This window comes from Vanacampus margaritifer, chromosome 2, assembly GCF_051991255.1.
Source record: "Vanacampus margaritifer isolate UIUO_Vmar chromosome 2, RoL_Vmar_1.0, whole genome shotgun sequence".
In the NCBI taxonomy this organism is placed as follows: Eukaryota; Metazoa; Chordata; class Actinopteri; order Syngnathiformes; family Syngnathidae; genus Vanacampus; species Vanacampus margaritifer.
The window spans coordinates 51,195,643-51,256,590 of record NC_135433.1 but is presented as its reverse complement, the minus strand read 5'-3'; the positions used below and the strand labels follow the sequence as shown (position 1 = coordinate 51,256,590).

The 60,948-nt window shown below is 41.0% G+C and overlaps 1 protein-coding gene across 1 annotated transcript; it reads right to left on the bottom strand.

The window, feature by feature from the left end:
- Positions 1-24,369: 24,369 nt before the first annotated feature.
- Positions 24,370-25,483, bottom strand: foxd7 (forkhead box D7). The gene has a single exon (XM_077558626.1). It carries the CDS (start codon positions 25,320-25,322, stop codon positions 24,387-24,389), a length of 936 nt encoding a protein of 311 aa, XP_077414752.1. The 5' UTR covers positions 25,323-25,483; the 3' UTR covers positions 24,370-24,386.
- Between the last annotated feature and the right edge of the window lie 35,465 nt (positions 25,484-60,948).

Sequence of the window (60,948 nt, the reverse complement as noted above, 5' to 3'; positions counted from 1 at the left end):
TTACAGTATTTAACTGTATACAGTAATGCATTATGTGTAAAACAAAGTGCATTGTGGGTAAAAGCAAAGTATAGTACTTTGCTGTATAATTAGCGGTAAAATACTGTACATTTTACAACAACTATGTTTTGGCACGTATAAATGTGGATTACAGGTAGATGCTGTAATGATTGTTGGATTTTGGCAGGCTTGGGGAGTAACGGAATACAAGCACCGCCGTCACGTAATCAGATTGCAAAAAAACCTGTATTCCATTACAGTTACAGGAAAAAACATGTAATCAGATTCCAGGTACATTTATTAAAAATGGGTATTACTTCAAGGATTCCAATTTCTACGATGAGAGAGAGTGCGAAAGTGGGCAAGAGAGAGAGAGAGAAAGAGAGAGAGAGAGAGAGAGAGAGAGAGAGAGAGAGAGAGAGAGAGCGTGCACGCCCGTGCGAGTGGGACCATTGCTACATGTCGGGGAGGTGGGAACGAACGAACTGACTCGTCGTGTCCTCCACACGCGGGCAGTTCACTGGAACTTACTCGGAGCAAAAGTTTGAGCTGAGAGTCCAGCGACATGCTACGCGCTGTAGCTTCTTGCTAGCTAGCCCGCTAGCTTTCCGTTCCATTCCGTCTTCAAAGCAGCAGCTTTAGCAGGGAAGCCCAGACTTCCCTCACCCCAGCCACTTCACCCAACTCCTCCGACGGGATCCCAAGGCGTTCCCAGGCCAGCCGAGAGACGTAGTCTCTCCAGCGTGTCCTGGGTCGTCCCCGGGGCCTCCCGCCGGTAGGACATGCCCAGAACACCTCCCCAAGGAGGCGTCCAGGAGGTATCAGAACCAGATGCCCGAGCCACCTCAACTGGTTCCTCTCAACGTGGAGGAGTAGCGGCTCGATGCTGAGTCCCTCCCGGATGACCCTATCTCTAAGGGAGAGCCCGGCTACCCTGCGGAGGAAACTCATTTCGGCCGCTTGTATCCGGGATCTTGTTCTTTCGGTCACAACCCACAGCTCGTGACCATAGGTCAGGGTAGGAACGTAGATCGACTGGTAAATCGAGAGCTTTGCCTTTCGGTTCAGCTCCTTCTTCACCACAACGGACCGATACAGCGTCCGCATCACTGCAGACGCTGCACCGATCCGCCTGTCAATCTCCCGCTCTAACCTACCCTCACTCGTGGACAAGACCCCAAGATACTTAAACTCCTCCACTTGGGGCAGGATCTCATCCCCGACCCGGAGAGGGCACTCCACCCTTTTCCGACTGAGGACCATGGTCTCGGATTTGGAGGTCCTCATCCCAACCGCTTCACACTCGGCTGCGCACCGCTCCAGTGAGAGCTGGAGATCACGGCTTGAAGAAGCCAACAGCACCACATCATCTGCAAAAAGCAGAGATGCAATGCTGAGGCCACCAAACCGGACCCCCTCAACGCCTTGGCAACGCCTAGAAATTCTGTCCATAAAAGTTATGAACAGAATCGGTGACAAAGGGCAACCTTGGCGGAGTCCAACCCTCACAGGAAACAAATTCGACTTACTGCCGTCAATGCGGACCAAACTCTGACATCGGTCATACAGGGACCGAATAGCCCGTATCAGGGGGCTCGGTACTCCCGAAGCACCTCCCACAGGACTCCCCGAGGGACACGGTCAAACGCCTTCTCCAAGTCCACAAAGCACATGTGGACTGGTTGGGCGAACTCCCACGAACCCTCGAGGACCCTGCTGAGGGTGTAGAGCTCATCCACTGTTCCACGGCCGGGACGAAAACCACACTGCTCCTCCTGAATCCGAGATTGGACTTCCCGACGGACCCTCCTCTCCAGCACCCCTGAATAGACCATACCTGGGAGGCTGAGGAGTGTGATCCCTCTAAAGTTGGAACACACCCTCCGGTCCCCCTTGACCACCACCCCGGTCTGCCAATCCAGAGGCACTGTCCCCGATGTCCACGCGATGCTGCAGAGACGTGTCAACCACGACAGCCCCACAACATCCAGAGCCTTTAGGAACTCCAGGCGGATCTCATCCACCACCGAGGCCCTGCCACCGAGAAACTTTCCAACTACTTCAGTGACTTCGACCCCAGAGATAGGGAAGCCCACCTCAGAGTCCCCAGACCCTGCTTCCTCAAAGGAAGGCGTGTCGGTGGAATTGAGGAGGTCTTCGAAGTACTCTCCCCACCGATTCACGGCGTCCCGAGTCGAGGTCAACAGCACCCCATCTCCACTATATACAGTTTTAATGGCTCACTGCTTTCCTCTCCTGAGACGGCGGATGGTGGACCAGAATTTCCTCGAAGGCGTCCGGAAGTCGTTTTCCATGGCCTCACCAAACTCCTCCCATGTCCGAGTTTTTTTCTCAGCGACCGCCGAAGCCGCATTCCGCTTGGCCAGCCGGTACCTGTCAGCATCCTCCGGAGTCCCACAGGCCAAAAAGGCCCAATAGGACTCCTTCTTCAGCTTGGCGGCATCCCTTACCGCTGGTGTCCACCAGCGGGTTCGAGGATTGCCGCCACGACAGGCACCAACCACCTTACGGCCACAGCTCCGATCGGCCGCCTCAACAATGTAAGCGCGGAACATGGTCCACTCGGACTCAATGTCCCCCGCTTCCCCTGGGACAATGGAGAAGCTCTGCCGGAGATGGCCGTTGAAACTCTTTCTGACAGGGGATTCTGCCAGACGTTTCCAGCAGACCCTCACAATACGTTTGGGCCTGCCTGGTCGGACCGGCATCTTACCCCGCCAACACGGAGCCAACACACCACCAGGTGGTGATCAGTTGACAGCTCCGCCCCTCTCTTTACCCGAGTGTCCAACACATACGGCCGCAAATCCGATGACACGACTACAAAGTCGATCATCGAACTGCGGCCTAGGGTGTCCTGGTGCCAAGTGCACATATGGACACCCTTGTGCTTGAACATGGTGTTCGTTATGGTCAGTCCGTGGCGAGCACAGAAGTCCAATAACAAAACACCGCTCGGGTTTCAATCGGGGGGGCCATTCCTCCCAATCACCACCCTCCAGGTCTCACTGTTATTACCCACGTGAGCGTTGAAGTCTCCCAGCAGAACGAGGGAGTCCCTAGGGGGAGTGCTCTCCAGCACACCCTGCAAGGACTCCAGAAAGGGTGGGTACTCTGAGCTGCTGTTCGGTGCATAAGCACAAACAACAGTCAGGACCCGTCCCCCACCCGAAGGCGGAGGGAGGCTACCCTCTCATTCACATGGGTGGCCCTACCAGGGGTATGAAGCCCCGGACAACATAGCTCCCAGGCTCATTGGGACACGCAAACCCGTCCACCACGATAAGGTGATGAATCACGGAGGGGCCCGCTAGGCTACAACCATAATGTGAGTTACACTTTCCAAACAAATCTTTCTCCCACCAATTCTCTATTTAAACATCATGCACAACATATACACGGCTAAACTTGTGACTGGAATGAAAGTTCATGTTGGAGAGAAATAGTTCATTTTGCAGTTGTCACACATCATCATCTTCATTGGATATCTATCTATCTATCTATCTATCTATCTATCTATCTATCTATCTATCTATCTATCTATCTATCTATCTATCTATCTATCTATCCATCTATCTATCTATCTGTCTCTCTGTCTGTCTAACAAACTGTGAGGTGTGGTTGCTTTCAGTGACAGTTCGAAAACAGCATATGGCCGTCAATCAATCAATCAATCAATCAATCAATCAATAGCCTACATGCTTTTTAATTACACAAAGATTTTTGCTATTTGTAGGCTGCCCGGGTCCCTATCACCCGCAAATTACAGGGGCACATTGTAAAGAATATATATTGTGGTGATATTTATTTTTATTTTGTCTTCATGAGCATACTCAATATTGGAGCAATCCAAAAGTAACATTACTTTAATATAATATTAATATGGCACTTGGATTACGTCACTAACTACATTTTTTAGCAGGTAACTTGTAACTGTAATGGATTACATTTTAAAAGTAACCCTCCCAACCCTGTCTCTATAGGAGAAGAAGCAAATAGCCGACCCTGTATTGTCACCGGAGCAAGGACTAGAGTAATATTTTAGTGCGAGGGCAGTCTGCATCGTCTTCACATCGCATTTCTCCATTAAACAGGCAACATTACAGCTAACATTCATTTATGCACTCGGTTGAAGAACGAGGATTGATTGACAATGAGGGTGGCATGGTGGTGACTGGTTAGCACGTCCGCTTCCCAGTACTGAGAGAGAGTCCGGGCTTCGGCCTTCCTGGATGGAGTTTGCATGTTCTCCCTGTGCCTGTGTGGGTTTTCTCCGGGTGCTCCGGTCTCCTCCCACATTCCAAAGACATGCATGGCAGGTTAATTGAGCACTTAAGTTGTCCCTAGGTGTGATTGTGAGTGTGGATAGTTGTTCGTCTTTGTGTGCCCTGCAATTGGCCGGCAGCCTGTTCAGGGTGTACTCCGCCTACTGCCCAAAGCCAGCTGGGATAGGCTCCAACGACCCTTTTGAGGGATAAGCGGTTAAGAAAATGGATGGATGGATTTTACAACGATATACTGTATTATGTATTTATGTAAATTATGTAGAATACAAGAAACGGTTGTAAACTAGATGACAGTAAATTGCTGTAAAAGTAAATACTGTAAGTAACTGTAATTTATATACAGTAAATACTTGTAAAAAAATAAATACAATGATGTACTGAGATTTTACAAGAATTAGCTGGCAACTTTTTTGCCAGTTATTTCTTGTAAATTCTACAGTCAATACGTTACAGTGTAGCATTTCGTAGTTTAAGAGCTAGCTATAGCATTGCTTCAGCTTTTATGCTATCAAAACATGTTTGTTATAAATTGACAAAAAAATGCTAAATTAGCAAATGGCAGCAAATGAAAAAGTACTTGTATGGGTATTTTTTGTTCCTTTACTTTTTATTAAATTTTTTCGGAATAGACCACAAGCTCTTGGTTTTAGGTTAACACAAGACAACACATTCACCACAAATTGTTCTTGTTGTCGTTGCCAACAACATGAAACAATTCTCCTAAATAAGACCATGGATGGGGAATATTTTACTCTGAATTTGTTGCATCATCAATGCCCCCATTGTTCCACCAAGTTACTGTTGTCCCTGTTTTTCTTTTAAAAGTCCCCAAATCTCAGCCAATGAAAATCTCAACCACAGTTGACTTTTTGTCTCTCTATTTATGTATTTGTCCTTATTATGTCATGTTATAGTTTAAAAAGTACAAGTTTAGATATCCGTTTTCAAATGTAGAGGATAACTGAAAAATCTACTTACTGCACTGGATTATTTCCCACCTCTGGCCGAAAGCTTGTCAACTTTAGTCATCTTGCAACAGGCTTCGAGGAATCTGATGTTGTTGTTGTTTGTGTTGGTGGTGTGAGAAGACGACTTGCTTTACTTGCTAGCTGTGGAGTGGGATCAAACCATTGATGAATCATGTGGCCCGCTTAAATTGTCATGCACAGTTGGCTGTAAGTGGGTGCAAGGCTTTGGGTGGGGGGCCTTTTGAAGCTGTGAGAGTCCTCTTCTCTGTAAAGGACACCAGTGTGTGTGGGTTCGGGCGCGGGCTTGTCAGCTCCGCACACGCACACATGCTACCCTTCAGTAGTATTACAGGGCTTTGGAGGGATGTGATTGTATTATTGCTGTTGTAACGCTCGCTTAATTCAAGGCAGATTTGACCCTCGCCTGCGTTCCTCCTCTCCTGCTCTATTGGATCAAGTCGAAAGCCTGCGCTCACCACATGAATGCGGGCGCTGCGTTCATACATACACATCAACTGTCACTCAGCTTCATGCGCTGTCATGTAGCTTATGCCGGGTATCGGCGTGTCATATGAAATCCGAGGGAGCATAATGGAGACCTGGAGACAGACGAGCGGGAAGATTGAAGACAAGTCTGGTGTAGATATGATATAAACCTGGAGTTGTTTTCTTGGAGCCACAATCCCACTTGTCCCATGGCAGCAAAAGCCAGAGATCTGACCCGTGTCACCACACAAGACAATCTTTAAATAGGAGCCTATTTGGAAACACTTAACAGTTCGCTATTACTGCCAAAGTCGAAGCGCCTCAAAACAACACTGGGAAGCTTCCAACCTTCATCACAGCAACACGAGCGCCTGCTCTCCGCCAAACACATAATCACTCCTGGTCAAGGGCCCATTATTGTCATATCTCCTCAAACCCGAAACACGCTCGACCTTGAGCTAACAAGGTTTGCCGGCAAAGCTTTTCCAGTGACCGCATGCAGCAGATGAGCAGATTGCAGGGAAGGGGCGCTTGTGGTGGGCTCGACTTTTGGGTCCAGCTAAGGAAACAGGAGGCCCCGGGGTGCCGCTGAGATACCCCGGGAGGATACAAACCCTTCAGTCTACCATTGAAATGAAAGAATGGGACAGGCCTCTGATTTGTTTTGCGGTCCCTTTGAAAACCTCCATCCTCGCAGTAGGGAGGAAAGGGAAACACCAAGTTAACACGACAGGAGAAATAAGATGAAGATGTGCAGATACACTCAAGGAGGGCCTCGGAGTCAATGTGGGAATGATCAAATGTTTTTTTGTTTTGCTGCTATTGCATCCTTTTTCTGGAAGCTCAAGTTTTCTATCTGTCAAATAAAGTGAATTACCACTGCGCTCAAAGTCGTCAACGTCAAGAAGAAAAATGACAGATGTTTCTGGGCAGTCTTGCGGATGTCACATGAATAGTGATCAAAGCGCGTGTCCAATGCCTCCCGTGACATGTTCGTACACAAATGTGTTTCAGTTTGTGCTGCTTGGTGCCCAGGCGTGAGGACCAAAGGGGGGACCAGTGTGTGACAGACAAATCGTGAGAGGAGCAGTCGCATCGTGGTGGCTTTCATGTGCGCTTGGAGCATGATCCTCTGGAATAGATATGAGGTGGAAAAAGGGGAAGATAATGAGACAAACGGCTCATCCCACCACTACAGTGGAAGAGCGTATATGAGACTTGCGTGTTTGGCTCTCTAATTCGGAAATGGCTTGCACACACACTCCTCCATGGATGCAAGCTATTGAGATGCCAATCACAAAGAGCGATGAAGTGGAAAGAAGTATTCTCGAGCAGCTCATACAACCACCGGGCCATTAAAAGGAAACAAAACAGTTCCCACCACATCTGAATCTTGTCCTACGCGCTTTTCGTAATAAACGGATGTGATCAGATTCAGTCACCAATCTGCTATCCATATGTCTGACTCTACTCTTGGATGGAGAACTAACACGAATGTTAAGCTTTTAAAGTCCGTGAAGTCGTACAATTCGGAATTTTACATTAAATATGAATTTGCACAAAACTTGACAATTAGATTTACTGTTATATACTAAAGGGAGTGTTTTTTTTTTTGGGGGGGTGGGGGGCAGTAGGCTACCTGTGATGGAAACAAGGAAAAGTCTTAAAACTCATTGACTGCCATTGACGGCTATAAACGTCAAAAATTAATTATCTCATTTGTTTATTTTTACTTTCCCTCTCAAAATGATGTATTGTTTCTTTCCGTAGGGTTGTCCAGATTACAGGTCACATTAACTCATTCACTGCCATTGACGGCTACAGACGTCAAAAATTCATTTGAACTATTTCTATTAGTTTAACATTTTTTTCCACTTTTGTTAACAAAAGTATGAAAACCTAGAAAAACATTTATTGTACATTTGGAACAGATATAAAATTTGTGATTAATTGTGAGTTAACTATTGAACTCATGCAATTAACTACAATTTAAAAATATGTTTTTTTTATTTTAAATTTTTATTAAGCGTAATTAATCGCATGACTTCATTAGTTAACGCACGATTAATCACATCTTTTAAACATCTGTTCTAAATGTAAAATAAAAAATCTAGGTTTTCATACTCTATTCATTCTCTGCATTTGACCCATCCCCTGATGGAGCAGTGAGCAGGAACTGGAGCTGCGCTTGGGAATCATTTGGTGATCTAACCCCTCAATTCCAACCCTTAATGTTGAGTGTCAAGCAGGGAGGCAAATGGGTACCATTTTTATAGTCTTTGTACTGACTGCCAGGGATTGAACCCACAACCTCCCAGTTGCAGGGAGGACACTCTACCACTAGGCCACTGATTTGGCCACGCCTAGTGATCTATCTAGACACACATTTCCATTTCTAAACACTATATTGTAATCACTTATAATAATTAATAAATATATATATATAATATAAACTTACTTTCTATTATAACCAATTTCATTGGTTGTTTGGCTAACCAATATAATTGGTATGCCCGTAACCACCTGGAATAGTCAAAGTCTGACCAATCCATTGGTTAATCAAGCCAATATGATCTTAACCTACTAGATTGGTAGATTATTTTAACCAATCCATTTATAGAGTGTAGTATATAAACAAAGTTGAGTTGAGAAAAAAGCGTGCTAGCCGCAAGACTTAAAGGCCATGGGTTGCCAGTCTATCTGGCTGCAGCCAGCGCCCTCATTTAAGAATTCAAAGGAGTGAGGTTTGACTATCAATTTAACGTAGCTGGCATCAATTAGAGATAAATGGGAGAAAATGGAGGAAGTTAAGCTCGTCTTCCCTCATTGTAAGGGTTCAAATCTGAAATTGGGCTTTTTTATGTGGAGTTTGCATGTTTCTCTGTGTTCCTTCCAATCACATTCCCAAAACATGCATGCAAGGTTATTTCAAATCTCAAGATTGTATATAAGTGTACATAAGTGTGTTTGTTTGCATACATTCTGCGACTGGCTGGCGACTTGTCCAGGGTGCCTCACAACCCAAGTCAGCTGGGATAGGATCCAACTCACCTGTGACCCTGGTAAGGAAAAGTACTATACAAAATGGATGGATTGAAAAAAAAAGAAGGTAATTACAGTGGAACCTCGGAGTTTAAACGTCTCTGAACTCGTACAAATCGGACTTCAACCAAAAAAATCTGAGTAAAAAATGCCTCGGAGTTTGGACTCATTTTTGGAGTTTGAACACCCAAGCAAAGCAAGCTAAACCGAACGTACCTTGAAAACGGGTAGCCGAGCAAAGCCGAGCAATGCCAAATGCTCCTGTTGCGGTAGTTGAGACGATGCACTGCTCATTTCCAGTCAGATCGTTAATACTCCCGGAGGTGTTCCATACTCGCGAGTGCATTTTGATTTTTCCACGACAATTTTCTTCGCCGTGGGCCCAAAGAAAGACAACAGTGCCAGTGGCAGCAAAAAAAACCCTAGTTCTACGAACCACAGTGGAATTAGGAAGGAGATTATTGCGCCTTTGTAACTACTGTCCCTACTTCTATAAATACTGGCACGAGGACCCCCTTAGCTGTTCAACAACGTGCCTAACGTTAAGAAACGCACGCAAGGACCGCTTAGTAGTCTAACAATATGCCCAATGTAAAATACACAAACTCAGCACTGAACTAAATCTAGCATTAACATAGAATTTATCATCTACTGATGCCATCACACCACAACAGGTAAGTTAAGGTATTTTTATTGTTTAAATACTGTACTATAATGTAAATGTAAAAAAACATAAATAGAAATTAAAATAGGAATTTTCTGTTTTTGGAGCTTGGGAACGGATTAATGGCATTTACATTATTTCCTATGGGAAATTTTTTTTCGGAGGTTAAACAATTCGGACTTTGAACACTTCTTAGGAACGGATTATGTTCAAACTCCGAGGTATCACTGTACAACAAATTGGAGTCAATCAGCAACATGGAACAGCTTGTGGTCAGCTTTGGAGTTTCCACAGTGTACGGTGGTCCATGTTGTTGTGTGGCAATGCTTTGCTTTGTCTAAAGCATACATAGTTGTGTAATAGAAATCGAGTCCAAATAGGCCCAAGGCAAGTGCAAGCAGATCATGCAGATATGAAACCCATCAAGCAGCGTCACTCATTTTTCTGCTCTTGCTTCCAAGATGAGTTCATTGTGAAGCGTGATGCCAGACCTCGCTTACGGCCAACATGTGAATCCACCATCACTCACTGAAATATCACAGGCTCACAAGCAAGCACCCGGGATTTGAAAAACGATTCCAAATATTCACACAAGTCAACTAATAATTAACGGATGCTGTGACTCAACATGTTATTTTTCTGAGGAGACTGTCATGTTGATTTAACAAGGAAGCTAAGACGGCTGAAGTCAGCCGCTGTATGTTGATCGTGTGACCATGACATATTAAGTATTAAGACCCCCACCCTTCCTTGCTCTCTACTGAGGCAGGGTGGTCCAACTCCAGTTCCAGCTTGATAGTGCGTGCGTACGTGTGGTACGTCACAACACAATATGACCCTTCAAACGTTTCTATATGCTAATTGTACGGAAACAATGCACACAAGTCTATCCCAGCAACCACAGGGCTGCCATTGACACTTACTTCCATCCCTTTCTAACCCCCCTCCCCTCCAGGCCTTCATCACCCTCCCACGTTGTCCGTGTTGCGGCACTGGCCACAGGGGCCGAGAATGCGGTTCAGGTGCAGGACTCTGCTGTTTCCAATTATCAGGGTATAAATTAGTGTAGCTCTCGCCTGTCTTCTCTCCAAACATTGCTGTCTCTTCATCCTTGTCGACCCTCCACGTTTCACTCCAGCTTTGACCTCCCCTTTATATCGTGGTGACACGTACATTTTTGGCTTTATGGCTCTTGCTGGTAACCTCTGCACTCTCCAAAAGCTCCTCTCAGGTCTCTCCATTTGGTATAAAACCACTCCTTTATCAGCTAGCAAGTTTATAAATCTACTGTCATATAACTACTGTATAGCTGAGAGGAGGAACATTACTTCTGGTTTTATGGTAAGTGTGGTTACTGTAAAACAGGAGACCAAAGGCAGCAAGGCGGGCACAGATACGGTTTCACTGAGATTCGGTTGCGAGCGGAGCAGCCGTGTTTTTGCTGTTGTTTGTGAGTGTTTTCTTCCACAGGTCAGTCTGTTAAAGCGTGTGTTATTTTTCCAGGGTGGAGAGATCAGCTGCAATGTAGCCAAGTAGGACCTGAGGTCATCCTGGCACTGAGAGTTCACATCTGTTCAAATAAATCCTCCACTGTGCTATAAGCAGTAAAAACACTCTCGCACAAGCACTGTCAACCCACACAACCACACATGCAAGAAAATGGTGGAATAAAGCGCATTTACTTAATATAAGATCATTAAAATCATTTCAACACCGCTATACTTGTATTCATCCACAAAGGCTTCGATTATTAAAAATTCGCGTGGAATAATGTTAAAACTGAGAAGAATATATTAAGGTGACAAAACCAAGAAACAATTGGGAAACGTGATGGCTAAAAGAATAAAAGCAGAAAAAAAATCCAACAATTCAAAATGAATTGGACCATTGGGAAACAACAGTAAGTTGTTCAAGAAATTTAAACTGCGATAAAAATTAATTTGTTAAATTAAAGGACATATGTTAAAACACAAATTGTAAAGATTTAACAACCCTGAACAGCAGCATTACAAAATAGCACAATGAACATTAGAATTATAAAACAGTGATGTCACCTGGTCAATAACATGACATCATCATTGTGTCATATTTTGTATGTGTGTGTGTGTGTGTGTTTTTTTCCTTCTCCGTGTTATGTCTTGTTTTCTTATGGTTAGTCTCGTTAGGGTTTTGTGTCCACCTGTTCTTGTCAGCCCTTGTGTCTACCAATCAGCTCTCTCAGGCGCTGGTGTCTTGTCCAGGTGTTCCTTGTCTTGTCAATTTGTTTGTATTCATGCTGCATTCAAGGAAGGTGGGAAGTTGGTTTTATCCCACTCAGATTTTGCCGTTGCAACCCCAAAGCGTTCGAGACAGTTTTAAACAACAAAGATAGCTGATTCCAATAGATTGTTTTGCGCTGGTTCACGCAGTCAGTAAAAATCACACTGCGTTACATGAAGCTATTTATTTCAAATGTCTACATTAATATCATAATAAAAAAAGGAACAAATAGGTTTATAATCGTGAAAATTATGTTTTGACATTCACGGCCGGGCTCTCGATGGGGATCACCATTGTTGATTGAAACAGATTTAAGCCGGTTGGGGATGTTGATGCCCTATTGTTACAGAACACTATATAAATAAAAATCTAACTTTATAATTACAGTATACTATCAATATCAATGTTAAGTAGAAGTGGTTTTGCCCAGCTACAATTATTATGTATTGTTTCTTTAAAAACCAGTGTGGGCAGTAGTTTTGATACATACAAAATGAATCTTTTTCATGTTTTTAAAAATAACATGATAAAAACACGAATGGAAACACATACCCTTTACCCTGTAAAATAGTAATAGCAAGGACAAAAATTGATCAAATCGTTCTACGTTCTATTCATTTTGCTGATTAGTCAAAAAGCAATAAAAACATACCCCACCCCACAAAATAAAAACATCTGAGGAAGTGAATAGCACCAAGATAATATTTCACCTTGCACTTTTTTCCTCCCCACATTCCTGACTTTGGCACCTGTCATCCGTGTGTTTTTTATTTCCCCTTTTTACAAGCTCAGGCTGCTGTTGCAGAGGACACGGCACACGGGAGAAGAGAAATTTACAGAGCGTGTCCTCCCCAGGCCGTGCAGTGTTCACAGGGATCAAATACTCCCAAGGTGCAATATGTGTGAATGCGTCTCTATTACTCCAGCTCCTCTGATGGGAGCACCACCAGAGCTGCCGCCGCAGTCTTTTTACGGAGCTCGCCACCTCGGAGTGCCCTCGGAGCAGCACTTTATGGCTCCCTGTTGGAAAACTCAAAGGAGACAAGAGGAAAAATAATAGACATTTCAAGGTTTTTGGTAGGCTTCTGCTCTGTGAACAAGGGCGGCTGATAGAGGAGCTTGAAATGTCGGCTGCAACATTAGACACAATGTTGCACCATTTACTGCAGCCCCTGACCTTCAGCTGGCTGGAACACATTAGTGAAATGCTCAAAAGAGGTGAAACAGATGAAGATGAGAATCGCGGGGGTGAACTTTCCCCCCTTCACACAAGCAAGCCCAGTGATGCGAGCCCCTTTCTCTGCAGGAGTCCTGAAGATAAACACAGCGACTTTCACTTCTTCCCTCGAACCTGAGTTCAGCCCTCCTTTCACCCTCCGCACTCCTCTTCGTGGCTTCCTCTCTCCGTCCAGATGTTTGGCCCGACAGCAGCAGCAGGCGGACGCAGAGGACCTGGGGCCATGCAGTAGGGATCTCCAGCGTGGACTGGAATGCGGACCCTCGATCCATCTCCATCAGCAGAGATGCGTTTGTTTGACTTGTGATGTGATTGTGTTTTTTCTTCCCCACACCTGCAGCTTCCTCTGAACTATGCCCCCCAGCTCTCACCCTTCCACCAGCACAAACCATTTTCTCCTATTTGGACTCTCGCTGATCGATTGATTTAGTTTGGAGTAGTACCAACCCTGCTGCTACTACTCATGTTTTCCATTCTCCTGTTGTGTTGCTTAATGGCCAAAGGGTCGAGGAAGGACTTTTTTCAGCGAGGCATTTTAATCCAGTCAAGTTTTGAAATGAAACAGGCGTGCTACATGCGCTGACAGCTTTGCTCTTTTCCTGCTATTCGCTGTCATTTGCGCTGTGATTGACTGCCGGGCTGCGGCGCAGTCACATGGTTATCGCAGGCCACTCTTGACAAATTTGCATAAAATAATAAACCACCTCAGACTTGTGTTATGATGTCTTGGTCAAAACTTTGCGGTTTCGCTTTTGAATGCATCATACAGTAGAGAAAAGGCGCTCTCATTCGTCAACTTCGGCAACTTGTAAAAGCCGGTTTGCTGTTCATCGCCGGTACGCGCCGTCCTTATCGGCCTTCTTTGCTCACATGGTGGGCTGAAAGTCTCTCAAGCTGTTCCAGAGGTCTGACAACAAGCATGTTTATTTACTGACTTCATTTGGCTTTTACAGCTCCCTCGAGTGATACCAGTTAATGTTGAACTGTTCATTGCTCGTGGCTGTTCTTTCACTTATAAGAGAAAAGAAAATGCTCTTAAATATTTAAACACTCAGGTAATGATGTGCTGTGGTGGAAGTGAAAAAACATGTGGGAGGAAAAAACTTCCCTTTCTACTGATTCCCTTTCTTCTCCCCTGGGTAGAAAGAGAAGCACCGTGGTATGAGTGTGAGTAAAGCTCTGTTAATCAAAATGAATGAGCACCTCTTAAGATTCTCTTGTTGACAGCAATCACTCAACATACAATCTCTCCCTCTCTCCCTAGTAGACAACAAACTTCCAGATGCTCTCCAGCAGATTGTTGATCTAGTTGCATCGAGTCAGCAGAAAATGAAAGGGAGGAAAAAAAAAACTGGCTTCAAGATGACCTTTGTACGACGGCGTAGTAGGGCCACGTATAATTTTTTTCTTTTTTTGAGAAAAAAAAACTCGCAAATTTGCCACTTTATAAAGGGGCAAATTTACAAGTTTTTTCCTCGCAAATTTGCGATTTTATAAAATGGTACATTTGTGAGTTTATAAAGTGGCATATTAGCCATTTTATAAATTCGCACATTTACGCGTTTTTTTTTCTCTCAAATTTGCGACTTTATTAAGTAGCAAATTTGCCACTTTATAAAGTAGCAAATTTGCAACTTTATATAGTGGCAAATTTGCGAGAAAAATACTCAAAAACCTACGAGAAATACACGTAGCGTGCTACTCGACTGTTTGTGCCAATCATTTTTGGCTCTGGCTGCGGTGAATGACGAGTAAAGTTTAAATTTAAGAATGAATCCGTCTCCATCTTGCCTTTTTATTTTATAAACATTGTCCCATTAACCACCAACGAATCCTCACATGATTAGATATAGCTACGCTGCGTGTATTTCTCGTAAGTTTCTGAGTTTTTTACTCGCAAATCTGCAATTATATAAAGTTGCAAATTTGCCACTTTATAAACTCGCAAAATAGCCACTTTATAGAGTTTTTTTCTCTGAATAGTGCCGCCGCCCTCTAAAAAATATATATTGACACGTGGCCCTAATACGCCGCCAACAGAACAACATTTTTTTACTTAAATTTACCTGTAAGATTTTGAAAAATAAGAAAATAATACTAGGCCCATATCAACCACTGCAGTCTTGAAAATAGTATTTTCAGACTAAAAACAAGTAATTTTGACTTTTTTCAAGCTGTAATAAATAGAACTATTTTCTTAAAATATGTGAATACTTTTTTTTTACACTTGGATAGCTTAACAGGTCCCATTTTCTTTGTCATGACCCAGACAGGAATTGAACCCACAACCTTTAAGTCTGGGGGTAGGCACCCTACCACTAGACAACTGCGCTGGTACTGACACAAGGAAAAATGCTTTGTAAATATAAATATAAATATATTGCACTCATCTGATTGTTTTCATACTTTTTTCCATTTATCTTATTACTAGATTATGCAAAATCTTAAAATTAAAAATTAAAAAATGAAACCCCAGTTCAGGGCCTTTGATCTTAGTTAGTTGTCATCTTAAAATGTGTGAAATGCTTGTTTTAATCCTCACAGTACTTAAAACTGGCTGTTAACACTCAATGCCAAAACTGCTTGATCAAATAAGATAATTAAGTAATAAGTATCTTAAAATAAGCACAATGATCTTGCCTGACAATTTAATTTTAAGTAAAAATAACTTGTCAAATCAAAATAAGCAAATTTAGGTTAATTTTAAGAAATTTTATATTACTTACTTACAGTGTAAACTATTCATCTAAACTTTTTCTGTATGTCATCTGCATATATGAAACACTGAGTGAAGTAGGTCAGATACATAATAAGATGCTGAGGTATATGAACTCAGGTCAAAGCTATTTGAAACTCGATGATTATACATTGAATAAACAACCACATTTTCTCAAAACGAGGCCAGAGGTGAGGTAAGGTGCTTATTTAAGTGGGCAACTTGATTTATTTGAGCAGAGGCCTCGACTGAGGAAATGTGGTATCATTGTTGAAAGGGACTTCAAGTGGGCACCTCCAAAAATTATGAAATGCGAAAGATAGAAACAAGAAACAATTATGTCGACAAGTCATGTCTGGACCCGAGTAATGACACTTGCTGGGTGAAGACAGTCCAATCACAGAGTTATTAAATTCATTGTTTACATTTATAAGTGCTGTACTTGCACATTATTCGCTTGTGCTCACGGGCTTTTTCGAATTAACTCACTAACGTAATCTTATGAGGCAATCCAAACACAGATAAACGATGCATTATTTTGGCTAGGATTGTCTGATTAGATCTGATTAGATTAAACCTTACATGTGCTGACATGCAATAGAAAAGCAATGAGAGTTGTAAATCCTTTTCATTCTGAGGCTGGTCAGGTTTTGTGTATTCCTTATAGTGTTTTTCTCTAATTGAATTTGGGCCAACTGTCTCTCTCTCTCTCTCCTCTCCCCACCGGCTGGGTTGCACAGCACGCATTCAACACAGCAGCTTTTTCAAATTTGAGGCTTGCGTCGCTGGGCCAAAAGCCACAAATTACCCCCCTCTAGCAGCAGAGAATTAGGAACAATTTTGTGTTAGCTATAAAAAAAAAAAGGAGTGAGGGAGAGAGAAGTAAGGGGAAAATATAGCTTCCAACAGGGACCACCAACAGAGGCAACATGGGATGAAGAGGCCGACTGTTTGGGTGGCAGGGCGGTGCTAGAAAAGCGCCTTCAATCAATCCTATCATATCACATCTACATAGAACGCCACGGCCATTATCAAACACAAAGGCTTGAATGAGCGGATTTATGTTGCTGTTACAGGATGCTTGCACGCCTGTTAACTTTACACTTGCCTGCCTCCCTGCTAACCCCCGGCAACTGAAAGCATCATATCCACAAGCGACATGAGGTGACAATCTGGAATTTCGTTCTCTCTTTCAAACAGGGCGGCAATTTTGATTGACCTCCATATGCGGTTGGTCCTTAAATCTGAACATCAATGTTAAAAGGCTCTTTTTCTTGTTTCTTACAACGCGTGAGGTTTGGCAAGCCCACCTAATCGACAGTACTTCCATTGAGCCGATCCATGTTTTTCCCATTCTGGCACTCTTTCCGCTACACCACTTTTAAAACTGTACAACCATACGTTATTGAGGGGAGAAAGGCCAAATGTCATAGTAGAGAGATAATTTGCAGACATGAATAGAGAAAGGGGAGGTTGGCCGCTAACTAGGTACTAATGTCCCCACATCGCCATGACCGTGACTAATGCAGCAGGTAGACCACTTTGTCTTCCTTTGAGATCCGTCAGAAGGTGCAAGCTGTAGCTGGTCAGGGTTCGTGACTCCCATTAGGCCGTACACTGTACAAGTGGAACAACAGCCAGTGTCGTTATACTCTGACCTCACTTTGACACATGTTGATTGTGCTTCCTGCTGCACTTTTGATTAAATGACAGAGTTTAACTTTTTGTTTGTGGGGCTAATGGCTGTTTTTTAGTGAAATAAGTGCTTTAGGGGCTGCAGTGTGGGTGACATCACATCACTGCCTTTGATCAGGTGAAGGTCGGGTGGCAAATGTTTCTTGCCGGCTGTTGCCGAGAATGGTGGTTTTCAGAGCGCCACTGCCAGCATGAGGAAGCACTTGTCTCTGTATGAAACTTCCCTCACAATGTTGATTGAATTTTACGACAGAGTTTGAGGATTGGTCCCAAATTGACTTTAGATATACATATGTGTGGTCTAGTCACGTGAGGTTTTGGAATTTGGACCCAACAGCAAGCAGGACACAAAAGAACATTTGAAGAAAAAGAAGAAAGCATGACGGAGAAACCTCGATGTTCTGACAAAAGTGTCACTGAGCAACTCCAGCTAGGACCAAGGGCAATTATATATATGACGGAATTAAGGCATATATGACAAATACAGGACCATAACAACTGATGACATCACAAAGACCAACAAACCAAAACACAACAGGTATATCTATAAATAACTTCACTATTTTCTTCTGACTAAGTTGGCCCATAATACGTTATTATTAATTAGATTGTCTGTAAAATAGCAATACCCCCCCACACACAAAAAGTTGTTATTGAGTCGATATCAAAGTACAATAATTTCGCCGATTTAATTGATTTTCAAACAGACACATCCCCCATTTGGTTTCTGGAAATGCTTTGCTACTTTCTACTTGTTGTTGTTGTTTTTGCACCTTCTTGTTTGTCTTCTGCAAGTGAAACGCAAGCTCTATTTGGTTGAGATCAGGCCCCTGGCTTGACTTTTGAACAATACTTTTTTGCCTGGAGTTGATTTTGCAGTATCTTTATTGTCATTATTCATCTGGACACTCAACACTTGATATCTACTCCAGATTAGTTTCTACTTAATTTGTCTCAAAGTAAGAAAAGAATCTGAGATACTTATTTAAACACTTTTGACCCTGAAGATGGTGGGAGTCAGATTAATAAATTGTAGAGACCATATTTTTGTTAACTGTCTGTATCAAATTTAAATGCTAAACAAGCTTTTGCCATTGTTCAAGTAGGCTAATTCCCAAGTGAACTGTATTCACCAGATAATAATAACAGCTTTTTGTATAGTGAGTTTCAAGAGATCCAAGACATGCCTAAATTTAGTTTTATAATCTAAATCATGGGTGCCCAAATCTGGTCCTTGAAAGACCCTATCCAGCCTGTTTTCCATGTTTCCCTCTTCCGACAGCTCATCAGCAATCTTTGCAGAATCGTGATTTAAAATAAATAAATAAATAATCCTGATTGTTTGATACAGGTTTGTTGGATGATGGAGACATGAAAAACAGGCTGGATAGGGGCTCTTGAGGACTGGATTTGGGCACCCCTGATCTAAAAATAATGAAGCATAGAAATACATTATCAGCACACTTGGTTGAAAATAAGTACACGGTCCATTTGACGTCGCTGGTTGCTACAACAGCAGTCAACAGTCACTGATGAAAACTGATTGAGTTTTCCACAAGAGATTTGAGCGATTTCTAAAGAAGAAGATCTATCCGCAATATAACCTTGAATGCAATTGTGTTTACTGGAGCGCCGCATTTCCTTTGGGGATTGGCTCGCACACACAAACCGCACTTTGAGGGTAGGAATATAATGTCGAAGAGGTTTATTTGGAAATTATTGAATTATACTGCATACCAAGTATTTCAAGATGTCATGGACAAATGATTCTTTTCCAATGAAGTGCGTCTTTTCATTTCAGCAGACCATTTACTTGCTTTTTTCTCGAACTCCTTACATGTCTTTTTTTCCACACTTGCCTCCTTTATTGGCTTTTATTGTCCCCTCTAACCCCGTGCTTCAGATCTCCCCTCTCTCGAGTTGCTCCCACTCCCTCTGCGCGCGTGGCTGAGGTGTGAGATCATTCTCCTTCTGGGTGGCTTTCCTGTTATATGTCACTGTCATGCGTTGGCACTGACACTTGAGGGGGGTCCCCTTTTCCAAATACACGCCACACGCTGCTTCACCACCCCGAGCACAATCAATTCCCGGGCACGAGACTGCAGAGCGGCACACCGGCGGAATGGCGCGTTTTAATGGGCTTGGCAGGTTAACACATAGACTGGTGAAAGAGGGAAAGCAGAGGGGGGCAGTAATGAAAGGGGGTCGGGGAATTATAATTGAATAACTCCTGAGAGAATGGCTCAAGTGATTTTCTATGGCAAGCGTGAGTCTTGTGGCGGTTCAGCTTGCATCTGCCTGAGTGGAAATGTGAGGGATTTATTGACGATAACTGCAAAACCACAACACTTTGGATGCACTAAACTCTGATCCTCCAAATTCACTTCATGAAACCTTAAACCAAATGTAAACGTTTCAGCAGCAGCGGGATCCTCACATGATAAATATTTGAGCATAATTCATTCCAAATTACACAATTCAACCTCTCGGAAACAATACAGACGCAATGTTTTTCTTACATTGACTCGACTTCCATGAGTATCCCACAATGCATCACTCTCCCTTTTGGCTCAAAACTGTGGACGCTCAGAGGAGGGAAGGCGGCGACGGCGGCGGTGGTGAGCGCTCCACCAATGAGTTTATTCTGCCTGTTTGGGTTGGCAGAGGCTGGCAGTCTGGTATGGACGCGCAGCTCACTGTGAATGGGACCGCGTCGACTCACTTTTCCCTCGGGAACCACCTCCACGTCACTGGGAGGATCACACAGAAATCGGCGCGTCCACGTGGAAGTGGGGGAATCACTGAGGAATCATACATAAAACAGTGGCATTCTTCAAAGAAATGTGTCATTAATGTAAAACATCAATGTACGGGTTCAAAACATTCTTCTCTGGGCCTTAAAGAACACAACAAACATTCAATTATAATAACCCAAATATGATATTTTTTAAGCACTGTTGTTTGCCTGCTTGATGATCAATATTTTATCAAAACTTAAAGCAAAAAATAAATAAACATGACATTCTGTTTAACATTGCATTTGTGGAATATGAGTTAAGCAGCAAAATCTACCCGTTTTTATTCATGACAGAGGTCGGCCATTTTGCTACTTGCTGTCAACTGAAAATGACATCACAGTTGCTCAGGGCTCAGATAAACGACCAATCACGGCTCAGCTTCAGAAAACAGGTTCGCCGATATTGGGCGTTAACTGAGCCCTTAGGCACTGTGGTGACATCTTCAGTCGACAGCAAGTGACAAAATGGCTGCTCCTGAGATGGCTAAAAACTGGTGGATTAACCCACAATATTAACTCATTTACTGCCATTGACGGCTATAGATGTCAAAAATTTATTTTAAGTATTTCTATTCATTTAAGATTTTTTTCCCACTTTTGTTAACAATGCTATGAAAATCTATAAAACATTTTATTGTACATTGAAAACAGATATAAAACGTGTGATTAATCGTGAGTTAACTAGTGAAGTCATGTGATTGATTACAATTAAAAATGTTAATCTCCTGTCGCCCTAATTTTTATTTTTTAAAGGAATTTATGGCAGTGAATGAGTTAATCAGAACATCCTGTCTAGACTAGTGGGGGCAAATACAACATTTTTTTTTTTTTAATGTTTGGCTTGACTTTCCCTTTAAAAGGAAACATCAGCAGCTTTGTGAAGTTAACATAATAGTTTGTTTTCTATTCACAAAATTATTATAAAAGGCAAATGAAAAGGGAAACCATTTGAACAGTCTGAAATATTATGTTTAAAAAATATTTCAATTTTTTTGTTATTGCGTAGACACACCATGACCAGCAGAAAATGCTTAAAGTTGTGTTTGTAATTAAGCTGCTGAAACATCACTCACACTTATATTGTTTCTAACCTTTATTACTATTCTTGGTACTAATTATTCTCCACACTTTTTTGATGTGTAACCCCCACCTAAATCAGTATTACACTTGATTATTCAATTCCATACAATGTCACAGATACTTCCATAATCACAATAGTGCGGTGGTTAAAGCACATAATTAGCTTGTGGACCGTCAGGGTTTGATTTTGGAGTGCATTTTCATACAACTTCTATTTTATATGATAATCAATGTCCAATTATTTAAAGCTGCTCAATTTAACAATTTGCATTTCACATGCATTCAAATATTATCATTCAGCATTTGTTAGTATTCACCTTTCAGCATTCATTTATCTCATTTTATTTAATATTCTCAGCCATACCATGACATCAACTAGCCTGAAGCTGAGCTGCAATGTCTTTGTTTACACACTTACCGTGTGGCTAGCGGACGAGGCAGTTGCACTTTTTGTCCCTTCCCAACAATAATAAATCTCCCCATCATATTTCATAGCCTGTACGTATGCATTTGTAATTAACATTTTTTACGGCTGGTTCTTGAAAAATTATAGTAAACTTTAATGGATCACATAAAATGACATATAGGCTCGTGGCCTTTGACTTGATACACAGTTGAGCTTTGAACACAACTGCAAAGCTGTACAAAAGCGTCACTTATTGACACAAAAAATGTTTAGAATCGTCACAAAAATTCACTCATTTTCTACTTCAACCTCTAAAAATATCAAAACAACTGCCACAGTATTTTGGATTTTATGGGCTTTAGGCTTTTGTCTCACCATGCAGTACGCTTATAAGTTTACATAGCGGTGTGTAAACTTATGCAGTAGCAGAACTGTATATTGTTGAAATTCATGACTGCATTGAGCTGGAGAGCCGCCTTTTGACAATAATGTCATTATGTTACATTTAGTAAACTGAATATAAAGAGCTCAGCTCTCAATGCAATCCTTCACCAAATCCACTACAACTTGAAATGCATGGTTATCAACAATGCACAACAGCCTTCTTTAGACAACCACGAAAAAGCTAAATACAGTTTTGAAAATCTGACTCAAACCCACACACGCGCACACGCGCGCGCGCGCGCGCACACACGCACACACACACACACACACACACACAAGCCTTGTGTGCCTCGCTTGCTTATTTTATCAGGTGCACCGGCCTCTCTCCCGCCAAACAACAAGACTCCCATTCCCCTCCCCAGCTGCCAATCAGTCACTGCAACAGTCTTTCGTCTCTTTCCACCACAGCAACCAGCTCATCATCTACGGAAAAAGCCATTCCATGTTTGAGTCATTGATATTAAGATGAGCTGATCACTTGATCTGTCCCAATGCCTGAAAATGATGAGTGACATTTTCTTCCTTTTAGTCACCACGTTTGACATAACATTTGCTTCTGACAAGTTTGATCTATGACTCGAAAGACACACATTCTAATTGAGACATCGAAACAACATTAGGCGGAGAATTTATTAGACCTTAAATTTCCAATCAGCAACATTTTGGTTGCAGAAGTGGTTGATGTTAATCGTATAATGGATACACATAAACCACAGTTCTTCCTTGGATGTTAAGCATTAACACTACATTAGAAGATATTTGGAAATGACACAAAGAAAAAAATCCCACGAGTATTAAAAACAGATTGGATTAACCTCAATTTAAAACGGTGGTGAAAAACAGGAGCACTAACTCAGATATGGAGCCAATGTCCCTTTGGATTATGGGCTCTTTTAATTTTGTATTTTTTTTTTTTTAGATACATTTTCAGTCACAGAGGCCTACGCAAAAAAAATAAAAAATGAGGCATTGAAAAGGAGATGAGGATAAAAGAATGTTCAGTCTTCTTTCAGAGGCGGGTGGGTTCATAACTCTCCATCAGGTAACAATCTGTTTTATTACTTCTTACAGCTCCGCACAGGGTTCTAAATTCTACTCAACGCCTATTATTGGATGTAAAGTGTGAATCATTAGCCCTGTCCAAGAAGTTCAGTGTGGCGATCTGTCTTAACAGACTCAGTCCAGCATTAAATAAATATTCCAGTGCCTCAAAATCGATGTTTATTTATAACTCTGCTCCATGTACGGACCTAAATGAACTAAAAATAATAACTGAGCTAATCATGAATGTATACAGTACCTGTATGTGTATATACACATGAGAGGAAATGCTGCGTTTATTTTTATAGGACATGTTTATTCATTTAAGCATGCATGCATCATTGGTTAAATTGTGCTGAGTCCAACAAATTGATAATATTTGTATTTTATGTGTAATTGCATTGTATATTAAATTATGGCGCAACTACAAAGTTATTGTGATATTGCTAATGATTTGCCCTGGAAAAGTTTGCTTATAAATTACATGGGTCAACACAACAATTATGCATTAAAAATAAAATAAAATACATGAATGAATAACGTTATAATCATTGCATTTTCATAGTTCAAATTTTTGAAGGTACCTTTTCCTTCCCCCTTTCATTTTAGGCCTATCACAAAAGAACACTGTCATATTTTTCTGTGCTGTACCTCTATAATTTCGGTACTATCATAAATATCTGTACTTTGTTCTTTTTCGACTTATCATGTGAGTGTGTTAGACCGACATAAAGTCAAGCAGCTTCATTTTCATTTTAGCAAAAATAAATATCCCTTAATAGTCTAAAGGGGAGCATCAGATCATCCAACGTGCATGCTGCAAAATGTTAACGTCTGTAAAAATAAATAAATCAATCAAATCATTACAACTAATTGGTTAATTTTGCAGACAGTCTAGAACACGTTCAAATCACATTTAAAGGAGATCATTTGCTTACAATCGTTGCTGTCAGCTTGTCATAGTTAGCAATTTTCTGACTGAAAACAATCTATAAATGCATAATTTATTTTAACATTTGTAACAAAAAATACAATGGAATTCAATTTTTTTTTAAATATTCATTTTTATTTATTTCCATGAAAACCTGTCAATTAAACATCCGTCTTATAAAGAAAAGAAGAAGGGGTAGATGCATCATGTAGGCTGTTACAAGTATAAAAAAATAAAACGACATTTTTATGGATTGTCGAAAATGTCTTTGTTACCTGAGAAAATTCAAAGTCCTGCATGCGCACCCAAGAATCTATTCATTGTCACGATCCCCGACGTGTTTAGCTGCCGGCTCAGGAGTTCCACGCTGAGTGTGTAACTTGTGATACTCCTGGTGTAAGGTGACCAGGTGAGGTGAGGACACTGCTGCAGGGTGGAAAAGCGCCGGGGATGTGAAAGCGGTCCCGGGAGTCATCGGGTAGGCGGTGCAGTGAGCCGCCGAGAAGGCTTCCATGGCCGGTTGGGACTGCAGGAAGGCCTTGGCTGTGATGGCACTCCGGGAGAAGAAGCTCGAAAGAGCCGGTAGGATGCTGCTGACAGGTGGGATGGGTGCGTGATGGTGGTGTTGATGCATGTAAGGGTAAATATCCAGAGTGGGAAGCTGGAGGGCGGGTGTCCCCAGCCCGTAGTGTCCATGGGGGAAGGCGTGTAGTGCACCGGGCTCCACGTGATGGTGCTCCTTGTAGCGGAAATGTTGCCGCTTGAAGCGCTTCCTCCTGCGCAAAAAGCTGCCGTTCTCAAACATATCAGAGGAGTTCGGATCGAGGGTCCAATAGTTGCCCTTCCCGGGGTTCCCAGGCTCTCTGGGCATCTTTATAAAGCAGTCGTTGAGCGACAAGTTGTGCCGTATTGAGTTCTGCCAAGCGGGGAACTTCTCGCGGTAATAGACGAAGCGGTGGCTGATGAAGTCGCAGATCTCGCTGAGGGTGAGGCGTTTTTTGGGACTCTGCAGGATGGCCATGGTGATGAGGGCGATGTACGAGTACGGAGGCTTCACCGACGCGGGACCTTTCGTTTTAGCGGGACTCGCTTGCGGAGGGCTGCACGAGCCGGAGTCGCGCTCCTCCCCGTGAGGTGTCACAACATCCGCGGTGCGCTCTGGTTCGAGCGGCTCCCCGGCGTTATCTCGGAGTCCTTCTCCCACCACGTCGATAACAATATCCTCCATGATATCCGAGCCTAATGTCATAGTAGATATCCACCTGCAAACGGATGGTAACAAAGTGACATGCAGCTTTAAACAAAAAAAAAAAACAACAACAACAAAAAACAACCAGAGACGTCCGATTTTTACGCACGACTCATCTCCATTCACAAAAAGGAGAGCGCACCATCTCTGAGATCCTCACATGCTCCACAAACTCCTAAACCCCATTCCAAACGTTCTGCCTGTAAAAAGGGGGGATGCATGTGCGTAAAAGTGCGTGCGCCCTCTGAATGTGTCCGGCAACATCTGTAGTCCGCTGCAGGCTCTCCGTCGCGTCGGGTGCTGGAGATGATGTCACGCTTCAGGCCAAGGAAGATGATTCTGACCAATGAAAAGAACGCAAAGGTATAACAAAGATGCCTGGACCAGTTAGAAAGAAGCACTCGCATCATTTGTCCTTCCTTGCCAAATGGCTGTTTGCGTCATTGGTTCATTCAGAAAAGCAGCCCAAAACAGGGGGGGAAAATGTCTTCTTTTTTTAAAATCCCATATTGGCATCAAAAACAGATTTTGTTTTCTCCAACTTCCTTTCCGACTAAATGAAGTTTGTCATACACCGACTAGGGATAACTTGAGCTACAATTCGTTATGATAGACCTATAGGCCTATACGTAAATATTATGATCTTCAGTACCGTTAACTTAAAAAGAAAGAAAGAAATATAATAATAATAGTAATAATAATAATAACAATAATCCTCATCATCATCATCATCATCGTCATCATCATCACAATAATCATCATAATAATCCTCATCATAATAATAATAAAATACTTAACAGTGTAGCTCTCTCCATCCCTGAGTTTCTTATTTTTTCATAATGCATAGATAGATGATCGATAGATAGATAGAGAGAGAGAGAGAGAGAGAGAGAGAGAGAGAGAGGGAGAGAGAGAGAGAGAGAGAGAGAGAGAGAGAGAGAGAGAGAGAGAGAGAGAGAGAGAGAGAGAAAGACAGACGTTCAGACAGTGGGCCGTGGTTTTAATGAAACAATATGAAAAATGCCTATACGTGGAAATAAAGAGAAATAGGCCTATAAAAAAACAACATATTTTTTTTATATTACAAAAAAAAACCTGCACTGGCTTTGTCTTACTGTAGCCTATTGTGTGAAAAGTTTAACAGCCTGCATCTCCAGCATGTCCATTTCAACGCAAACTTAAGGGTTTGTGTGCTTATCAATTTAGCCACATAAAGTGATTTTTATTTATTTATTAAATATATCATTTAAGAATGAAGCCGTGTTTGGAGTGTTAAAAAAAAGTCTGCAGGTTTTTAATCTTCACTGCAGTGCAAATGGTGAGATTTGAAGGCTTGCGCAATAATTTTTTTTGCGCCAAATTGTGTAAGTAGTCAGTCAATTTATCGGGTTTAATAAAGGGCGACTGAAACAGAGTGCCTGAGTTGAGAGAAAAGTGGTAGATTTGCAACAGCTCCGACATAAAAGTGCACCCGGCAGAGGCGGGTGCTTTTTTTGGTATATTATAGGAGGTTGTTTGGGTTTAATGATGGAAGCCTTTGTTGGGGATTCTCACATTTCCTGCCTCTAATCGTATTGATACCTCAGGGCAGAAAGGGGACCGGGTCCGGGCTGGGTGGGCTATTCAAGACCAGCTAAACTGTAGATGATTTCCAAAATTCATCACGCATGTCTGCAGATTGTAAACAGGTCTTCGGTGCACTGTTGTGCTTTCAATATGAAGCAGCGGCCCCCTAAAAATAAAACAAAAGCTCCTCAATAATGTGACACCTAAATTCCGAAGGCAAATTTACTTCTTCTTTTTTTCCCCTTTTTTTAAAAAAAAATTCTGATAATTTGCAATTAATGTCTGACTGAACTGGCTTTTATTTTTCAAACATGTTTTTCAACTTTAGGATGTGCATGCGCAGTGCCAGAGATGTTTATGAATGTAAGATTATTTAGAGTGCAGGGAGAACGCACTGGATTATAATGAGGCTCTACCGTGGTGAGGTTGAAGCAATTATAATATGGATGGTTATGGGCCACTTCAGTTGAAATGTTTTTTGTTTTGTTTTGTTTTAGTCTTTTTTTTTCTTTTTTCTTTTTTACTTCAAGCTTGAGTCCGTCCGCGAGATTTGGAGAGTCATAAAAAGCGCATTTATCATCATCAGTCGTTGAATTTGCTTGAAAGAGCAACGTGAAGTTATTTCCAGACACAATCAAGCGGATGATTATACAAATGTGAAATTAAATTAAAATATGAAAACGCGTGGGCATATGGAAAACGAAATATATGCTTTGTAATAATGCCTTATATTCTATTTCCAATTATTTCACATTATTATCAGCGATACAAATATAAAAATGATATTTATGCCTACTTAGAATCTAATTCTTCAATAATTACTGACAGATTGTTGGGTAGATGTCACGTTCCGTCAACCTGTTGACGCCAGCGCAGATACTGCCGAGCAAATAACGACACCTTGTGGCGAAAAAGGCACTTGTCTCCTTTGAAGGCGTTCGCTTGAGTTTAAATAAGAAGCCTAACAACGACATATAGTTATTAAAGTATTGCTCTCTAAATGTATGTTTTAGTAGGTTCGGATAATGGATGGATGGAGAACACACTGCATGTTTCACGTCATTGATTTCCAATTCCTGTGATGATGATGATGCTTACTCACTTAATCTGGCACCTTCTCATTTGCTGGAGTGACGTAACAATATTATCTTATTAATAGCCTACTGTGTTATTCTATACCATACAATAGAGCGTTGAAATTTTTGCAATAGTTGTTTTTCATTTCCTTCTATTTTTCTTTTTCTTTTTTGTGGTTGGGGCAAATGTACAACATCACTATAAAGGTATTTGGGTAATCAAATGTTAGCAATAACTCTCAATTTGATGCAATGTATTTCTCCACCACTTCAAACTACAAGTGCAATAATGACATCTGTCAGAATGAGTTATACTGAGCATTGCTACATTTATTAAGAATATTTTTTCCAGTGGAAGCTTCTCTTTTGTTCCCTTGGAGTGGAATGTTTCTCAGGTGGCTGCTGGGTGAATATTTGACTGACAATCCTCTGGATATACACTAGAGGGAGCTTTAGCACCAACAATTGTGTTTTATGTTTTAATTCTGGCGTAGAGACACACGATCATTTGTTTATATCAAGCAATTTCCAAAACCACAATATTGTCTTGTGTATACACTTGAGAGCTTGTAAAACGATGGTCAAATGAACATTTACAGCAAATTGCACCGGTCACACTCAAGGGGTTTAGACTCAAGAATGCTAGCTGGATCATGATTAATGCTGGAAGACCTTTGTTATGTTATTTCCTTGTCATGAACAAGGCCAATGAATAATAACATTTTAGACCACTCAGAGCAATACACTCACGTGTACACTTGAGGTCACTACTAAAACTTTCCACTTACTGTTTTTTTTTGTTTTGTTTTTGCAGCCCCAGATGGTTATTTTTTCCTCCTGGCATCATCGATGACTGTGCTGTGTGATGCATATGTCATACAATCATGAACAAAAGAACAATTCAATAAAACTAATCTCTTGGCAAGAGTTTGTTTATTGATGTATCCCTTGGGAAATTGAATAAGTTGCAAGTTTGTGTGATGTTAGTGAGTGGGTGTATTTGGACAAAGAGGTAGTGAATAAACACACTGCGGCCAAATTCAGCAAGCTTTCCAAAGTTTTTAATGTGAGAAATCTCAGAGGGCAGTGGGAAACAGACCACCTTGGATAGAGGATACCTCTAAAACATACGAAAGCCGAACTTCAATATTTGGATACGATTTTATTGTGCCATTTTGTTGGTACAATAAAAAAGTAACATAGTCACACAAACTATTTTTTTTGTCAAGGTGTAACAACATGAGGGCAAAAACACAATAAATCATTCCCTGACATCTGACACAAGTGTCGTGGCCACATGCTTTGGCCCCCACCCCCTGGATCAACTGGTCCCTGAATACACTGGGGTCATGACCCCTTAGGTCTCTGGTGTGTATTTAGACTTGAGACTGCTACTCTCAACTCCAGGTCTTCTCTCGACACGGGCCCCCTTCATGATCCGTCACAACTCCGTGACAAAAAGAAATCTGTTTATTTTTCTTAAAACCTGGAAACTGTTTTTTACTGTGGGCGCTACTTTGGACTAGTGGATAATTGGCCTTTCAATGACATCATAGAAGACTAATGGAAGCAACTGGACATCCGTTTTGTCACAGAAACCTCTTTCTTGAGCTTCCTTGGGGCTCCCCACGACAACAAATCTCACACACTTGTGACACCGGGCCAACCAAGTGATCCTTGTAACACCTTCAGCTGTGACGTTAAACCCATTCCACGGGTGATTCCCTCTGGACACGGGCAAAAGCTGACAGCTACATTCCTGCACACACAAACATACTGTCACAAATCCACCTGGTCTCTTTTGTTAACATTCTGCCTGTCGGCCCGTTGTCTATGAGGCAGCTGCCATCCGCAGACAATATTCACAGCAATAATTAAAACCTGTATATGGGAACTGGGTAGCTTTAATTAGATTGTGGTAAGAATTGTGTCTAAAAAGCTACCACACTGGTTTTTGTCAGTGATGTCTACTAGACGTCTTTTTTTGTTGGAATGTGACAGTTTGTCCCTGTAGGCACCGCAAGATGACATTTGGGCCCAGTTTTAATTCTACTCTGCGGTGAATTTATGACAAGCCAAATTGCTCCGCCAAAGTCTCGTTCACAGAAGAAGGTGCACATTACATGCATCATGTAAAGTAACTCAAACAGACAGGAGCATACACGTGTCAAGCTTGCTTTCAATGTGGTAAAAAGCTTCAAACCCATAACCACAAATCTGAATTAATATATGCACAAAGCATTTGGGAATTTGCCTGGCCATATTTTCTGCTTGCCATGTGTTCTATCCATATACACATAAACGGGTCCACCATATAAAATGTCTCACGCAAATGCACGTCGGACCCAAATCAAAATGCCTTACTCTTAAATATAGGGTACATGTCAAGCATTACACTGGATTTCCTGCTTTGTTGTGTCATGAACCACAAGCCACATACTGCAGCTTCACTCAAACTAAACATCTTTGTCCAGATGATATTTAACACCTAAAAAAAGCACAAGCACTAGTGTTCATGTGGAACTAAGAGTAGTGGAAGTCAACGCAAAAATTGTATTTACAATAATATATGGTATGCGTAGCCCCACTAGTCTAACTATGGTATTCTGATTAATATTGTGTTTGTGGAATATTAATTGATTTTTTATTTATCTCAGGCGGCGGCCATTTTGCCACTTGCTGTCGACTAAAAGTGACATCACAGTTGCTCATGGCTCAGGTAACGACCAATCACGGCTCTTGGCTTCAGAAAAATAGCTGAGCCGTGATTGGTCGTTACCTATGTAACAAGCAATCACGGTTCAACAACCGTGATGGCATTTTCAGTTGACAGCAAGTGGCAAAATGGCCGACCCCTGAGATGGATGAAAAAAGGTGATTTTTTCTGCTTAACTCATATTCTACAAACGCACTCGTGAGGCTGCATAGAGCATATTATTGTAAAGGCAATTTTTGGGTTGACTTACACTTTATCATAATGTCCTTAAAAAAAAAAAAAATCCTTGTATTAATGTGATCATATAACACCCAACATTAAGTACAAGCCCGTTATAATATGATAATGTCGCATAGTTGCTGAGTTTCAATGATAAGTAACATTTGATAAAATAAAAAAAAGCCTATAGTTAATGTATTATGTAGCATTGATTTCTTTCCTATATTTTAATTTAGCAGGGCATACAAGAAAAATTGAAAATTACCCCCCACCAAGCACCCACCCAAATACCCCCACCCCAAATGAATTTTCTGATGTGCTACATAGAAACCTGCTATTACATCTACAGGACGTCAAAGGGAAAGACTATATGAATTTGTTCTCACACTCTTGTGGGTAGACTTTCGACAAGATTATGAAAGGTGCTGTGGGAATTTAAAAGTGTGTCAAAAGCCTTTGTCATGCAACACATTATGAGTTCACAGCACCCGTTGATTACCTCACTGACTTCTGAAGCACTGAAAAAGCCGCACATCATTTCTCATGAAAACAAAGTCGGAGCAGGTGTGCGTGTTGGGGTGGTTTAAGTTGTCATAAATGAATGTTGCTGACATTCTTTATTACAAACCAGCTGATCTCGGACCTGCTTTAGGACATGCGGTTGTCACCTGCTCACTCAGGACCCCACAAGTGTTCGTCCAGCCCTGGGGGGCACACATTAAAACGTGCATTTGCTCCAACTGTTGACTGCTGTAAATGCTGGAGTCATGCAAATGTTAGGACCTCTAAAACCTGAAGAGGATATTAAAAACTCTTTAGTGACAAGTCTGCCTGAAGCCACAAGTCATTTGCACTCACCGTAATCTCAGTCAGATACTGTAGCAAAAGGAAAACAGGTTTTAACATGTTGGCACCTTGGCTCAGCATTAATACCCCTGGGACATTTTCAACTGTCATTTGCACAATGAACAAAAAAGGCCAGTCGGGGCAGTTTATTGAAAGTAGGCTTTAGCGACATAATGCTTAGCTACCCGCGCGTGTGGGAAAACGACAAACTCCAGCATGAAAATGACCAAAGGCATTCCAGTTATGAGCAGCATGAACACCAGGCCGCAATATCAGTGCTTATTGTTATCTATTTAACTTAGCGAGGAGCCAAGAAAAACATCAATGAAAGGAAAGAACTCTTATCTTTGGTGTCTTTCCCAGCTGTGAAAGCATCTGACGTGCCAACAGTTTCCTATTTTTCTTTTGGATCCGCTCAATTAAAATCAAGTTAACCTCGTTCACACATTGCAAGATATATTACTAGCATATGGACTGAGCGCTTCTGATTTTTGATCATTTATAGAGCACATATCCAAAGTAATAATAAGCAACTATGTGTTGCATCATCGCAAGTGCTACCTCCTGAGTGGCACTTACAAAGTAATTGGAATAACAATCAGACAATCAACCAATAGAAAAATATTTGAAGTCGCATTATACACACCCATCCATTCATTTTATGTAGTGCTTGTCTGCATTAGGCTGAAATAGGACCAGTTCGTTGAAGTGAAACAAGCGCAAGGCTAATAAAACATTGTTTTGCCTTAAATGGGTGTATGATGTGAAAAAAAAAAAGGTTGGGGAATACTAACTGAGTGTATTCAATTGACTAACCTACCCTAGCATTTAATATGTTCCATGCTGCCTGCGCAATAACATAGCGGAAGTCAAACCTGTACATTTACATTGCCATTCTGAAATGAAATTACTATTTGAGATTGTCTTACTGGCTTGCATGAACAGCTCAGTGACTCACCACTTGCCACTGTGAGCATACAGTAGCATGCCACAACTGTGTGTGTGTGTGTGGGGGGTGGGGGGAAACAGGTTAGTGGGGCAAAAATTAAGCATAAGCTGGTCGGCATTGTTTTTAAGTGGAACAGAAATACAATAACATTCCATGCACTAATCAGTGTGTGTTGGCCTACCGATTGCATTCACGCTCACATTGAGGTACACGGTGAAGACAATCATCATCAAGTGGAGGAAATATGGCAGTGACATTACCAAGAAAAAGAAGAAGAAAAATGGTCACAGGGACTGCTAACAGCAAGAATCTGCAGGAATTTCTGGCGAGTACTGGCTTTTTATTACATGTGACAACAATCTCCTGTCTTATTCATAAGCCCGTTACAATGAAATACATCAAAACCAGCAACATTTTTGCAAAAATACACGTGAAATGTCCAAAGTGCAAGTGGGAAAACGTGTTATAGTTCAATGAAATGAAGGTTGAACTTCTCGGCCATAATTTGAAAATGCTACACCACTCATCATAAACAAAATAACACCATACCTAAAGTTTAGCACGGTGATGGCAGCATCATGCTTCGGGGCTGGGGAGGGGATGAGGAACAGTTAGCAGTTCAGTTTTAGCACAAACCCTTCAGGCTTCTGCTCCAAAGCAAAACCAATATCAGGAAAGGCCTATGTGAACATTCCAAACTTTATCTGGTGGGAATCAGAAGCACCTTAAATGGTGGCAGGTGTGTAATAACTCCCATTTAACATGTGTTTGAGCTAGTGCTGTCAAAGTTAAAGCGTTAACTCATTGATTAATCATGAAAAATAATTGCACTAATCATGTATTAATGCAGATTAATCACACCTTTAATTTTGACCGCAGATGGTTACGTTAAAGGTTGCGCATGTTGGGTTTGGGCAATAAACATAACTATCCATCCATCCATCCATTTTCTTGGCCGCTTTTTCCTCACAAGGGTCACGGGGGTGCTGGAGCCTATCCCAGCTGGCTTCTGGCAGTAGGCGGGGTACACCCTGAACTGGTTGCCAGCCAATTGCAGGGCACACAGAGACAAACAACCACACTCACATTCACACCTAGGGACAATTTGGAGTGTTCAATTAACCTGCCATGCATGTTTTTGGAATGTGGGAGGAAACCCACGCAAGCACGGGGAGAACATGCAAACTCCACCCAGGAAGGCCGAAGCCCGGACTCGATCTCACGTCCTCTGTACTGGGAGGCGGACGTGCTAACCAGTCAGCCACCGTGCTGCCTAAACATAACTACATGCATTAAAATAAAGCATTTAAATAAATATTTATGTATGACATTAAGAATATTTGTTCATGTCAAAAATATTGGGCTCAATTAAAATACGCAAGTAATTAAATGACTAGAAAAAGAGGAGGATGAGTGTGTGCAGTGGATCGAAACATGTTGAAGACGTCCTCTTAACATTAAATGTAGAAAGAACACATAACAGGTGCTCTTCAAACTTGGCTTGCAAAAAATGTTGATGAAAAAGCCTTTTTAATAAAAGGTGCATTGTGCCATTTAAAAAGGTAATATTAAAGCTTTTTCTCCATCATGCATGCTCCACCAATGCCCAGATAAGTACGAAGAGACCTGACCGTTTTACTCTGACTGCATCTATCAGCTTTTGACTTCCCTTTATAGTAGTGTACGCACCCGCACACTCCACAGTATCTTTGGGCAGGGGAGGGGCGTAGTTTTTCTGACCGCATTTGAAGTCATGTCTTCGATTTGTCAACTGTGGCTGTCGTTTTAAGATCGTGCACGAACGAGCCTGACACAGATGCTGCAGTTACGCTTTGGGCCAGAGGTGCCAGTCGTGAGTAAAAAAAAAGTGACAAACTGCACAAAGATCCTTTAAATGATTCATCATGATTCAACACAATTTTAAAATGTGATCAATCTGATTTGAAATTAATCGTTTGACAGCTCTACTGTAGTTTGAACAGGATTATGAACATAGTTGCATCCTCAGTTATAAAAGGGTGTGTACACTTGTGCAACCACATTATCTCATTTGTTTATTTTTATTTTCCCTCTCAAAATGATGTATTGCTTCTTTCCGTAGGGTTGTCCAGATTACAGGTCACATTAACTCATTTACTGCCATTGACGGCTATAGACGTCAAAAATTATTTTGAACTATTTCTATTAGTTTAATATTTTTTTCCACTTTTGTTAACAAGAGTATGAAAACCTAGAAAAAAAATATTGTACATTTACAACAGATATACAATTTGTGATTAATCGTGAGTTAACTAATGAAGTCATGCAGTTAATTACCATCAAAAATTAAAATCGCCTGACATGATTTAAAAAATTTAGAAAAAAGAAAAGATTTTTAAAAATTAGGGACGTCAGGCGATTAAATTTTTTAATCGTAATTAAGCGCATGACTTCACTAGTTAACTCACTATTAATCACAAATTTTATATACGTTCTAAATGTACAATACAAAAAAAAGGTTTTCATGCTCTTGTTAACAAAAGTGGAAAAAATGTTAAACTAATAGAAATAGTTCAAATGAATTTTTGACGTCTATAGCCATCAATGGCAGTGAATGAGTTAATGCTGGAAAATATTTTTAAATGCTTTTTTCTGAATCAAAGTTTTTTTTACATCACAAAAACCTGTCCACAGCAGTGTGTATACTTTTTATACCCACTGTACTGTATTGATAATTTGACTCACAATTTTTAACTCACTGGTATGCTGGGCTCATTTAGGCTTCTAAAGCTGCCCATACAGTCCAAGTCTGTTAGCACTGTGTTAATTCAATCACGTCTAATGGGTTTGGATATTTATCACGTCAGCCCATTTTGTGTGCCTGGTGTGACATTTTTAATCCCTTTATGGAAGGGAATTTGCAATGTTATCCCGCACATGTGATTACAGGACAATGAAAACATTGAATGGACTGATGATCCGCTTGCACCCCCAAGTCTGCTGGTACAGAGGGACTTTTTTAAAGGCTTTTTTTCCCCCTTGAAAGGACGTGAGAAAAGAATAAAAACGTCAGAAGAATAAAAGAATAACCATTGGAAATTGCAATGAGGTAAGTGGACAAGGTGGCAAATTTAGCACTTGAAATGTAAAGTGCATTATTAATTCAATGTATTATCATTATTATTATTTTTGTAGACAGTGCATTTGCTCTGGAGGGCATGCCAATGTATCCTGACTTTTGTAGCTGTGCAATGTTTACTAATTCGGGAATTTAGTGCGTGCCACATGAAAGGAACTCTTTTGATTGGCCGTGAATGAAGTCAGCCTTTACAACTCCCACACCGGCGCAGCCCTGCCTTTTGCAATCTTGCTGGCCTGCACCCGTCTGCAAAATTACCAGCATCGAGTCTAACCCGCCTCTGCATAGTTATGCTACACACCACACTGTAAATGAAGTAATTCTCTCCATGTCACAGAGCTTTATTAGTGAAACGAGTCAAGACAAGGTCACGAAGAATTAGGCTCCAGAGGTCTATAGTAGAAACTACTGTAGTTCTGGCAAAGACTTTGGAAGGAGGTGCTTTAGGGAAGCAGAACTCCCGAATCCTAAGATAAGGTCTATGACAGATCAAAGATATCAAGTTCAACAATGTAATTATGGAATTTGATTTGTGTTTGATCTTGAAAGGTTAGCTACATGAAGATGAAAAAGTCTTAAATCTTAGTGGCCTTGAGAAACGAACCAACCCCTTTTTGTGCTTGGCAGCAGTTACAATCACAGGATGCTAAAATCCCTCACACACTGCATCAGCTACACGGGATCGAGCACTTTTCTACAGAATGCTTTCTTTTGTCAAAAGCAAGAGTTTTTAAAAATAAATGACTCGGGCCTGGCTTGAGACTTGAAGGTTTAGACTTGAGACTTACTTGGGAATGACACACGTGTGACCTGATCCCAACTGCGGGTGCAGCTTGTTGACAAATGCCTGGAGATATTGTTAAAACACAAACGAGAAGTGTAACCATGTGCCTGAAAGTCTAGTTATGTAGACCAGTACACTAGTAGTGCCAATTTTTACAATCCAAGTCCACACCAAAATGCTGGTTTCTTTATTTTGACCATCCAGTTTGTGCGTTAAATGAGCTTAACATGAGACAAACCATCCAACAAACTTAAATGAAACCTGCCTTTGTGCTTTGTGTAGGTTGTAAAAGTAGCTCTAAGTAATCAGACAGAAAGACAAAGAGTTAGCAGCACCATAAGTTTTGCCAGGACGTCGCTTTGAGCAAAGACAGACGACCAAATGAGACAGTGGTGATATCAAACAGGCAGGAAATGAAACTGATTGGACTAAAATCCAGACCTGAATGAAAATGAACGAAAACAAAGAAATGGACAAAGTCCTTAAAATACTGTCAATCATGTATAGCTAGAAACATATTTCCTGCGAATAGTGTGTACATTATGTGTTAACTGTCCGGAATGTGTGTTTTATTGTTAGCACATGTACAGTACATGCTTTTTTCGGTCTGTTGGCAAGTGGGGCGTGATTAGAGGGTGGCACCGCAGTGTTCCCCTCAGGCCAACACACCCTGTTATTTTCCCCGCCAGCTCGTGCTCTCAATGGGGAGGGTGGGTCCGCGACCTCCCTCCCACGCACAACCGCGGGAGGGGCGAGAGAGGGAGGCGCCCCCTTTTAAACAAACCCCATAAGTGTCTACATTAAAGATGCTGGATTTGCAGGCCTTTTTCTCATCAAGCCAAATTTGACAAATCTCTCAGGACTCTATGCTGGATCCTCACGTTCTCATTCCTGGGGCATCTAAACTAACTTTGATCGTTTTAAGAGATGTTTGCAGAATGGAGTAGAGAGACAAAATACGATGTCTTAGGACATCAGCTTCCGATCCTGGATGGACGTATGGACATAACATAACATAGTAAACAGTTGAAACAGAAGTTCAGCACATACGCAAGTGTCATACTGGGTTTCTAATTTTTCCTGTTAATACAGTACCCAGACCACAGTCTTCCGAAAACACAATATGAAACTAAGCTAACTACGCATGTCACACTCTAAGAAAAGCACCGAGCCAGGTGGCCTGCTGTCTGTATTATGACTGAGGATTGCGGGTGTGTGTACATGCATGGAAATGATGACAACAGAAATATTGGTGCGCTCACATCAGTTGTGTGAACACAAGAGAGCTTTGAGTAGTGCCATGGCGGCTCGCTGTCATTTCAGCTTCGATGATGTACAGCATTCTCAGAATGGATGGTGACTTCATTGCACGCATAGCAATCATATACTTTCAAGGTTGAAGAAAGACCAGCTATTTTCAGCTGGTGGGTCGTGACCCTAAGTAGAAGAAGTTTGCGTCTCAACCATAAGCATTTGATCGGCGTTGCTGTGCTGATATTTGGAGTCAAAATGATGAAGACGATGTCAAGCGTTGGTGCGATCATGTGGCAAAATCAGGGCATCAACGGTGATTTTAGCCTTCTTCTCTTCCACCGTAATGGGAAGCATCAGTCCAAAAGCAGATGTTACGTGAGGAAAATTGTCAGAGTTAGAATGAATGGGTGCCATAACTTCCATTTCAGCAGATAGGTTGATGGAAGAAAAAAACTTGGTGGGAATGCAATCTTCTCTGTACAGTATTTTACAACTGCTCGATTTATCACCTTTGCCAACAGGTAGGTTCTGCTGGATTTCTTTTTTTGATTATTATTATTGTTTAAATGAAAATAACTCAGACCTAAATAAAAGAAACACAAACCTTTGGGGAATTCTTGACGGCACAACCCCATATGCAAATGTTAAGCTTTGCTATTTGATTGGTGGAAATGGGCCCAAATGCAGAGAGGCAAAGAAGGAGTACTCACAAAAAACGAATTTCATTTTAAAAGAAGCAAAAGGCAAACAAGACACATGGAATCAAAATGTACCATAACATAACAACTAAAGTCAATAAATGAGATACAAAGTAACACATCAAATTTGGGAATAAACGGAAATAAGACTTCAATTGGAAACTCGTGACTGACAGAGACCGTAACAGACAAAAACTAAAAGAAACCTAAATACAAACAAAATGATGAGACGAGGAAACTAGGGCCCCGTCCAGACGGAAGAAAAGCCGGCGTCGTTCCTCAAACAAATCTCGTACACACAGAAGCATTTCAAGACTTGCGTGTGTCCAAAAAAAGACGCTGAGGACGTTTAACGGCTGTAATGTATATGCCAAGTCTGGAGTGGCGCTGTAGTGCAGCCACAGGAAAGCGTAGAAGAAGAATCAGCGAAGAAGACAAACACTTTTTTTTTCTAACTTTATTGCAATCTACAGAACAAACATGACTTTGCATGTATCGAAACAACATGAAACACATGAGAAGTGACAATGGCGGGTGATTCAAATACAAGACCGCTTGTTGAACGTGGGAATAAAGAAGCAAAATATTTAGCTACAAAAGCATAAGCAAGCTAAACGACTACGACACGGCTATCCGCCATTGTTGTTGACAGACGGACGGTTCGCGCTCAGTCACGCGAGTCATCGAGCTGCGACCATTACGTCATCACTGGTGGAGTATCCTGCATATGGTGTCCAGACGGACGCGTGCGGGGCGCGTTTTGAAATTTTTCCACTCTGGAGCACGCTTTCAAAAGTGAGCACTTTCAAACCGCGCAATCGTGTGGACGAACGGCCTAAACGGTGAGAAACTTGTGAGGATACATTGAAACTGGCTTTCGTGTGGACGGGGCCTAGGAACACCTGGACATGACACGGGTGGGTGAGGGAGCGGTCAAAAGGGACAGCACAAGTGAGAATAATTGACCTAATGAGCAGGACAATACATTAAATTCAATTCTTCTTCTTATATGTCCGTAATTCCGTGCAGCAACATTGAGTATTTATGATGTCATTCCATGTCCAAATCCATCAACATTCATCACAACAAAAACATAAGGCATGAGAACACACACACATACACATACAGTTGGTGAATGAAAATGGATTCTGTCTCCATGGTGATGAGGAGACATGGCCCTACGCCTATCCAAACATCACCACCTCCAGAAGTCTGTGCCTTCCCTCGACCCAACCAACCTTCCACAGAAGGCCACAGCTGCATCCCACAGTGCACAAAGGTCAAACAGGTTTGGAGTCGGCTATGTGCTGAGGAGGGCACAATGTCCCATTATAAATCCTTGGGAGCAAGTGCAGGTTGTCACGCTAAAGTTGAACTTAAAGCGCAGTTCTTGCCCTGTGCTCCTTGTGTCTTGTGTGAGGGGATCGGGGAACTTGAACACATTTATATCTACATCTGGGAGGTCGGCTTTCCTTTGGGACAATGCGAGGATATGAGTTTTCGATGACAAGTTGTGATAACGGTCCTTGTGTGTGCACGAGCACGCCCCCTTTTGCTTGTGGCCACAGTTGTTTCACATCATTTCACCTTTTTCAAAGTGTGGAGAGCATTAACAGCTCACTATTTGATTTGACATTTAATGACTGTGTGTACATGTTTACATGTAGTGGAGTTAATCTGTTGTGATGCATGTAATACAATGTGGTGTGGTCAAAATTAAGAATACAGTCTTGTAATGTATAATTGGGCTTTTAATAGCAAAGGAAATAGTTTAATGAAAGGGTTTCTTGCAACTTCGGGAAATTTGTAATCTCCTTTTCACCCCCGCCGTGATAATTGATAGGACACATTTGTGTGGACACTTTTCATAAAAGGCACGATTGTCACACTAGCATCGCAACGTTCTTCAGCATTATGCAAGCTTCAGACAGTGATGTTATTGGAGAGTTATAGTGTTGTCATTATCACAGCTGGGGCTTGGCCTGATGTGCACAGGAAGCATAAGTACTGTGAGAATGGTAGGAAAGGTCAAAATCAGGACAGAATCTGAGATTCAGGCTGGGTTGAAAATGCGAAAATGTTTTACAGTAAAATTCACAACTTTTTGGACTATAATAACAGACGGTACTTACTTAGCATCATATGTAATCACTATCACAGCCCCCTATGGCCCACCCGTGGTCAAAGCATTAGAAAGTTGCCATGACTGCAGGCACAACTACCACATGTTAAACTCTGACAATTAATCCCTCATCTTGCAGGTCTGACCATCGCTTACAGTATGTACCTGCCCTTTTTCCTGCCTAATCACGGGAAATCGGCTCATCGGTTGTCAGTAAGTCCATGTGTTTCCTGAGGTACCTTCAGTAATGCGCAAACACACATCCTTCTGGGGGGATTTTATCTGCTCCCAAAGTCCACATCAAGGCCAGGGACTGTCTTCCCAACAATGGGCTCAGGAATCTCACTCTCTTTTCGACTTATAACAAAAAAATATATATCAGGTAGTCATTTAGATAGCTCTATCTCTCTGTCTAGACAAACAGGGCATGTCACTTGTTGAAACAATGCAGTGCTAATTGCAATTCAAGAGACTCTGAGTTGAACAACAAACACTGTGTAAAGATAACGAACGTGAACATTGTTTAAGGGGATTTACAGGCCAGGTTAACTCCTTATTTTGTTTTAGAGCTGAACCCCGCATATTTGCAGGTTAAGGTATCTATTTAGTAGGGGTGTGCCAAAAAATCAATTCTCATAAGAATCGCGATTCTCATTTAGTACGATTCAGAATCGATTTTAAATGTCCCAAAATCGACTTTATTTAAATTATTTTATACTGTCTTGGCTTTGTCTGTGTGTGCCTTTCTCTGGAGCGCTGTTCATGTTGTACCCGGTTTGGCCACTGAGGGGCAGTGTGGTTCCACGCGGTCTAATACACTGTTAAGTTGTAGCCACGTTAGAGAGTAGAAGGAAAAAGTCACGATCAAGTTATTCCAATAAAAGTTTTTTTTTTCAGCGTGGAGACGATATTTTGAATAATAAAAGTGCCGCGAGTAGCGCACTAATTAGCATCAGCGAGTCAGACTGGAGTAGATCATTACGATTCCTTGCACATCTATAGATTGAAGCAAAAATCATTGTCAATCAAATCATTTTGAATCAAAAAGCGTTCTTAATCGAAAATCGATCCTGAATCGCAGGCCAAAAATTGTAATCGAATCGAATCGTGAGACATTCGAGGATTCCCACCCCTACTATTTAGAATAAAGTTGAAATTGAAGGACAGTAGTGCTCATATTTAGTAACTCAAGTGAACGTTTTTATTGAGAAAAACACTATTTTGCGAGCATAATATTGTAAAATTCAGTTAAATAAGTCATGGGAGAATAGTCGTAATAATAATTACAAGAAAATAGCTGTTCTAATATGAGAATTAATTAATGATTTGATGTCAGAATTCTCTGAGATCAGACACTGTTGTTTCTCTCTAAACACTTTAATTTCTTTGTTGGTAATATTGTAAAATATTTGTTAAAAACAGTGCTGGTTGATGATTGGATAATACCAATATTGCGATTTTAAGTCAAGACATCTTATTATAGTTATAAAGCACTTTCTAACAGTCGTAGTTGTCACAACGCGCTTTACAGAAATTCATAACATAAAAGATTCACAATAATACAATCATAACAAACCAACAAATCTTTTTTTCCATTCCTACACACAGTAAAATCACATTAAATTGTTTTTACTGATGGTGGTGTTGATGGATCAGAACATTGCTAGCTATAAAATTGTAGACAAGCTACTCAACAATCAATAAAAATAAAAATAAACTAATTCACTGCCATTGACAGCTATTGCAGTCAAAGATGCATTGTTTTAACTGGGCTGGCAGTGAATGAGTTTTAAAAGTCTTATAAAATGTTAAGACTAAGAAAGAGAAGCAACTTTCTTTGTGTGGGGACTATGGAGGCTAAGCACCAAATCTGCAAGGTCAAGAAACAGCTCACTCAGTTGCTAATCTTCACAGACAGAGCAAAACGTGTAAATAATAACTTCCTGTGAAAATGCGTCGCAAGAAGTGTTACAACTTCCTTTCTTACCCTTCTCATCTTTCATCTTGGCTCGGAAGAATTCCAGTGGGCATTGTGCGAAATTCCACGGGTTGTAATTGGTCCTGACTTTTTGGCCCCTCGTGAGTGGCAGAGAAATTAAAAGGGGTGGGGGTGGGGGCATGAAACGGAGGTGGAATTACAGAGCATGCATGCATTCACTTCCTGGCCTCTCTAACTACAGTATGACTGCAAAGCTTAATGAGATTCAGTATAAATTGCTGTATTAAACCTAGATGTACAAAAAGGTAATTGCAACAATTTGATTGACATTGTGGGCATAGTTTGCAGCAGTGTACAGCTGTTCCTTATATTTTGCCACTCATGTCAAATGACCACACCAAATAACTAAAGTGCAAAAATAAACACATTGTTACACCAAGCGTCAATCAAAAGTGAGCATTGTTTTCCCCTTCTTTTGGGTCTCATTACATTTTTCAAGTGTACCTAATAAAGTGTCTGCTCAAGGAAGCAGTTAATCGCAGTGTTGGACAGCAACTTCTGCAAAGTGATTTCAACTCCCGTCGCAGGAAAAGCATGCACTTTTTCAACAGTGGAATTCTCAAACACAATGAGAGCAAATAATGACGGCCCCTGTGGTGAAATGGAAAGGCACTCCAACAACAGGAAATGTGGTGAGACATATTTATGTTCATATTTAGGCGTCATCAGGAAATTTCAACAATGTGAGAAAGTGGAGGATGACATGAACAGAGTTTTAAAACACTTTGGTTTATATTAAGTTTGGAGTTACACTATAGGCTAATGTTGATTGTTGTTAGTTTGCCACAATTCTTTCAATTCTTGAACAAGTTTAAAACAAGACATATATGATATTTATTAGGGCTGATTTTAGCGAATGAGCCCAAGTCTGTAACTGTGGTGTTTTCTTTCTTTCTTTCTTTCATTTTTTTTTTTTGGGGGGGGGAGGGTATTCATATGATCTAGTTGTATATAGTTGAGATGCCAGTTCTCAGCGCAATGCTGAGAGGTGTGATGTTTTGTGGCATGCAAAGTAAAACACCTACTCCACCCAAAAGCCGACCTATTGACTGAATTGATATTTTTATCGTAAAGTAACTTAGCCACATAATACGATGAAATTATAAATTCAAGCCATTGTTTCTATTGATGGGCTACTGCTCTGCCTAACGTAGCCTAAACAAGTTTACCATTCATAGAATTAAAAAAATAATAATTGGACACTGACAAATAAAAACAAACAAGAGTACAAGGTGCCTCTTTGTTTTTCGTCATTGGCCTGGTTCACTCTGCTTTCGGTCAGCCATTTCTCATCCCGCTGGTTTTCCCGTCATTAGGCTTTCATGCTCACATTAGTGTCTCCTTCATTGTCTGTGCTCAACGGCACAACGGTGCCAACCTTTCGTGACTCAGTGGCAATGATTGTCTGTTGCTGAAAAGGATGTGCTTGCGTGCAAGTGTACAAGTATGTGCGTAAGTATATGCGTGTGCAGCCATTCTTCTGTGTGATGTTGGGACCCTCAGGAGGGAATCAGTTCTTTGGATTCTCCCTTGACTTTGAGACCTCAATTGCTCACGGAAACATTGACGATTTGAATGCTGTGTTTTCTTTTTTATGTTTTTGAAATTAAATTTTTGAGTAAATTCATATTCCACATATACTGTATGTCTGACCACTTTCTTTTTTTGCTCGACATAATTAGCATGAAGGGATTGCAATAATAAAGCAATCACACGACGTGCCATCACAGCAGCCACAAGTTGACTACTGAGCGCACCAAATTCCCTGCGGCACAGATAGGCCAAGTAGACCTCCCCGTCTCTGTATGTACTGTAACATGTAAACAAGCAATGTCTTCACTTAGTGTGGTTTTAAGTCAAAGTAATTGCAAAGGCCTCGACCTTGTGGCCAGTCTGTGCTCTTTAATTCGCCTGAAACCTGTTTTTTAACATCCCAAACCTTTCACCTTAACCAGATACTTCAGAGTCCTACCAGAGTCGTAAAGTTGTCAGGAGACCAGAGGAAAGATCAAAGGAAAGGAAGATGAAACAAAGCGAAATCCAGCACCAACCAGACACCCACCCACAGGGTTACAAAACCAGAATCATTCACCAACCCCAGAAACATCTAAATTCCCACAGATTAGGGAGACATCAAGAGACCAAAGGAAAGACTAAAGAAAGGAAGAAATGATAGATGAAGCAGAGTGAGATCCACAGACATCAGCCTCCACCGATTCAGCGACCTGAGGAAGAAGCAGATTGTGTTTGAATTTCGGTAGATCTGGCATGCATGAGAACCTCCACCAAAGAGGTGAGCTGTCGACCTCAGCTCGACAAGGCAAGCACAGCCTCCCAGGGGCCCCCAGGCTGCGGCAGCACCAGGGCACAGCGGAATGGGGCACGGCAGGCCCACACGGCACCTCAATGGCTCCCAGCCCCCAAAAACGCCATACACCCCAGCACCCCCCACCCAGCCACCCGTTTATCAGTATTTTCTGCCACACCTTCAAACCTTCCAGGAAGGATTCGTCTGGCATCTTCTGCTGCTCCATTGTCACCGCCGTCCTCATGTCATTTATGTCTTTCAAAAGAATCCCCTTGATGGCCCCTTGAGCTTGGGAAAGTGTGTGGGGGGGGGGGGGGGTAGTCAACACATAGCCTGCTTGTGTGAGGAGGTTGTCTCGCACAGCAACATTCTTCTTGGCCAGGATGCTCACAGGGCACGTTGTCATGGTGACGCAGACCTCGTCTTGCACACTGAACGAGCCAAATGCAGCAGGATCTTTGTGTCAACATGTTGGTTGATTGCCTGGCCCTGTTGCAAGAACTCAGAGCGGACAATGCCCCTCACATCCAATAATATGTCTAGCGTTACTTGACCTTGGCCATGGTGGACTCTTCCACTGAAGGCTCTAACATTTGGTTTCCAGGTCATAATCAGAAATCATACTCCTTACCTGTTAAGACACTCCCTAGCTATCATCGGTCTCATCATTAATCAATCTCCTCATTGTTTTGATGACCTCACACAGAGGTTATGTATATAAAGCGTGAGAGAAAAGAAAGTTTAATGGATGCAAAGAGTTGAAGTACTCCAGGGTGATTATACATTGAAGGGCAAAACTCATCGTCTCATCTTTTGTTACATCAGTCCTGGAGCTTTTCTGACACACTTCATAACATGGTCCGAATAGCAAATCCAAGTGGGTGAAATATTTATGGAGCAGGACAAAGATGAAGAGTTCACACCAAACAAAAGCCGCCTGTGGGACAAGGTCTTGGGAGAATCCCGACCAATGACCTTGCCACTTCATCCCTATTACTCCCCACTATTCACTGCCTCAATGGAGCAGGCTAGTCTACTCCCTACATATGTCATCCAGACGTTGCTCTTTGCTGCTGTCTCTTGTCAACCACAATATTTTCATCCTAACAACGCACATATACAGGCGGGCGCTTGGACTCAGGAACAGCCTTACAGCTGCTGGAATTCAAAGGAAGGGGAAAAGCAACCTCAGCTCCCTGTCGTTCTGGCTCAGTTCAAGCATCTGCCTTAAGGTTTTCCAAAAAAGACTTCCTTTTTAAACAAAAACCATATCAACTGATGCCGAAACCTCAGTTTGAAACCTGTAATGATCAGTTTGGTTATCGGGGGAGGCCTCGGCCTAACACCAGTGTGTGTGGGGGGGAACTCATGCATAAACATGTGACTCAATCGAGAGGGAGAAAGGACAGAGGGGAAGGAATTAGGGGATAATTGGAGTGAATTGATGCAAGACGAGGACACTGGTGCCGTTTTCAATGAGAATCAGGCGAAAAAACAAAGAATCTCACAATCTAATCATGATCGCAACAGCAACCATATGTTCAAACAAATTACCTTTCTCGACAGTGACACATCTTTCCGTTCCCTTTTGACAGCTCATCAAAATAAACACCAGGGCAGATGCCAGTTCTCAAGAAATATCAACAAATATGTAATAGAGTATGATTATTTGGAGCTGCCATGTGTACAGATGAGGTCGATTTTGGCTCACTTGGAGCCGCAAAGTCAACCAAGATCAACCAAGCAACGTTACAGCCCCAAGGCTGAGGCTGGAGAGGCCAACTCCTGTTGAGTATTTATGGTCAAATAGCTCACATAGCTTCACGTCCAAGCAACACAACCACAAGTGAGTAGTGTCCCCCGTGGCCCTTAACCCGTCTTGTGTGTTTGGACGTGGCGCCATTATAGTACTCAATTGTCACTGACAGCAACTGGGATCCAACAACAACTGTTCCGTAGAGTTTCACATCCTGTCTGTGTCTAGACCAGTGGCTCCTTAGCCTTGTTGGAGATACTGAAGCCCACAAACATATTCACTGAATTCTTCGTAATTGGAGAAGGTGAAATTTGTTTGTTTTGTTCAAAGTCAAAACAGGTGTATAATTTATTTCTTCACAAAATTAAACAGGTATCAGTTACATGCTCACTGTTTCTCAAAGAACAAAACCATTCGGCCTCTTAATGACTTGAGCTAGGCCGTTGTGTTGCTGTGACCTGTCCTTGCTTGGTGATTTATGTGATTTTCATCAAAGTACTGTTAACATTGTTAACATTTTTAATTCTTTATTTTATATTTTAACCATTTTGAATTTAGTTATAGATGTGTAGATACACAGGTGTAATAATGTCAAACTCAATATAACTCGACCTTAACCTATCTGTTACCTTGTTTTGTCTAAATTCCCTGTTTTGTCCTGTTTGTGAAAATTCAAGTTCAATCTAGCATACTGAGATTCTGTTTTGTCTAAATGTGAAAGATCAACCTAGCATACTGTGAGAATGAAATCTGATTTTCGTAATTGATGGGAGGAGAGAGGCGTTTTTTTGTACAAACTCGGATTGTAATAAAAGGGCTGTGTCTCCTGGGGGGAGGGACACACATTCTTGGATGACACTGCTTGGGTGATATGCAATTGTGTGACCAGAGATCTCTGTAATAAATCCACCTTGCAAGGACCCTTTTCACAAGAATCTCATCTTTGCTTTATTTGAACACGCAACAGATTACAAAACTAATTAAAATCCTTCAGTACCAACAAAGATCGTTTTTGTAACACCACACAAACAATTAATTACGTAAAAGTTTTCCAAGTTTTACAGAACACCAGTTAAGACCATCATGTTACACATTTTCTCATGGGCTAAGCTTAGCACCCCCCCCCCCACCCCGTGTGGGTGGACGGTCAAGACAGTGTATGAGTAGAAACCATTTTGAATAGATTAGACCTTCTTCCGCATTCAGCAGAAAAGGCTCCACAGCTGTGTACTCGATCTTTCTGGCATCCAGTAAATAGTTCCACTGAGAATATGCTCCTGGTTGTTATTATTAGTATAGAAAGCGTTCAAGATAAAAGAAACGGTGAAGGTTCCCATCAGAACTTTACAACACAAAAACAAACAAATCTAAAATAACTGCAAATGAATGTGACTTTTAATGTTTCATTTCCACTGGCAAATGCCACTCACATCATTTTTCCTTTTCCGTTTTCATGCGTACTTTCCTCGACAAGGTTGAGACTGTCGTCCAGAAAGGTTGAGCGTGCTGTTTTCCAAACGTGTTCAGGCCTTGCCACATTACACTTGATTTTCTTGGCGTTCACCGCAGGGTAGGGTGCAGGGACCGATGCCATAGAAAGCAAAGTCTGGACAGTGACATGCGGAGGCACCATATTGTCACCCAGCTTGACGTAACGCACTATGCATAGCAATGCAATTGCCTATGTCCAAAATTGGGATATTGTCCACAGAAACCTGAGAGATTATCATCATCATGCAACAAACCCACTAGTGGCTAATAGTTGCTAGCTACTAGTAGCACGGCAAGTTGCAGTGGGGGTGTCCAACTTGCCATTCGCTCACTCCATGCGCCACATGTGGCATAACACCCTAACATGCTTTTTTTATTTTTTTATTTACTGTAGCTACTTTGCTAACTGCATATTATAGCGATAGAAATGGGCCAAGATTTTTTAAATAATACACAATTGCCATGGATATCCACTGAGGAATACATTATTCTCGGGCTTTGCACATTTTCAGCACTTCAAAAACATATTTAATGTATTTACAAATTCCGAAAATGACTTTACAGAGTCTTTGATTTGGGTATTATTATGTAGACCAGTGAAGTGCAGATATGTCTGCTGCTAGAACTAAATTACAGTTCGTCACTATGAATCAAGTTCAACAAGTCAGCTCTCACATTGTGTCACACAAGTTGTGTTTTCCTACGTGTAAACAGTGTGTGCCTGTGTGAGCATGCAAACGGTCTCATTAAGTGTGCACGGTGGCTGTGTGCGCACACCAAGCTAAGCTGGTTTTAATCGTTTCCAGAGTTTGGGCATGTGTGAGCCAATAAAAGTACAAACCCTACAAAACGTTGAGTAATTCATCCCGTGGACCGTCTGGGTTATCAACACGACGAACGCCAAAGACAAACGACCTGTTCCGCTGGTTATTGTAACGAGGATCATACTTTCACACGCTTTTCTCTCTTTATTTTTTTAATGCTTCAGTCACAGGAAATGACATAGTAAGGGAAAAATCTCAGCAACTAAACACATCTTCAAATGATTAGTGATTTAAAACCATGAAACCAGAAAGGAAAAAGCAACCAACCCATTAATTAAAAAAAAAATCCTTACGTCATGTAGCTTCCTTCTATGGCGACAAGAATGATTTAATCCTGTTTAAAAATAAACCACTGAAGCACATCAAAATGTTTCATCCAAGTGCTTCTTGATGGGCCTGTGTTCCCTTTCTTCTTCTCTTCCTCTTGTTCATATGGGAAACATTTAAGTAACCAGATAGTGAATGACAATACTTTTGGTTTGGCTTAAGTACAGGATCAGTTTGGTTGATGCTGGGATGGTGTGGCTGAGCCAAAGTGGCTGCCAGTTTCCCCTTTGTGGGCCCACGTCGCATTCACAGGGCAAGCTCACAATGAAGGGGGCCCGCTTGGATTCTTGGAACCCCCTCTGGAAAGGCACACATTGTACTTGCGTCACAAAACGAAGCTTAAACAGAACAGAGTTCCATTATAAGAGGATTGCAAATTTATTGATGCCTCTTTGTATATTTTGGGGTTTTGCTACATTGCAGAACATCCTGGATTTTTATTTTTGTGTTCAGCAAAAATGATGTTATTCTGCAATAAAATTGCTACTTACGTGCAATGTAAACAGTACTGCAATATGTTCTAAATAAGTAAAAAGTCAGTCATTTGTACACATGCAGCTGTGTGGAATCCCAAAATACATTGAAAATGGTCACGGGAACTGAATTCACCACAATCTTTGCAAAATACAGCCAGATTTAACCCTGGCGTAACACATGGACACATGGAAGAACTCATGGACAACGAAAGCTGCCGTAGCTTATCGAGTCTTGCATTTAATAGCAAGTTAACTAAGTTAACCCTCACTAAGTCTTGACACAAACCTGATTTGTTTTTGTTTTTTCACCCTCAGTAGAAACACTATTGGCCATTTTCTACATGTGCTCTATACGTCTTGGGAGTGTTTTCATTTTGTAATCTAGCACGTTACTTTCATGTTAGAGTCACTAAATATTTGTTGACCACCATTTTAGATGGAAGCGAGTGACGTAGCGTAATCAGTCTTAAGGAGGACTGGCTACCCAATATGGCTTTGTTTTCTTAACTTATCAGCTTGGCTGTGTTTGGCTGTATTATACTCAGAAAAGTCTTCCTGATAGGAAATCTGCCCTGGCCAGTGAGGTGTTTGTGTGTGTGTGTGTTTGCGTGTGTGTGAGTGTGTGAAATGTTAAGTTTAAGTATCCTAAAATCACTTTGACATCATTTCCTTCATCACTAATCGTCTCCAGTGATAATACTCCCTAGGTTAATATCCGTATCATTTCCTGAATTTGTATTAGCTTGCTATTGTTTGACTTATCTGCAGCCCTCGAGGCTTTTATTCATTAACTAGCATGTTAGTGGAAGTTATTCATCACTTTGTTATGTAGAGGGTCGTAAATTTAAGTTTCGCAAATGTGGTTTCTGTTTTCTTTTCTTTTTTTTTTATAAAATGATGCTTCATTTTCCAAACATCACAAAAAAGAATTTATAAGACTTCAGGTCTGCATGGCCCTCTGAGAAGAAAAGAAGTCCTTTGCAGAAATCTCCTAGATCTCTCTGCTTCTCATGACCCTATACCCACCCCCATCGCACAGCCGTTATCCCTGCCTGAATCTCCTCCCTTTGCCCGATGCGAGAACTCCTGTTTTTTTCCTTTTCTTTTTTGCCTTCAGACTCATCCCAAAGTTCTGCTGTATGAACAAAACATGCTTTCATCAAAACTAACTGTTCAAATGTCAATCCAACAATTAAGTGTGGGAGAAAAATGCATGACCAAACTAGTGAGTGACCCCCACTGTGACACCTGCATGCCTACAAACTGTAACCAACACTATATGCAGGCCTTATCAGACAATGTAGGAGGGGGTCAAAGGTGAAGGGTTGACGGTGAAATGTTCAAATGTGGCAGAAATGTGGGAAAGCCCCAACATGCATCGATACAAAGCCACTATAGAGGAAAATAAGACCGATGTTGGTCATACACGGGATCTGCTGCATGGAAAGACAATGACATCACAAGTTAACATATGCGGGCAAGTTTTACTCCAATTTCGTCATTCAAATAAAACTATAACGGCTTGCCTATGGGGAAAAGGGCACTTGGTTTGGTTAATCAAATTAACCTTCCTAATTGTGTTACAGTATGTATACATTCTTGTTTGAATACAGTAACAATGGCATTAGGAATCCATTCTATTTAACTTAAAGGGGCCAAAGGACCATTTTATGTGCAAAAAAGTAACAATCCACAGTGTGGCACCGCACCACAGGGTGGCGCCTCCTTGTTTTTGTTGTGCCTATAGAACCTTTTCGTTTTGGCCATCAATGGTTCCGTGGATACGTTGATTTTTAAGACATGCGTCATCTCCTGTCTCCTGCGTCACTCTCCTCTATGACACAGCGTTTCCCCTTCCTCCACACATGAAAATCTCCTAGCTACCGTAATGTATGTGGAATGGATGCAAAGCTCTGCTTCTTCGCTCTCAAAAAACGTTGGAATTACGTTGCTAGCACAAATAGTTCCGGAGTTACGCTACTTTGAAATTACTCCTCTCTATGACCCCTCCTCCACACGTAACAATCTGCTAGCTACCGTAATCTATCCACATAAAGCTCCGCTTCTTTGCTTTCAGAAGCCGTTGGAATTACATTGCTTCCCCCCCAAAAAAAGGAATTACGTTGCTAGTGCTAGTGGTTCAGGAATTACGGTCATTTGAAAAACAAGTGTGTTGTCCTGTCCTTTAACAAAGTAAGACTGTGGATTTCCAGTTATTTTGTTGCTCTCCAGTTTTTGCTATCCAGCTGCGCCGTCCATGGCTGATCAGCCACCACGTGCTACAAAATGGATGAAAAAATACTTGCCAATCGCATTTTTGAGCTTTAAAACAAAATATGTGTGTGTCAGGGTGGAGCCACGTGGTGTCCATGTTTACATATGGTTACGCTTGGGGGTATTAGCTGTTAGCAAATAAGTGCATTAGCTGAGACTGACAAAAGCAAAGAAACAGCAAAGAAAAAGGCATTATCGAGGAAATTAAACTTAGCTAAACATACTTATATTGAGTATGTTGGGGAATGTTGGTATAAATATGTGTGCATTTTATTTCATAAGCCTGTGGATGGTGTGTGATAAGTAACAATGTCTCGGCTATGCTCGCTGTGTAGCCAAGATTGAACCTTGAAATTGTGAGGCTACATGTTCCTGAAAACTACAGTGTTATGATTTCTATGTCAGCAGCATCTTATGTCTCAGGGAAAACAAAAATGACAGAATACAGCATAGCGGTATGGTTAGTGCTTATCTTATCTTATAGCATATTATGTGTACTGCATGCATATTACAGCATTTCCAGTGGTTTTTGCAGCTCTATACATACGTTACCCTCTATACTTAAGGTCTGTAATTTTCATGTCTTGACATACTGTAGGAATGCTTTGGAGGTACAGTTTGCTGCATGCTATGCAAGAAGGACTTAGTATGTACCAAATGAAAGCATATAATATGTTCACAACCATTTTCTTTAGTTGAACTCTGTTAAATGTCACATTTTAGCCCAAAAGAAACTAGAAAAACATACACTGTAGTTTGAAGTGGAGATGCGTACCACTAAGCTAAATTGAAGACAATTGTGGCTTAAGAGAACAATGTTTACCATAAAACTTTTGTACCGTCGGTGAATTCATTTGCTGAAGTCTCATGCTCTGTATTGGGGACCGAGGTCCACTTTCTTTTCATTGAATTTACACAGAAAGATGAGATTTTTTTTTTTTAACCAACACATTCAAAATGCTTCCAGAACTGCTGGTTTTGAAGGAAGGCCAAATAAATTCTCAATGCAGACGCGGCAGAAATCTTTGTAGCAGCTGCTTTTTGGTCAACATTAAACTGTGTATGAATTATACAGTACATACATATTATAAATCGACAACAAAATAGCAGCTAATGATAAAAGCTTCCGTTTAAAGAGGATTATTAACTAGAAAGACAGAGAGAGGCAATTTATAACCCATTTTATTTCATCAATATTTAGGGAATTAATGCATTCACTTTAAGGGGCAGAGTATGTTGTTTCCCCCCATGTCTTGCCATTACGCAAAAATTTGCTGGACAACTTTTCACAAGTCCGAAGACTCAGAACAAGGTTATAAGGCAATGCTGAAAACTTTCTGGTGCATCATTTTACAAGATAAAGTTCATATGATGTTGTAAATAGAGGAAAACAGATTGTGTGGTATTTTGTATCCAGATGAGACGCTTGAGCGTAAATGCATCTTTCTGTTCATTCTATGTCAAGGTGAGTTGATGATATAGCAAAGAGAGGGAGAAGAGTCTTTAGTTTAGATTCTCTCTTATTTTTTCCCTTGTAACTGAATAATGGACCATAACAATTGCTGACTCCAATTTTTTTTCTATAATGCCATTCATTTTCTTACATTTACATTACTACATAAGCTGCTTAAGATTTGACCAAAAGGGCTCGCACTCAAAGTAACTGCTTGAGCTCAAACAACTGGCCAGTTTGAGGGTGAGAACTAATGAACGTTGACAATGGACATAAGGATGTTTGTGTTTGCATATAGACACAAGTGCCATTCACATACACTCAGTGTATGTCTAATGAAAATGTTCCCAAGAGGAAGTCATTTCCTGTGTTTATTAGTGCCCTAAAATCCTCACTAATTTTAGCAATAAGGACCCCCCATACCCCCTGTTAAAAATGCACTTGAGGAATTAATTATTTTGAATTCTTCAGTTTGTTTGATTGAATGAAAAATAATACTGTAATTTTTAATCTATGCAATAATGTATATGGGCTAACGTTGCAAAACACACTATGTAAACATAATTCTCATAATAGGAAGTGAATTTATTTTTGTCATCAAATAAGAAGCAAAAGAAGGCCCCATTCCAATGTGTGTCCATTCCCTGCTGTTGTATGGATTTGTAGTCCTCAGGGGAATGAATGTAAAAACACAATCCAACATTTTCCCATATACTTCCTTTCTCCCCATATTAGGAGCTCAAACTGAGGTCAGTGACCAAACGCAGCTGCACATGAAAAAGTGCGGCAGACAAAAGCTGACTTGGGCGCTCTATTTCCAGGATTCCCATAAATCTCTGGGAGCCACTACAACGACTTGGTCCGAGTTTAAATATAACTCACTGGGATCTTTCGAGATTATGATTTTCTTTTCTTCCTATATGGATCCTCTCTCTCACTTGTACAACACAACAACTGTGAAAAGTGTTTTGATATATTGATGAACATGTTTAAATGTAAAATTAATGCTTCTAGTGACATTGATTAAAAGTAAAACATTAGGAATCCTAATGTGAATGTATATATTTTGTTTTGTTGTAATTATATGTGATTCGTGTATAATGGAAGCAGACTGTATAGGATAGGCAAGGATCCGCCTGGTGCTTCAGCCTATTCCTTTCTTGGTTAATTGATTTGCTTGAAAGGATGATTGTGTTTTCTTTTCTGTGTAATGTAGGGAGACCGGGGCTAGTTGTATCACTTTTTATACTTTGTATATTTATTGGAATCAATACATCATATATAAACAAAATGTATACCAGATAAAAGACCAAAGTCTTAGGTATATTTTTATTTATTTATGTCATTTTCATACTTTGTGTCAATGCAGTTATAAGCCATCAAACAGAGGGAGTGAACATGTGACATGTTACCCCACCAATGGGTAAGCTGTCACACTATATGGGGTATATATACTGTCTTCTTCTTTTCCCTTCGGCTTTTCCCTTCAGGGGTCGCCACAGCGAATCCGTTGCCTCCATCTAACCCTGTCCTCTGCATCCTCTGCTCTCACACCAACTACCTTCATGTCCTCTTTAACTACATCCATGAACCTCCTCTTTGGGCTTCCTCTAGGCCGTAGGTGTCAAATTCCGGTCCTCGAGGGCGGCAGTCTTGCAGGTTTTGGAGGTTTCCCTCTTCCAACACAAGATGATTCCAATCAGCAGGATTGTTATCGGGATTATGCAGAGCTTGCTGATGAGCTGATTATATATCAGATGTGTTGGAGAACGGAAACATCCAAAACCTGCAGGACTGCGGCCCTCCAGGACCAAACTCAATTTACCATAGTCATTGAGCAAACTTTAGCATAAAATATTAAGAACTAGATTAAAGTCCATTGGAACTACTAGCATGGTTGTCATAGCTCTCAGCCTCAAATGCCTGTTTTGATTCCCTTAAACTGGAAATTTGAGATTAAACTGAATTTAACAAATAAAGCATTTTGGTTCATGGATGGATGGCTCATCGTGAAATTTAAACCAGTCCTGACATGTGGCCATACTGTAGTTCCAACAAAACTGGAAAATCAATTTTTAAACAATGAAACAAAACCTGGCAAACTATTTTCCTCACTCTTTGGACTCATCATCAGAAGAACAATTCTGGCATACGAAAACAGTTTCCAGAGGTGCAATTTTAATTGGCCCATTCTTTGCATATGTGACAACAAACCCCAAAATGACTGAGACAAGTTGCCCTAAACTACCATGTTGGCTAATACTTGCTCTAGTTTGAAGTTATCTTAAAACAGAGCAGTGACTGAAGCATGACAAGATGCCTGAATATCTCCTCTAACAAGTCCATATGGTTTGTTGCTAGAATTTGTTTATGTACGATGCATGTTTCAAAATATATGAAGTTGAAAATTTTTACTTTGGGTTGTGCAAAACAGATAACTGGCACTCATCCCAGCTCAAAATGTGCAATTCTCTTCTCAGACAGTACACAACCCCTGACCTTTTATACGAAAAAAAATAGTATTCCGCATTTTTGTTGCGCCCTCTGGTGGAGAAGAAAATTGCAACGTGACAACTTACCCGTGATACAATTAGCCCCGGTCTCCCTATAGAGTCGAAACAAACTACTCACTATTCATGAACCTTTGGTGTATTTTGATTAATTTATCAAAGTTTTGTTGCGTGAAAGCACAATTGAAGGATCAAGAGTGTAATTGTTTGAAATGTCAGTTTGCTGCTATGTAAACTGCCACACTATGCGGTTGACCTGAAGACGGCAGTGTGATGGCTCGGATGTGTGTATGCACATTACGTTGAAAGTCAAACAGACATGAAGAGTTCATTTTGTGGCACTGACTGACAATTTAATATTAATGTTTCAAAGTCAATTTCGCAAAGAATGGCGTCTCGATGCAGAAAAGGTTTCACATCATGCATCCTTTTGCAGTTCTGTGTATATGGCAATAATTTTTAGTGTTGACGTCTGTACATTAAACATGTTTTAATAACAACTGAAGAAAAACAAGAAATAACATTTCTGGTGAAAAAGTACATTTAGAAATCTGTGTACTTCCTCAGTGGCCTAATTATTCAACTCATGACACCTTTTCTAGATTATAGCGTCCAAATTGTGTTAACCTGCGAGTGTGAATGCTTTCAATTGAAATAACATGAAAGTTGAGGCTGCGTGTTGAGGTGTGAACCCCATTTTAAGGTGTGACTTTGCATCATATGGCTCCCCACTAACACTTTAAAGAGAAAAAAAAGTTGAGTGTTTTCAGTGCATGTCGTAGTGTCCAGCAATCAACCTCAATATGAAATTCTAATTTCACTTTTCAATAGTGGTAACATAATGAAATAATCACTATAATCAATCACTTTGCACACACGACACACAACATAAGCAGACTTCCTTTCTGCAAGCTGGCTTACGTCACAGGAAAGAAATCACCCGCAGCCAGGCAGGAGTGTTGGACAGAACATGAATACAGTGACCCTCGCCCTCCCCCAGGCAGACTGGGTGTGCCTGCGTTGTGCTCTCAGCTTTGTGGCCCGAGGGCCAAGGCAGCAGTGACGGAGCAGATCCCTACTGTGGGAACCAAAACGGCGAGAGCGCGTCTTTGTGTGTTAACTAATCAGAGGCCCCACACTGGGAGCTTGTCACTGTGACACAGCAGGGGGGGTCAATTGCCATCTTACTAACAGGCCTCGTGAAGAGAATTCAAACCCGGTTATCACTTGGGTGGGGGGCTGTCTAGGAGAGATGAGGCAAGGGAGAACAACAAGAGACCGGAACCTAATGTAGACGAGGAGCAGGTGTTATTTTAAGAAAACTAAGAAAAATGTTTGAGAGGACATTTAATGAGGCAAAAAGGGAGGAAAAAAACAAAATCCAGGTGTGGAAATGAGTAGTTGTGGACTTGAATTACTCCACGTCATTCTAAAGTGACGCATTAGTTCCACTTGTGTATGAGTCAAATCCCACCAATGACCTCATGCGCGTTCTCACAAGGATATCCCTCTCTCTTCCAGGCACAATGAGGCAGCTTCCTGTTTAGAGAAGCTACACTCACCCTCGTCCCCGGCTTACGTAACTTCCTCGTCCTTCAGTCTAACCCTCACCAGCACTGGTGGATTCGGATGACCTTCAGCCATTAGTGACCTTCATTATTGTGCAGGAAAATATATGGCTTTACATCGCTGGCCAGAAAATTAGGTACACCTCCACAATCTAAGAAATGCAGTCAATTCTGTTCCCGCTCTCTGGGCCAATACCGATATCGATTATTAGTAGTCAAGGAGGCCGATAACCAATATTTCTAGATGATATTCATTTGCAGTAAAGGAGGAAATATTAGTGTCAAAATTTAAAAAAAAAATAACTTAATGCCATTAACTTATTCACTGTCATTAACGGCTATAAACGTCAACAAATTTATTTAAACTATTTCTATTAGTTTCACATTTTTTTCCACTTTTGTTAACAAGAGTATGAAAACCTAGAGAAAATGTATTGTACATTTAGAACAGACATAAAATGTGATTAGTCATGAGTTAACTATTGAAGTCATGCGATTAATTACAAATAAAAAATTTAATCGTCTGGCACCTCTAATTTTTTAATAATACTTTCTTTTTTATTTAATTACTTAATTATTTAAACTCAAGATTAATCACAAATTTTATATCTGTTCTAAACGTACAATACTTTTTTATTTTATTTTAGGTTTCCATACTCTTGTTAACAAAAGTGGAAAAAAATGTTAAACAAATAGAAATAGTGCAAATGATTTTTTTACGTCTACAGGCGTCAATGGTAGTGAATGAGTTACGGATGTTTGTTAAAACAACTTTGCACATTTTTAACCCAAGTTTTTCTTTTAATTTTAAACATAGAAGGAATAGACAGCTCTGTTTAAAAATTATGACGGAAATTGCAGGCCGCTTCCAGGATCATCACCATGTGCTAAGCTAAATTAAAAACTAAGCAAATAGCTCCCTAAAGTTTTCTACTGTAAATAAAGTTTTCCAAAATTTCAACATAATTTATTTTTCTTTTTTAAATTATTATTATTATATTTTTTTCTAAATAAAAGGTATAGGGAGTTCCCAGTGTCAGCATCATCTTTTATAAAGTAAAGTGGAAATGTAAATGAATGAAAAGTTACCTGTATCTTACTGAGGGACAAATGCATGCGAATGTAGCTAATTTTGTCGGGGTTCATAAAATGTTTCAAAAGATCTTCTCAGACACTGACTAATTGTCTGAACATGTTCACAATTTCTTTGTGACAAGTAAAAAATGGTCTGTGAACATCTTACAAATCCTGATGAAACCTAAAAAAAAAATTCCGCCCAGTGAGAGACCTTGGGTCTATTTCACAAAGCAGGTTTAATGAGAACCCTGGGTCAAAAAACCCTGAAATGTGGGAAACTCTGCATCTTCTGTTTCAGAAAGGGAGGTAACTGAAACCAGAGGAAAAGAGCTAACTCTAGCCTGTTTCATAAAAAGAGGTCATTTAAGCTCTCGGTCAGTTACCGTAGTAACATGTTCCATGAACCAAACCTGGTCGGTTGCAGGTTTATCACAATAAACCTCGAGTTTTTCCCTGTACCCGCCTCCTTTCAGCCACACATCACAACATTTCATTTCCTCATTCATTCAGTCAGGCTGCGGCGAGTTTTGGCATATATACGCCTATAGTCTATAGCGTAAAGTCCACTTTGGTCACAAACATAGCATGTCCTTTTGACAATGACCCTACTGATGAAGGTGCCGTAATATTGCGTAGGGAATTAGATATTGTCGCGAGATTGTTATAATGCTGGCATTTCTGGACAGTTATCTTTTGGAGCGGTACCGTTTCACATCACAGTCCATCATCTACATACACAACTTAATCTGTCCTTACATTTGCAACATTACCGGTGCCATAGTCATGCGCTCACATCACACCATATTATTGTGTGCTGCGCTCCGGTTTTTTTCTTTTTCTTATAACCGTTTGAATAATGCTTTTATATTTCATCTTAAGTCAAGTGTGCTTCTCCCCCGCAGGATTGCAGCTAAATGAAATGAATTAATGAGCTACCGTTCAACAGGTTTACCCTGTAATATTATTGTGATTGCAAAGGACTATATTTAAATGTACGCATTGACCCGACGCCCGAGCAGCAACGTTCTCCCACGCCTTCTTCTTCTTTTTTTCTGAAGACATGTTCAAATTCGCCATATAATCGCATTAAGATTTTTAGTTGAGAGATGTAAAAAAAAAATGCGGAAGCAGAGGGCCGCGCCGAAAACGCAGCTTCCTCTCTCAGTTGTCGCTGAACTCAGTGTTCAGGGTTAATATCAGTGTTTGTTTTACATGCTTTGTGAAATGGACCCCAGCTATATTGGCCGTCAGATTCGTAAAAAGGCCGATATTTGTCGAAATACCAAATATCGGCACCAATAATCGGCCCAGTCGAATAATTGGTCTAGCCCACCAAAATATTAAAAATATCTCTCTGTTTGTTTAAGTGCATTTCGACTGGGGTAATGGTCACCAATGTTGGAGCAGAGAGGTTTGGCTCACAGTGACTATGTTTACATGCAGGCAATAACCCTTTTAAAACCCAAATATTGGCAATATTGCAAATGACGTTATTTATGTAATTACGTTGTCCGCGCATCGCGGTTCCGAATGGGATGTTCCAATCAAGCACAGATGACTATGTAAACGAGAGTAACTCGGTCCGCCACGCATGTAAACGTGTTACCTCAATTGTTTCAGAAACCGTAATTCTGATCTTTACCCGAATTTTGACTGCATGTAAATGTAGTCAGTCTTTGCTCTAGTTCATTCCAAATTGTTTGTTATTGTTAAGGTGAGGGCTCCATCAAACTCATCCTATGTATTGTGCATTGGGGCACTGCATTGTGCAGGAACAAGTTGGAAGGTCATCATCATCATTATCATCATCATCATCCTGGTGGTGCAATGATTTAAATACATCAAAATAATGAATAATGCCTGCATGGCCTTTAATGCGTCTTGTCTCTTGGACCATTGCAGTCTCTCCCTCACTTGGCTATGACAATAGTGAGCACAGTTGGAGAGATCCAGATAACAAACGCATACATGAAGACCACTGCAATTACTATTTCGTTTTTTTTCTGTTCGTGGTTTAATTTACATTACTGTAAACGTGAATATCTTTAAGAACAGTAACATTGTTACATAAAACGAGACACTGGATACCCTTTGGCTCCAAGCGCTTTTTGTTCATGTAAAATAGCTCATTTTAATATTAAAATAAACAACAATTAAAACTTAGAATAAATGTAATTGACATTCATTCACCAATTAATAATTAGGGAGCTTTTTT

Excerpts from the sequence above, each read along its gene's own strand:
- foxd7 (XM_077558626.1), bottom strand. The coding sequence starts at position 25,322 with ATGACATTAGGCTCGGATATCATGGAGGATATTGTTATCGACGTGGTG.